Source organism: Elaeis guineensis, chromosome 6 (genome assembly GCF_000442705.2).
Source record: "Elaeis guineensis isolate ETL-2024a chromosome 6, EG11, whole genome shotgun sequence".
NCBI lineage: Eukaryota > Viridiplantae > Streptophyta > Magnoliopsida > Arecales > Arecaceae > Elaeis > Elaeis guineensis.
In genome coordinates this window covers 51,866,894-51,938,982 of record NC_025998.2, presented here as the reverse complement: position 1 = coordinate 51,938,982, position 72,089 = coordinate 51,866,894, and the positions used below count along the sequence as shown (strand labels likewise).

At 36.8% G+C, this 72,089-nt stretch overlaps 1 protein-coding gene across 3 annotated transcripts; it reads right to left on the bottom strand.

The window, feature by feature from the left end:
- Positions 1–15,826: 15,826 nt before the first annotated feature.
- On the bottom strand, positions 15,827–61,188 carry LOC105046808 (uncharacterized). Of its 3 annotated transcripts, XM_010925530.4 has the most exons (17): positions 61,034–61,188; positions 59,293–59,411; positions 56,461–56,506; positions 54,605–54,677; positions 54,453–54,510; positions 45,836–45,931; positions 40,586–40,703; positions 39,212–39,478; positions 36,046–36,147; positions 35,504–35,861; positions 35,285–35,398; positions 30,410–31,041; positions 29,888–30,081; positions 28,124–28,346; positions 22,803–22,922; positions 21,165–21,941; positions 15,827–19,414 (listed from the first exon to the last, which is right to left on the bottom strand). In XM_010925530.4, exons 1-17 carry the CDS (start codon positions 61,127–61,129, stop codon positions 16,331–16,333), a joined length of 6,477 nt encoding a protein of 2,158 aa, XP_010923832.1. In that variant the 5' UTR covers positions 61,130–61,188; the 3' UTR covers positions 15,827–16,330. The 3 variants fall into 3 exon arrangements, with proteins under 3 accessions (XP_010923832.1, XP_073115620.1, XP_073115621.1); XM_073259519.1 differs by lacking the exon at positions 61,034–61,188 and having other exon boundaries at positions 15,937–19,414; positions 54,453–54,515; positions 59,293–59,387; XM_073259520.1 differs by lacking the exons at positions 40,586–40,703; positions 54,453–54,510; positions 54,605–54,677; ... (1 more) ...; positions 59,293–59,411; positions 61,034–61,188 and having other exon boundaries at positions 15,937–19,414; positions 45,836–45,852.
- Positions 61,189–72,089: the final 10,901 nt, after the last annotated feature.

The following is a 72,089-nucleotide window of genomic DNA, read 5'->3' as shown; positions in this document are numbered from 1 at the left end:
CATTAACAGGCTGTGATAGTAAGTAAATTTCATTATTTAGTTGTCTAACAAATATTATAACACCATTCAAAATGACATTGCAAATATTTTCTTTTATTAAAAATTCATAACTGTACATAGCCAAAAGACCTACAAAAATAATATTTAATAAAAAGTTTGGACAATAGTGACATTCACTCAGAATTATATTACAAGAGTTGATTACAAGGTTCATGATTTCTAAAGCTAGAACTAGAACTTTGCTTCCATCTCTAACGTTCAGGAACCTCTCGCCTTCATCAAATCTCCTACTGACCTGCAGACCCTGCATCAAATTACAGATATGATAAGGACTTTTGGTATCCAATACCCAGGCAGTAGTATCACAAATAAAAAGTTGCAAGGTGTTATCATATAATTAGCTTACTTCTTCTTCGGCTTGTTCGGATCCAGGGAGGCAACGTATAGAGGACAGTTCCTCTTTCAGTTCCCCTGCTTCTTGCAAAAGAAGCACTCCGTCTGGCTCTGGTCAAGCTTGCGCTTCTTGATCTGACCCTGTGCAGACTCCCAGCATGCGGCTGCACCTTCTTATTTTTTTTCTTCTTGTTCTTCTTCCCTTTCTTAAAGGGTCAACGACCAGAAGAAGATCCTCCCACAACATTCACTGACTCCTTATGGAGTTGGTAATCCTTCTCAAAGTTCTGCAGCAACCCCAACAAGTCGTGATAGTTCACTGCAGGCTTTGTCATCCAAAAATGAGTAAGGAAGGGGAGGAAGGACTTGGGCAAAGAATTAAAGATCGCATCCTTATCGAGCTGCTCGTGCAAGGGAAAGCCCAGTTTACTTAGGCACTCAATCATTTCGATCATGTATAGTACATGATCGGTGACTGAGGCTCCATCCCTCATTCGAGCATTGAAAATGGCACAACTAGTTTTGTGTCTTTCAACATCGTCAGGCGTGCCAAAGGAGTCGTTCAACATTTGAAGCATCTCCTGCAGTTGGACGTTCTCGAATCTGTGGCTGAACTCATCATTCATTGCCACCAGCATTATGCACCGAACGGTGGTGCGATCGTTGAGTCATTTCTGGTAAGTGTCTCGGACCACTCCTCTAGCGTTCGGGGTTGGCTCCTCAGGAGCCGGATCCATTACTACATAAAGGATCCACTCATGCTCAATGATGATTTTCAATTTTCGATACCAGCTATCAAAATTAGGTCCCATGAGCTTGTCATTATCTAATAATGATCGGAGCGACAGGGTAGAGGCCATAGCTGCATAAAGAAAAATCAGACCTTTATTAGTACATAAATTATTAATACTAAAGTCTTGGACTTTAGTCTAAAGTTTTTTCCAATATTCTTATGAACTGGTAGCCTCAACCTCCAATTCAAGGAATTACTTTAATTCTTTAGTGGGTACTAGAATCCACACAGACCACACACGAGCCCAACTTTGGTTGGTCAACCCATGTGCATCTATGGGTAGGTTCATAACCAGTTGTTTCTCTAAACAACTTCTAGTAATTAATTTTGCCCCAGAACCTAATCAGTAGGCTTTAGCCTCCACTGAAAAGATCTAGTTAGGTCCAACCATTAACATGATTTGATTTGATGAATCTGACCAATAAATGATTAGGCCCGACTTTGGCCGGCCAACCTGACCACCATCAGAAAAACTCAACCAAATGATCATATTATGAATGATAATTCCATTAGTCAATAAGCATCAGGCCTTTGGGCCTCCAGTGAATATTAAACTAATGAACTCATTATCACTCACTTAATGGGAGGCTATGACTTAGTTATCACTATAACTTAATCATTTTAGAGACCTAATAATTTTTGAGGATTTTATTAAAGGATAGAAGAGAAGAAATTAATCAGCCAATTTCAATCCTCCCACTGACTTCACCAAGTCAGATTAAAAAGAATTTAATTTAAGCCGGCATTAGGAGCACCTAAATCAGTCACACTAATTTACCTAATAACATGGGTGAGCCCTAATCACCAAGTGATCTAATCAAAACCTAACTCACCATGTTGGCCAGGTAAGTGAGATCAGTGGAAGGGATATGCCATTAACTCGTCAGAGATCGAATCAATGCGAGTAGCTCCCAGTTAAAAACCACTGGTCAAACTGTCGAACTTACCTTAGATACCAATCGGTTCATTAGTTTTAATTTGATCAACTTAGTAAATAGGATTCCACCGCATAGCCATGAATTAAGTCCATCTTAGTCTAGTTAAAGACATGGACCCATTCAACTACAACTATTGGAGTTGAGTCTAGAGTGTCCTTGACCTAATCTAATTCAACTTTTGATTAGATTTAACCAATTACTCTAATTTAGTCTATTTCTTTAAGCTAACCTTAGGTCTAACCCAATTATGGACCTAATCCATCTAACCCATTGACCCATAAGTTTATGCAATTGTCTTAGGTCTTAATTCACAATTCTAGACCAACTAGATAACACTTAATTCTTTTAATTAAGTATTTGGGTTGATGAGTCAGGGTTTGGTATTTCGAAAATAATTTTCAAATTTAAAATATTTTATTTCCTGTTTACCAAATGTGTTGACTCATTTCACAAATGGATCAGCACATTTCATAAACAGCAATCCTATTGCTAATTATATAACAGAAAATAACTCAATCAAAATAAATCATGAATATTCTTTTAGATTTAATCTAACATATTCATGATAAATTTTATAATTGAACCTTTACAATTAAGTTCTTTCGCTGCTTCGTCTGCATGGGATATAATCGCTCGGCACCCCTACCGCCATAGGAGAACCCCATCGAATGGGAGGAGAGGACCTTTAAACCCTACTTTTCTCCTATGATCGGACGACCATGGCAACCAACCTAATTAGACTACTTGCTACTTGGATCAAGTATCTCTAAATATATCAATTTCAAAATTTAAATTTCAAATTTTAAATTTTAAATTTTGAATTTTAAATTTCAAATAAATTTTAAATTTTAAATTTCAAATTTTTGAATTTTTGAATTTTTGAATTTTAAATTTTGAATTTCAAATTTAAAATTTTAAATAAATTTTAAATTTTAAATTTTGAATTTCAAATTTTTGAATATTGAATTTTAAATTTTAAAATTTAAATTTTAAATTTTAAATTTTAAATTTAAATTTCAAATTTAAACTTTTAGATTACTACTTAATCTACGCATGCAAATGTATATCATATTTTAGAACCCACTCTGATACCATTTGTGGGAATTTCAGTGCAGGGGTAAAATGGTAATTTTAAAATTTTTTTACAGTAAAAATTATTAATTAATATAATTAATTAACATGTATTAACCCTACACAAGGATCTAAATATGATATATATAGCATGCATTTAAATTTAAAATTTTGAATTCTACAATAAACGTTTTACTGTTATGTGTTCAGAACACATTACCTTCGTGTAGGTAGTCGATCGCTGCAGTCTGATCATCGTCGAAAAGGTCTGATCATCATAATACAGCCACACAGTATGTCTGACCTCCACAGATCATCCACACGAAGCTCCCGGTCTGATCGGCTCCTCCCGAATGCTAGTTCGTTGCAAAATCCTTTCGACGGTCGATGCTGATCGAACTCCTTCGATCGATGTCTGTCGATTCCTCGGATGCTCCAGATCGTCAGTAGAGATACTTGAGAGGTTGATGAAATTCTCTTTGAAGTCTGGTGGGCTCACGATATTCGTAGCTTACTTTCTCACTTTTCGAACCCTAGACAGAAACCCTAGGGTACTCACAGAAGACCCTGCGCCCTTTCTCTCTTCTTTTCTTTTCTCTTCTTTTCTTTTCTTTTCTCATGCAGAAGGCCTTTCTAACGCCACCCTTTCTCTCTCAAATTAGAGATATGCATGCCCCACCTTCTCATCCCTTTTAAAATGGTGCAAGACCGCATTTTTACCACGTTTTACCACGTGAGAGGATAAAGCTAGGTGGTTACTCACTTGAATTCAAATCGAATTTGAATTCAAATGCCAACCAACCTATCCTTATCCACTCAAGGCGTGAGAAGAGAAGGGGCATGGGTTCTTTGTGCGTGGAGAATTTACATGAGAAACTTTTTCTCATGTAGAGTAAGTGGTGCATAAGTGGATAAGGTGGCGCATGAGATTAGTTGCCCATTCAAACATCATTTGAATTTGAATGGCCAACCAACCATCTTTATCCACTCAAAATGGTGCACACAGGTGAGGCGTGGGAAGGCTTCTGCATGGGAGAAAATTTACGAGAACTTGTTTCTCGTGAATTCAAATAGGCACAAGTGAGGTGAGGTTGCACAGGGAGATAAGTCAAGGTGGTTTCAAATATTAAATCAACCTAATTGAACCAACCTTATTAAAATAGGTTAGGCACAATTAGACTAAATTAAACCCAACACAATTAGGCTTAATTAGGCTCAATAAAATTATAATCAAATCAGAAATTGACTAAGCCCAATCCTTGAACAGATCAGGGACCAAACCACCTTGGCGATTAGGTCAACTCTTAACCTAATCGGGTCAAACCCAACTGAATCCAATTCAATTGGACTTGATCCAAAAATAATTACTCAATCAAATTGAGTTAATTAGCGATCAAATCACTAATTAAACTTCTCATAAATACTGAGTCCAAATTCGATGGGCAATCGGGCATCAAAGTCCATCGATATGAAACTTTGATCGAAGAGTCTCAAACCAGTGGGACTCTTGACCCCGGTACCCAAAATGTGTGAAACTCATGATCAGAGAATCTTGATTCTCAATCACAGAGTCCTCGAGCATTAGGACTCTTGGTCGAAGAGTCCCAGTCCAATGGGACTCTTCACCAGCCATCAGATCAGATAGGAACCTCTAATGTGTGTGACTCCGTAAGTTCGAACCTAAGCTGGTAGCACAGGAATCAATTTTTATACTAATCGAAGTGACCATCTAGCAATGGTACCCAATATCCGGATAGGTCGAATAGTCGCAATCGCAACATTCAGAACCTATGCGAATATGGTTACTGTATAATTCATCCCTTTTGACCCCTGTGTATAGGATGACTCAGGATTAAACTGTCAACCCTAATTAGATCATCTGAATCGTGCTCAACTCAAACAGTCCTGTGACTCCTCACTAGGACTACCCTGGCCAAGATTTTGCTAAATTGAAACACGACTGTACACAGCTCCTGAATTGGAGTGGTCAATCCCATCTTGACACACGCACCGACAAGTCAAGTACTTGACTACACCCAGCAGCCTTCCGTCACTGAATTAGAAATTTAGGTAGTCCAATGCCTAAGTGCAATGAGTTGCTTGCAAGTCATCATGGCGGTCTCAGGTCGGAGGGACATTTATACCCATATCCCATCGGAGCAAATTTTGACAGCAGAAAAAGCTTCGGAGTCGGTCACGTTCAGTGCAGATGTACCCTTACATCTCACCTGTATGCCATACCAGTGTCTCCACACTCCTTGGTTAAGAGGACAACCAACCCATATGGCACACAACGATCTATGCTTGATAAACATTGTTGTCCTTGGTAACAACGTATCATTTGATCGCGAACAGGTTTAAGGACTAAACGACAAATCCTCCTTTGTCGAGTCTAAATAGTCCAAAGGACTTCACCACAACACAGGAGTTCATTAGAAGATGAAATAATTTGTGATGAAAAATATCAAAATAATTTTTATTTATTTATAATTCATATACTAATACAAGAATGAGCACAACCGTCAACATGCTGACGATTGACTTTGGGATACTATTCCCAACAGTAGGTTCACTATAGGAGGAGTGCACTTACAGGGGATCTATCGGCCTTAATAGTGAGGAGTAGTCCTATACAACCTAAGAGGCTGAGTCCATAAGTCTGTGGCCATAGCAGCATGATTATGGAAAAGAGTTTTAATGAGATTCACGATTGGACTTGAGGTAATTAAGTATAGAATATAACGGATGCTTAGGGTTTAACGAGTTTTCATGATCTGCATCTTGTTGGAATTCTCGATAGAGAAATTTGATCGTACAGTAACAACATCTAGAGATTCATCATTCTATTTTGCTGGATTGCCACTACATGCAGCTAGGCATCACTAGTAGATTGTGAGAACTCACTAGGATCATTTTCGGATCAATGATCCTTATTATGGTGAGTTAGAATTGTTTCAACCCATCAAAACGAGTTTTGATGATACCGTGATGGAGATCATGGTATGTTTCACTACCAGACAAAATAGAACCTGAGGAGTCACATACAAAAGGATCTCATCCTGATCAATAGCTTAGATCATGATCAAATTATCAATTAAATTGATGGTTTGGATCAATTTGTAAGAGTTACAAATTTGAAAACTGCTAATTGTTAGCATAAGGGACTTGATTGCAAGTGTTACAATTTAATTAGGCTTGATTGAATTTTGGATCAAATATTAATTAATTTAAATTATATTTAATTTAATTATTCTTGACTTAATTTAAAGCTAATTGGATTTAATTATCTAAGTAGGACTTAGATTACAATCCTGATTGGATCAGGATTAACATTCTTTCGAATTTGATTCGAATCGAGCTTGAATTGGATTCGGTTTGAACCCAAATTGGATCCAATTGAAGAAGACCACCTAAGCCTAGGCTCCCTAGGCTTCTCTCTCATCATTGATCGGTCAAAGGGGTGGGGGTGCAAGAGTTGCCGACCCCAATTCTGTGGTGCGTGTGTGAAGAAAAATAAGGCGCTACATGGTGCCTCCCCTTCTAGGCATGAACTCCCTTCCAGATAAGGATAGATTTTCTTTTAAATTTGATTTAAACATGGAATGATCTTATCTAATTTGGCCATGAAAAGGAGAAATTTTTGTGCGATAATAATCTAATGAGAAAGGAGGCATGCGTCGTGTGTGCGTGAAAAGAAAAGGGATGCCAATAGTTGGCGTCCCTCATCTTTTGGTCATCCTTTCTCATTTTGGTCTATCTTTTCCATTTGAATTTGATTCAAACTAGGAAAAGGATCAAATCCGATGAGGTAGGGTGTTGGGCTAATATTTGTGTGACAAATATTAAGAGAATCTTTTGGCATCCCTCATCTTTTGGTCGTCTTTTCTCATTTTGGTCTATCTTTTCCATTTGAATTTGATTCAAACTAGGAAAAGGATCAAATTTGATAAGATAGGGTGTTGGGCTGATATTTGTGTGACAAATATTAAGGGAAAAAAAGATTGGCATGCGGTATGATTTTTCTCATGGGGATTTCTGACTATCGCAAGCCACCTTTCTCATCGCCCTCTTCCCTTCTTCCCTTCTTCCCTACATCTCCATGCCCTTCTCCCTCTAGATAGGATCTGAGAGAAAGAAATAAGAGAGAGAGGAAGAGAAGGAAAAAGATATTTTCTCCTCTTCTTGGTGGTCCAAATCAGATCTCTTCTTATCAATGCGAAGAGTTCATGCTGTAGTCCTGATCTTCAAGATCTAGAAGAAGAGGATCCAAATCCAAGCAAAAAGAGCGAGGCCTGCAAGGTGCTAGCACTCTAATGGCCTCAGTGCTCCGATCAGGATATCTCCGTGTAGATACCAGTAGAGGCCCGGCACATGTGCAACTACATCAGAAATCTCGGGCATTCGCAGGACCCAATCCAAGGTAAAAGAAGAGAAAAGCGATCAGGTATACTTTTTTTCTTTTTGTTCTAATTTCAGATCTATGTTCTAATTTATTTATGCATGTTAGATGATCCTAGATGATTATGATTTAGAATCAATATGTTTTGATTAAATATAAAATTTATTTTTATATCTGCTTCCGCTACGATTATGGTAATCAAAAACTAACTGCATATGAATCACCTTCAAACCAACATTCCTCAGATACAAATCCTTTACCGACAAATATATCACCTTTAGAAATTACAATCTTATTAGCCTATAATACAATTTTATATCCTAATTTTATTAGTCAGGACTCATTGATAAGATTTCTTTTGATGTTAGGAACATGCCACACGTCTCAAAAGATAATACTTTTTCTTGAAATAAATCTTAAGTTGACATTTTCTCTATCCAAAATATTGATAGCTATTCTATTTTTCATTATAACACTTCCTTCACTTGAGTCTTGATAAGAGAAAAAGATACGCTATCAGTGCAAACATGGATATTGGCACCAAAGTCTAACCACCAATTAGTGGTTTTATATGTAAAGTTAACTAATGGGGTATAGATACTAATGTAAAGGTGTATGGTTCACCTTCTACCATTTGACCATAGGTTGGGATTGAGCTTTGTTCTTTTCTTCTTAGTCACAAGCTTTTCCTTCTTCCAGTAGAAGCACTGATGTGCAAGATAGTTGTCTCAGCCACAAACGAAGCAGAACCTCCCATCAATAGATTTTTTGAGTCCTATAGTTTGAGAATTAGGTTTAGGCCGATTCTGTAATCTATCCCTTTTTCTCGTATCCTTGGTTTTGAAGTTCTTGGGTATAAAGGTTTGATTCAAGCCATAACGGTGTTGACCCTTAGAATTTTGTTCTAGGTTTTGATATTCGGTCAGATTTACTTTGGCTTTCATTTGATTTTCCTTCAAATATCTAATCTGGTATTGTTCTTCTATTCTAATGGCTTGAATCACTGATCTAAGAGTAAGGTTGCCTTGGGTTCTTTTAAGATCACGTCCAAAATTAGTCCATAATGGTGGAGCTTGTCAATTAGACAAGAGACTTGATAGTTCTTATCTAATGTTGAGCCCCCTCTATGAATCTCTTGGATCAAATTTTGAAAATGATGGATTTAGTCATTTACAGGGTTGTTGTTTACCATTCTATAGTTGCTAAAGTCACTAATAGTAAATCTTATGGTACCCTCATTGTCTTTACTGTAGGCATCTTTTAGGGCAATCCATAGTTCTTTAGTAGTTTTATATTTTCTGTAGATCTTATATAGGTCATCAGAAAGACAACTAATGATTCTAAATCTACAATGGAATTCAATTTTTTCAGGTGATTTATCGGTTCTGTTGGGTATAAAATATCCCCCAGCCGAAGTTCGTGATGGGAGTGACCCTCCGGGGATCCAACTGACTTTCGACCTCCGACAACATCTCTTCAAACCTCCAAGACAGCCGAACCCCCGCCACGCTCCCAAGTTTCGTCGACGAGCAGGACCCCGCCAGCGCCGATCGGATTCTTCGCGACGTCCGGACTCCTACGGGAGCCGAACTTCATCCCCAACCTCAACAGCTGGAAGGCTCCACCCGGACTCCTACGGGAGCCGAGCTCCACCCGCGACTTTACTTACAGGTAAACTCCGTCCGGACTCCTACGGGAGCCGAACTTCGTCTCCAACCTCAACTGCTGGAAGGCTCCACCCGGATGCCTACGGGAGCCGAGCTCCGTCCGCGACTTTACTTACAGGTAAACTCCATCCAGACTCCTACAGGAGCCGAACTTCGTCCCCAACCTTAACTGCTGGAAGGCTTCACCCGGACTCCTACGGGAGTCGAGCTCCGCCCGCGACTTCACTTACAGGTAAACTCCGTCCAGACTCCTACAGAAGTCGAACTTCGTCCCCAACCTCAACTGCTGGAAGGCTCCACCCGGACTCCTACGGGAGCCGAGCTCCGCCCGTGACTTCACTTACAGGTAAACTCCGTCCAGACTCCTACGGGAGCCGAACTTCATCCCCAACCTCAACTGCTGGAAGGCTCCATCCGGACTCCTACGGGAGTCGAGCTCCGCCCGCGACTTCACTTACAGGTAAACTCTGTCCGGGCTCCTACGGGAGCCGAACTTCGTCCCCAACCTCAACTGCTGGAAGGCTTCACCCGGGCTCCTACAGGAGCCGGGCTCCGCCCATGACTTCGCTTGCAGGCAGACTTCGTCCGGACTTCTATGGGAGCCGGACTCCACCTTCTACTCCGACTGCAAGAAGACCTCGTCCGAGCTCCTACGGTGCCGGGCTTCGCTTCTGACTCCAGCTACCGACTCCAACCGAACTTCGGCCGACAAGTCTGGACCCTACGTATCTCCATTACTCTTGGCAGGCCACAATAATGGCCACGATTCTACTCCACTCCCTACGGCGGACCCTACGCAGCTCCATTACTCCCTGGCAAGCCACAATAATGGCCACGGTCCTGCTCCACTCGATACGGCGGATCCTGTGCGGTTCCACCACTCCCTAGCGAGTTACGACAACAAACGCCGCTCCACTCCCCGCAACTGATTCTACGTGGTGAGTCATGATGACAGCCACGACTCCACCCCATTACTCTTCATGATAAATTCCTCCTGACCATAGGCAGCCCACGGTCAGACGGTTACAAACATCACTATCAGTCTGTTGCTCCCTCCGCCTATAAAAAGGGGACCCCAGATACGTTATTCTCTAAGCTCTCATTTTTATCTAGAAACTCTGCTAAAATTTTTGTTCGAGCACTCCATTCTTGTTGAGGCAGAGAACTGACTTGAGCGTCGGAGGATCTTGCCGGAGCAACCCCACCTCCGGTTTAGACTTCTTTTGCAGGTCCCGACGGCGACCGCGACTCCAGCTTCTCCGGCGCAAGCAGATTTTCGCACCAACATGTTCTAAGAGTGTCTGAAGAATCAGATGATCTTGAAGAAGATCTTGATCTAGATGAGGATGAGGTAACATCATAAGGTAGTCTTTTTTTAATAGCAGTTATGAGGTCTAATATGATTAACCATGCCTCAAGCTGTTTCTGCCATCTAAGGAACCCATGATCATTAAACTTCTCGGGTTTAAAGGTCAAAGCATCCTTGGCACCCATGATATATGATATGGATTATAAGAAACTTGATTTAAGAGGGTTTAAATAGATCTACAAATAGAATTTAAGGTCTATAAAGATTATTTTCAAAACAGAGACAAGAAACCCGTAAATAAAAATAATGCTAGTAGTCGGCCTCTATTGTATAGAGTAATATAAAAACGACAAAATAATTCGGATAACAATAATTTTTTAATATTTAAGAAAGTCAGTCAACTTAAAATACTAAAATCTAGTATCTGAATAATGAAAATCAGAACATAGAGATCATAACAAAAATTTGTCTTAGAATGTTAAAAACAAAGTCTTTCTGTAAAAAGAGTTTTATCAAACCAAGGACTGTTTTAAATAAAAGGTTTGATAATCTTTAGACTTATCTAAACTATATGATAAGAATATGAAATTTGACTTACTAAGAGCCTAGTTGGATTGGCTCATTAATTTATGATGCAAAAACAAAATTGACACTAGAAAACGTGTGATCAAGGCAAATTTCCAACCCTTTTGCCAGTGTTTATCGAAAATTATATCCCAAGATATGACCGAGATACCCTCTCTTGGAGTACGACTATGGAAAGGGTTCACAATATCTCGAAACTCAATAATTTAAATGAAGAAAGAGAAAGTGATGTAAAGAGCAAGAGAGAGTTTGCAGAATGTTGGACTCTCGAAGAAAAAGAGAAAAAAATCTCAGATTTTTTCGATCTCCCATAGACTAGAACTCGGGGTCTTTTATAGACTACAAGTAAGCATCTCCAGACGGCCATTCGACCAGCAGACCATGAAGAAAGATGTCGCTCAAAACAAAATACGACCATCCGTGATAAACGGTCATTTGACCGTTTGATCGCAAAAGAAAGTGACCAGTCAATAAATAAATACATTAAGAAATAAAATAAAATATGATAAAATAAAACACAATATAGAAAGTAAAATATTTTGCCATGTCGTGATTCATGCATACAAGCGGAGCTAGGCCAGACCAGCACATATGTGAAATATAAAATCCACATCCCCCCAAAGCCCCCCAAGCAAAGGTGGGTAAGAAAAGATGGTTTATAAGTGCATTAAAAATTGTCCCTTTCCAATGTGGAACTAAACTCAAAAGAAAATTTTGAAGGACCCTTGGAGGGTAGAAAAATTTTAAGTTTTCCTCTAAAACTCTAATATAATCTATTTCTAGAGAAGTATTTAATATTAGAGAACTCGAATTTTGTTTTTGTACTAGCGCAAGATGGTCAAATGTATGAAATCTTATTGCTATATGCCATAAGAAAGTAACCTTACAGTTGCAGCAAAGCTCGCCCTTTGAAATTTGTTGCAGAACAACAGCATAATCACGATGGTTTCAATGTGGATAATATGAATAAGAAGGAGAAAAGTTTTTTTTTTTTTTTTGTTTGCTACCAGATCCAACCACTTAAGAAAACCAAAGTAGAATATCTATAAATACATCGGGAAATAAATTTCTGAAATACAAAACTGCAGCCTAGGCAAGATGAACTGCAAAAATGAGCCTGCGGATCCACACTATGATGCTGCAGCATTGTGACAGCAATTAAGTAGCTACAGGGAAACAGCACTCCAGAAAATTTCATTGTAGATGATAGTACGACCAAATTAACTTCCCCTACTACATATGGGTAAACATATCACCCGTGGCAAGGAGTACAGGTAAAAAAAAAAAAAGGCAAAAAGAAAAGGTGGGGGGCTGTCATGCCCGTGATCCAAAATCATGAGTCTGGATCATGATAACCATCGTATACTCATAAAGAACTCTCCCTACAAATATGAAAAATATTTCATCACAATGTCATAAAGCAATAACGAAATAAAATTTAAATAATTAATATTTAATTTTAATTCAAATAATAAAATCAAATATCTTACAAAATAATATTCTACGGTCATGTATCAAATATCAATAAATCTTAATCTAAAATAAAAATATCAGAATCTGCCTTTACTTCGCTCTTCCATAATAAATCTTCGAATTAAACTAGTGCTCTGAATCTGTAAAAATAATAAAATATAGAATAATAAACTAAACAACCCAACAAGCAATATATCCTTTGGCTAGATAAATCAAATAATAATAATATACTAAAAAATAAACATACAATATGCATCAATTCAAATATATAGCACTAATCAAAATAAGACCCATACGAATTCAGTCTTTTCAAGATTTACTTACAAATTCATTTTCATTCATAAATTAATTTTTTTTCAAAATATTTGAATTATCTTGATAGCCACAAACTATGGTCATATTTATAATCTGTGACTAGATCAGATGAGCTCAGAATAAACAAACTGCCAACCTATGACCTCCACTAATAGGATATTGATATACTAGTATATAATTCTCACTAGCAAGATATTGATATACCAATGCATAATTCCTACTGGCAGGATGTCGATATATCAATGCACAACGTCCACTAACAAAACATCGATATACCAACATATAATCCATATTGACAAAATTTTGATACATAGTTAGATTGCAAATCAAAATCCATCTCGATTCAAATCTTTTTTTTCAATAAAGTCAGATTCGTATTTTAATCAAACAATATACAAAGCCATCTGAAAATAAAATCAATCGATCACAACTCCACTATAGAATCAATATATTCGATAATACATCAAATAGTATTTTACAATGAAATAAATTTAATAATTAAATATCATGCTTTATATTCATAAATCATAAATAATATAACTCAAAATTCAATAATACAAAGATTATTCAACTTACCGATAATCTAGAAAAAGAGTCGTATTACTTATCTTGTAAGCAGAACTAATTAACAAAGTTAAATTAATTCTGAAAATTTTTCTTAGAGTTTATTACCTTTGCATCGAAAATCTGTACATCTTGTTGCCTAAGAGCATAGACCCTTCCTTGGATCTGAGGTTACAGACTTCCATCTTTGTTTTGTTCAACAATTAGGGTAGATCAATTCATCACTCTTTGTGAACAATCAATTATTTTGTGGCCTTTATAATCACAACCAAAGCATACATCGATGTTCCAATGACAATCACTTACTGCATAATTTCCTCCACATTAGGAATACTTAATGTTATCAGTCAACCTAGAGTTATCACCCACTAACTTCTTATTCGAACCCCTAGTATGTTTACTATTCTATTCTTGGGATTCGTTCAACTTATTTCTTTTCTTTTGATTTATTTTTATTTCTGAACGTCCATCACTAACTTCCCTTTCAATTATCAATACTTTATACACCATATTTACATAAATAGTTAATTCATATAGCACCGCTTGCTTTCTAATTTCTACTCTCATGCCCATCTCAATTTTATGCACTCAGCCACAGTCATCCTCGACCAGCCTCAGAACAAACTTGGCAAGCTTCTTAAATTTAGCTTTGTGTTATGTAACTATCATTTTTCTTTATTTTAGATAAATAGATTCATGTTCTTTCTAAATTCTTACACTCCAAAAAAAATACTGATTATAAAACATCCTTCCGAATCTTTTCTAAATGAGTTGTTCCCTATCTTATTTATATTTTTATTGCACTCTGCCACCAAGTGAACGCCTCACCTTATAAATACATAAAAAATCTTTTTATTATCGTGGCATCTAATAACAGTCCATTCTCAACTTCTAAAGATTCGATAATCTCTTTCAAAGCCGGTGGAGATAATTTCTTAAATTTTACAATATTACTTCATTGCTCTGACTTCTCTCCACGTCCTTGTGGTGGCGATGTTTGTTATTGTATTTGCTATTATTACAATAACTATTGCTACAACTGTTGTTGTGATTGCACCAAACTGACAAAGGTCGACATTGTTTGGGCCATGCTTGATTCTTACTATTCTATTTGAATGGTTTTAGCAGTATCAATGACTCCATGCTAAAAGATGTAACTAACCTACTGAGAAGTACTGCCATCCTGTTAGTTTGATATTTCTCATGTACCTCAGGCAATCCTTGTTATTCGATGTGGAGCTATCTTAATCTTATACGAACAATTAACTTTCAAATTCTATTTCAAAACCTAATATCCAAAATTATACTTTCATCAAAACTTAACTATAATTATTTTTAGAACAAAAATCCTAAATTTCAAAATTTTAAATTTTAAAATCATCATAGGATGCTAAGCAATAACGACCGACGTCTGGTCACTTCGATAAATCAAGGATCATGATGCTATAATACAATCGATAATAAAATCTCATGATGCTCGATCTGATCAAGATGAAAATCGATAAACTATCCGACAGTCAACAGTCAAGATTCCTTCACTACGATCTATCAAAACTATTAAAAAATCTTTCTAAAATAAGAAAGAGAGATAATTTAGAGAGATTTTTAGAGAGAATGAGATTTTCTAAAGAGAAACTAAAATCATGGAGAAAAAAATTGGATAAGAGAGAGAAAGAAAGAAGAAAGAGACACTCCCCCTCTCTCTCTCTATCTTTTTTCTTTTTTTTAATTCTTTTTATTTTTTTCTTCCGGGTTCTTAACTGGTTCTTAACAAAACAGAGAACCTTTTTTTTTTTTTTTTTTTTCCTTTAAACACCTAACCTCCCACCGATAATGACCGTAACCAACGGTGGCAAAAATGATGATGGCACAGCCAAAAGTTCGACCAACGATGATCAGCGATGAAGAATGATCGAAAAACAACCAAAAAATAGGTCATATAAGAGCGCCTTGCTCGACCATTCTTGGGAGAGAGACCACTCGCCTGTGACAGAAGCCCCGATGTAGGCCAATAGCCAATGCAAGGAAGATACTAGAGGCCACGACGATAAAGACCGACAGCAACAACAATCAAAAAATAAAAAAAATAGAACACACCACCAGATCTAAAATAAAAAATTTATTTTTTAAATTTTTTAACGAAACCGGTGACCAGCTGTGTTGCCTAAAGCTTTGAAACAAAAAAAGAGAAGAGCGACGAAGAAGGCCGGGCTTAGTTTGGGCTCCTCCAAGCTCTTCAACCTTGATTTCCATCGAGCATGAAAAAAAAGGACATAGCAAACTAAAAAAAAAAAGAAAGAGAGAGAGAGACTTCGCCCATAAGAATTCAATGGCCATCGACACGGGATTTCATAAGGAAACTTCATCCCTCTAAACAGAGATGCATGAGGGAGGATTTGGACTTCCCCAACATCATTCTTCGATTCTAATTGGGAGTCCAACAGAAATCTTTTTTTTTTTTTTCATTTTTCACCACTTTAGCATTTGGGCGGCTGGGTTTTAGCTGGTATCACAGGGATATAAATACAACTAACAAAATCCTGCTGGTTTACAAGAACATTACCCTACAGTGATATTGAATGAATGCACTGATATACATGGAAAGGACAAATTCTGCAAAGTCATTTTGGCCATCATGGTGCCCACGGTGCATTGCAAGATAAAGCTCAGGCTTCGTTGCCCAGTATGAATATGCAGGGATGTTGTTCTCATCTTGACGCCTATTGGTAGGCAATCAGCAAGACTCCCACGTTATAACTCCTCCCTACAGTTACCACCCACAGCTGCGAAACTTTGCCCGTAGAGTTTCACATCGCATGCACATCATGTCCCAATGCTGGCAACAAACGGCACAAGACGTTTGTAGTCCCTCTTCCTACCAAGAGCACACGTGTCAAGCACACGCCCAAGGAATAAGCGTGTGTTCCGCAGCGCCACCTCTCTTGGCGATAACCCACCATCTGTTGCACCACCACCACCCTGCATTCCCGATCCAGCCCCCAGCCCTGATCCGGCTCCATACTGCAACTGTCCACTTCGAGCCTTGAAAGAGCTCTGAGGTGCAAGTATGCCTTGCAGAACCTTTTCTCCTGCACCCAACCCATTCTCAGTGGACCCCTGTTCATCCACGTGCCCACTTGAAACATTGCTACAGCTCTGCAATAGTGCTTCCAGCACACTCAATGCCTCCCAACACAATGTGCTTTCCACAAGCTGCGATACAATTGCATATACATGTGGACACTGAGCCGCATCCACAGGAGTTTGCTGGAGTAGTGCTTTAAGCATCAAGAGTATCACGCGCTGGTAATCAAGTGGACCCCTCTCAAGAAGCCTCAGCAAGTGCCCAAATGCTAACGATGAGTGTTTCGGAAACCACTCAACACAAATTGGTGGTGATGCACGATTAAAGAGATCTTCTGTAGATGTGATTTCACCACGTGAATAAGCTAGAAATACTTCTGCAAGATCTTCTAGCAATTTAGCACGGCACCAGAATGAAATGTTAGATGCAACATAGCATGCCTTCTGGTACTGCTGTTGTAGAGGTGAAGCTAAGCCAGTGGAGACTGGTTCCCTAGCAAGCTGTAATCCCAGCCATGGCAGCAAGCCTGTGATGTGCATCAAAAGCCGTGTCTCTGGATTCCCAAATATAGAGTCACAAGTGGGCACTGTAATTCGAGATAATACCTCAATAGCAGACCCATGGCTAACGGTGGACATAAGCCCTTTCAGCACAAGCGGTTGCACACCTTCAAAGGCTGGCACCTTTCCACTCTCTGCTGGCAATGCTTCTCCACCAGTCCGCGATTCTTGCCTGTGAAGTTCTGTTGCATCACAACCATTGGTATCAAACTCATCACGGGGCATGCTAGAGAGCAACACATTCTCAGTTGTCCTTTCACGGAATGACAGCCGATCAATTACTCGGGCAAAGAGTTCCAGCACCTGACAATAGACATGCACAAAGTCTGTATGCATCATAGCAACACAGCCCCAGAAAAGCTGTGGATAGAGTATCACCTTCTCAGCCTCCATGTTCTCTACCATCACTTGCAGCGTCAAGAGAATCTCCATTGCAAAGCCTAAAACTGCTGGAACAGGATTTCCAAGACACCTGTGAAGACACCGGAGAAGCAATACACAACTATCACTTTTTACACTAGGTCGTAGAGCTCGGTATATCTGGTGGGAACGGCATGCAAGGTGCCTAGATGTGCATTCCATAGCCCACTTGAGTGCCTCAGCACCCCATGTTTCACGAAGGTCCCCTTGGAAGAATATGGCATCCACCATGCTCAGTACAAGTGCCGACAGCAGTGCAGTACTAGGGAGTTCTGTTCTGACAAGAGTAGGATCCTCATTCTCCCACATTAAACTGCCACGCTTGGACTGAATGTACTTTATCAAGCTCACCACCTGCAGCTTATTCTCCCCCTCGCTGCTCTCAACCTCGTATAATTCTAGATGCCGACCAGCAAGTGAATAGAGGAGATTAACAAGCAGATGCTGACAGTGCTCAAGCACAATATCTTCTGAGCTATCCATAGAAACACATATAACATGGAAGAGCAATGGCAAGTTCTCACGGAAGTCCTCATCATTCTCATAAGCAATTTCAGCGAGTAGAATCAATGCTATGTCTGCACGGGAAAGCAAGTGTTGATGATGTCCCTGCAAGGCTGATTGGAGCTCACTGGCGTTAATTCCATGAAGGCCACTGCTCCCAGGGTGCAAAATATCCTCACCAGAGTTAGGTGTATCAATTAAGCAATCTCCACTGTCCCGAGACACATGGCGACTCCTCAAGTTTGCAGTTGAGCTTCGGACACCCATCAATGGCCCTGACATGTTCATCAATGATGGAAGGAGCTGCCCTGAACGGCCTGCAGTAGTAGTAACTGTGCTGACCTCAGAGGGCATTGGGCTCAAAGGGCCTGAGATGCTGCGGCCTGTTATTGCAGAAGTACGCCAGCTTAGGCTCCCACTAGCATTTCTAAGTGGGCCATCAATGGACCCACGAACCAGCAATGGTGACATGTGAGGTTGGTTATCTACAACAGTTGCAATTTGGGCAGCTGTAGGCCCTTGAGAAAATTCCAGGATAAAATTTGCAGAGCCATCCCCTTTACCTGGCCTAATTGGCTCGTCACTATCTTCTAGCATCCTCTGAGACAACTCACAAACCAAGTGATCAATGGTCTGTTGTGGGCAAATGCGTGCAAGATATAAACTGACACGTTTAGCGACTGAAAAATATGTTGCGAATGCTCCACTTATCTCTGCTGATGTATTAGAATCACAATCTTCAATCCCTTTGGTGATCAAAAAGTCAAGAACTGGAATAATATTGCGGGTATTGCGAGCAACAGTGCTCCAGAGCTTCTCAATCTCATCAGGAAACTGATCTCCATGTCTCCATGTCACATAATAAAGGCTTTTCAACAATCTCTCACTCCAACCAGATTCCCATAGCTTCAAAAAATTGAGATTTTCAATCCAAGGAGCCATACATGTTAGAACCTGATGCTGTGCAATTATGTCCACTGCATCAAGCTGGCGTTGCATAATTTCCTCGCAGAGGAGCTCACTCAGCTCAGGATGGTCTTTGGCAAGTTTGGCGGAGAGCTTGTACTGGAACTGCTGGTAAGAATCTGGGAGGTTGCCAACCACAGAAGCTCGGTAACGGCCTGCACCCTCAGTGTCATCCTCAGCCCATTCACGAACAGAGAGGGTCTCCAACATTTGGAGGGCAGTGTCACGGATTTGTCTGGATTGGTCAACAACCTTATAGAGGATCAAACTTAGTAATCTCTGGGTCTCACACTTTAGAATTTCTTGGCGCATATAGACTTCAGCCAGCACACTAAAGTAACCATCTGCTATGGAAGAATCTGGAGAGTAGCACTAGAATGAACAAATATGATTATTAGTTCTAATGAATGGGGTCATATTTGTGGACAGAAGTTTAGAGAGAGGAGATTTTTACATTTAAATGATTTACTTGAGCAATATGTAATGCAGCTCTTTGTTAATGATCACCAAAGTTATGGCTTACATTAATTTAGGTTTTGCAAGAAGATGGTAGTGAAAAAGGCATGCTTATGACCAAAAAGGATGCTTACTTTTTCTACATTTATGACTTCAGCTTAATAAAATTGCAGTTTGACCCACACGTGACAGGTCATCGTGCAGCTGGTGAAAAACCTAGATGTTAAGCAAGGACTAAAATGTCAACATATCTGTAGCATGATACAAATATACAGTATGACTTGATGTTTGGGTATGAGAGTGAGGAGCTCACCCTTTTTAACCCTACACTGCCCTTTTAAAGAACACCACTCTCAAGACCCCTCTTCCAAATTCTAGTAGTGTTTTGAGAGAGAGATAGAGAGAGAAGTACAAAAATAGATATGCACTAACCAAGTGCGATAGTGTTTTTATCAGCATGATAGATAAAAAACTAAAATCTCCCAGTTAGAAATCATTCTGAAATCAGAATATCCATCAAATACCCCCACCATTTTGAAATGCATAACAAATGCAGAGTGCAAGTCCCTATGTACCAGCATGCTCAAGTTTGTCTTCAAAAATAACAAGGATCAGCAGAATTTGAAGTGCATCCATACTACAGACATGGATCTGAAGCAAGCTTCTTTCATTTTATACATGCAGGTTGATTAGCTACTGGTATCCATGTAATGATTAAGCTTCAGATACATCCTTCTCTTCGCCTCATGTTTCATGCTTGGAAGGAACACTCCTTCCCCCTTCTCTCTCTTTTAAACAGTGATTCACCAGTTTATGGTGTGGTTACTAAATCAGCTGATGGAAAAGCTAACAATTGAAGATTTTTATTTCACAATAGTGGAAGAAGAAGAACCTTGTATAAAAATTGGCAGCCACTACTGCAAAAATTAGACCTAGCAGAACATTTAATATATTTTAAATTAGTACAGCTGACCAGCTGTTCTAGAACTGAGCAGTTTTCACTAAGCAAGTATGCTCTTGAGAACACAATATCCTTAAATAAATGCATGAACTTCTTGAAAACTGAGACTTTTCTATCTTTCACTTAATTCTTGAACATACACCCAGAGTTAGGCTGGATCATGAAATCTTTTCTAATCAACCTGACAGTTTCAGAGAGCCAACGATTGAATTGTTTGACCACTTCAAGCATTTAAATGGCGAATCTAGGAGCTACATGTTTATAGTAAGTTCCTAGATGCTTTATAATGGCATAACCATAAAACAGATGCTTATGTAGTTTTCTTTTATATTGAGTACTAGAGGGCTTGCGTATTCCTGAACATGGTACTACCATGTAGCCCCAGTTTTTCAATGGAACAAAACAGTTTCTAGTAAGTGCCTAGATGCTTTATAATGGCAGAACAATAAAACTGACAAGTAGTTTTTGATATTGCTTATTTCAGGGCTTACATATCTCTGAACACAGGATTTACTATGTAGCTCGAGTTTTTTAATGGTGTATTATTCTTCAGCAAGACATTTACAATGTGTCACAGGAACTTTCATAGGCCAACTTTATAATCTATAATCTACCCAAGACTGTGCAGTTAGAAACAATGTCATGGAACTTCCAAGTCTGGTACCATAATATGCAATAAAGAAAGAAAAGGAAAATTAAACTCACCTGGTCAATGCAAGCAGGAATCAGGTCCAAATTTGTTTGCAGAAGATTTTTCAAGGCAGTTTTTGCTAAGAGAACTCGGAGGTGGCCACCTTTCTGTTTATCCCTACCACCAGCTATACGTCCTCCCTCTCCAGTATACCTTGAATATGATGGGGTTCTTGGATCCACTGGTGAATAACCAAATGGTGCTCTAGGTGCTTGTTCCATGAACAAATTGTTGATCCAAGATATTACTCGGCCAGCCATCTTTCTTGCATTATCATCAAAACAAGGCCCATATAAAAGAGAAGCAATAGCATTCATGGAGGCCCACTGGATTGCCTCCACTTGCTCCACAACCTCCTTATCAAAAGTGAATTTATCTATTGACTCCCTTGACCGATTATGTTGTTGACCTGATTTGTAGCGCTCAAGTTCTCTGCGGTAGTCATTGATGCTTTCCTGACCCCATGTGTTGCCTGTATCATCACACCATGTAAGAAGGAGATCAAAAAGCTTCTTTCGAGTTCTGACATCAAACCTCTCAGACTTTGACTCCACAAATTCTGGAGCTAGATATCTTAAAACAGAAGCTAATGCATAGCGAAGAGGTTGTAAGTCCTGAAAGCTATCAGAAGTTGATGTGTTGATATGACGGTATGTTTCTTCAATGAATCTCAGAAAATGTAAACGGAAAACAGGCTTGCGGCTAAGCATCCCAGGCCAAATCTTCTCAGCAATTGTACGGTATATGTTTGCAATGTGAGTACGAAGTTCTTCACGGCGGGCCTTCTGATTCTGCATGCATATATACATTATAAGGTCTTCCCAACCATGGCGTACATACCAAATGCTCAATTATACTTAGCTTGGTTAGAAATATTTTGATTTGACTTAGAGTAGGTTTGGCCCTTTACTTTTCACTCAAACGAGTCAGCCCATTGACTTGCTCAGGTTGTACATATATACAAATGCAAAATAAGAAAATAAAAAATATTCAGATATGTTCCAAGAAATTAATGATGCAACCTGTACGAAACAATGAAGAGACTATCACTGTCTTTGCTTCCATGGAGCGAATAATATTGTACTAATGGTATTTCTATAATCTAAAATGCATATTTATAACTTGGAGAGTTAATATCAATATTAAATGTCATTGAATCGAACCCCCCCCCCAAAAAAAAAAAAGCACATAATGCACATTTTAATGCTAATAAAAGCTCGTTCTCTATGATAACATAATCGAAGATCCAGACATCCCAAAATGTTCTTTAGGGCTGACCAGTTAATCACTCGCTCGTTAATATACTAACAAATACCTCAGTGTAGGTATTGAAGAATTAAAATCCATATTCAACATAAACTTTAAGAAAGAATGTCCATCCATCAGTGAGTTAAAGCATCCTTATGTCATTATCAAAGGGCACCACTGACAACAAAAGCTTAATGTAACATGATTTCCAATATATGTGATTGTCATTACCAAAGGCACCAATAACCAACAAAAATATACCCAAATTGATCAAATAGTAACCTAAATTGTTTGACCAAGTGAATGGAAATGATACATTTACTTATACAAACCTACCAAAAAACATAATAATCATTTTGGCATATTTGTACATGATAACAAAAGGGTAGCTCAGTCAGTTATACCTTCCATTTTGTTTTTCCTTCCGTCTCCAATGAAACCTCTTCAACAAAAGATGCAAGCTCACCAAACATGGTTTCACATGCTTCCAGGTGTGAGTGACCAAGAGCAGTGGCAGCTGCTTGCTAAAAAAGGAAAAAGGTGAAAGTTTAGTTAAAGATCATTCCAATTTTGCACAAAAACTTGCAAAGATGCAAAAGAGAAACTTGCACTCAAAGCCTCCTCCACTTCAAAATTGGCATACTAGCTCCAGGTTGGAGTAAACTAGAAGCTCACATAAGATCAGATCAGAAAGTAGATGATCCATGAAACCATCAACGACACACCAATGCAATATTATGTCACTTGTACCTACTCCATGGGAATAGATTTAACAGAGTAATAGCTAGATATCATCCAAAAACTAGTTTCTGAGAATACAATACAATATGGAGAACTGAAATAATAAAGACCATTTCACATTGATTTGGATTTGAACCCATCAGTATAAACAAATACACCCTGCTTTCAGAACAAAATGATTGAATAAAAGGTACATGTTTTGGCATTGGAAGGAATTGGAGCTAGATAAGGAAAGTTGAGTTCTATTTGCCTTTACTCTCTTTATATTTTCTTAAAAAATTGATAAAGTATACGATTTTGTCAGATTGCAGCACAAATTAAATAGTGGATACCTACATTGGTGCTAGAGGTTATCAGATATCGTAATGAATCAAGAATTTGAATGATAACAAAAAGACTCCAAAATAGAAGCAAGATATCTTTCCTGATGTACCTAGCATAGCAACAGATGGTTAAATTTTCCATGTGGTTCTATACACTAAATTCGCTTATATAGGGAACAAAATGGTCTGCAAGGCCATTGGGATAGGGATGCATAGCAGATTTCTATGGTATGCCTCTAAAAGGGAATTTGAATATCAACCATCAAGGTTGTCAAATGCCTCAGCAAGGCCAGGTGGTAGACCACCATTATAATGTAGGCGGCCACCTAAAGAAGAGCCCACCAAATATCAAATTATGCATCCTTCAGTGACATACATAAGAAGACACAGACATACATGCAACACAAGGATTGCTTTACTCATACCTATTTTCACAATCCAAAAATCCAGTAATGATCAAATTCAAGAAGAGTTTAGTAAACAAAAGCATAACACATCAGTAAATCTGAGAAGATGAACACTTGATAATTATAGGACCATAGGCCCCAGCATACACCACATGACATTCCATCAACAAACACAAAATGAAAGAAAAACAGAAGTCTATGCAAGCTATGATTCTCATTGATATTCCAAACAGACTTCCATTTTGTCCTATATCCAATCTGTGGTAAGGGGCTCCTCACTGCCAGCAATCATTCATCTCTACTCCCAGAATCATCTTCATCAACATACACTTCATCCTCAGTCAAATTTTTAAAAGCAAATCATCTCTCTTCATTAATTGGAGCCAACTGTCTAGATGATGAAAGTGAAACTCTTCTTCTTTCACTTCAAGTATTTGTAGATGCTCTTGTTGTTGTTCTTGGTTACATGATCCTTCAGTGCTTGTTTAGCTTCTAAAGCTTCATCAACTAGCATACAAGTGATCACCTAACAGATCACACCAAGTACAGGTTCTTTAGAAGTATTTGTTTAGATGGGTTAAATTTGGTTCGGAGGCTTAACTTAGAATATGTACTGGGTAATGATCCATTATATGACTCATGCAAGCATAGTTGCACATGTCTATGAAGGTCAGAAGCTTCATAGGTAGTGATTGATGATCTAACCCTAACCAGGCAGTTTGGGCTGTACCAAACCGATCCAACACCAAGTTGCAACAGTTCAAGGGTTTGCTTTAGTTTGGTTATAATCCCTCCCCCCAACCCCAATTCGGCTATGAAACCTCTCCCCAACCTTCTGGTTCAATTTTAAACCTCTAAGCCCCCCCACCCCTCATTCGTGATGGTTCAACCACCCCCCCCCCAAAAAAAAAAACCTCATGCGAGCATAGTCACACTCACACGTCTATGAAGGTCAGGAAGCTTAACAAATAGTGATTGCCTAACCGACCCTAACTGGACGGTTGGGTCCATACCAAACTGATCCAACACCAAGTTAAAACAGTTCAAGAGTTCGCTTTAGTTTGGTTGCAAAACCCCTCCACCCAAACCCCAGTTTGGCTATAGAACCCCTCCCCAATCCTCCGGTTCAGTTTCAAATCCCTAAGTCCCCCCCCCCCCTTTTCATGATGGTTCAACGACCCCCCCCCCCCAAAAACTGCTCACGATGTTCAAAAAGCACCCAGGTTCAAAAAGTTTCTACAGTGCCGGATGTTGCACACTCTCTCTCAACCGCCACCTGTAAGTGCCCCCCCCCTCACGCTCCACTAGCATTAGGTTAGGGTTTAGGCCCCGGCCCTCGCCCTTCCTCTCTCTGTCTCTCTCCCCACTAGGGTTAGGTTTAGCCCTTAACCTTCCCTTTCCTCTCTCCCTCTCTTCCTCTCCCCTTTCCTCCCTCTCCCTATTTTGCACTCAAGGATCATAACAACCAAAAAGGAGATAGGGTGCATCTACACCAATATTAAAGTGAAAAACGAAGAGTTTTCAGCTTCCAAAAACAAAGAAAAGATGAATTTGCTCATGAAAGTGACACTAACGATGAAGAGAATGAATTTGCTCATGAAAGTGACACTAACGATGAAGAGAATGTCAATAAAGATGACTTTGATTTCACCAAAAGTAAAATAATAATAATGATAAAGATGATTTTCAGAGTGAAGATCTTGGATGTGCTCATGGTGAGAAACGCAATGCCAAAAATAGAATGGAAGATTGACATGGAAATGTGTTTGAAGTATTGATGGTGATTTTAGTTTTCCATGGATTTATGTTTTGGTCTCATTTTGAGCTGGTTAGTGAAATATCATTTTATTGCATCATGTGTTATGGCCTATGAATCTATGATCATGACTATAATACTTTGAGATTATAAATATGAACCTATGCTCATTTGGTGTTGGTCCTTGTTTTCATTTTGTGCAAGTTATTTGGTTGGTATTCAGTTGTCATGACTTTACAAGGCTGTCATATTCTGACATTATCAATGTCTTTTAAAACTGCTTGATCTTCTAGCTTTTAATAATGTTGACTTTTGGGATGTGAAAAATAGGTAAAATTACAGTATATATGATGAAAAGAGTATTTATATGATACATATACATACATGAACACATACAGACTTGAGCTTGGCTGCTTCAGAGGGCATGACCAAACATTTATCAGTTTTTCTTCCATTAGATTCAAATCTACATGGAAAGGATTGCATGTTAAAAGCAAACAGAAACTTTACTATTTTCCACCATCCAACTCTACAACTCCTTTCTTTTCTATCATTAGAATCACCCCTTATCTTCACCTTCTTCCTCCAAAATCTCCTCACCTAATATCCTCCTTAGTTCTATCTTACCACCCACCAACCCAATTGTCCCTGCCCTGTCATACCACCCAATAGCCCCTGCCCTCACTATAGTCACCTTGCCTGCTTCTTGAGATAGTTTGACAAGCATGAGTCGAGGAACTTGCTGCTCCTCTTCCCCTTTGATCTTGTCTACAAGCCAACCCTATAGCCAGCAGCTGAAATACGAGCATGCAACACTCCCAGAGAAAAGTGGAGGTCTGATGGATGGATGGAGGTGATGGATGGATGGAGGAGTTTGCTGGAATAAATAATAATCCATGCTCTACAAGTGATGATTTGAGTTAAAGGAGAGGGTGCAGCACCAGAGGAAGCAGATGAGGGAAATGCTTTCTGACATGGCAGTTCATGGAATTCACAAAGGAGTATGATGGATGACTAGAGAAGCAGGAGAAGGAAGCAGCCTAGCAACAAAGGGTAACACCTTTTTTGGATGATATGTTGCAGCAATCAAGGAAGAAGGGATGCCAATTGTCTAAGCAGTCACCAACAGGTGCAAGCAAGAGGAAGAAGGACAATTGCTGCTAGCAAGATGAAACTAGCAGCATGCAGGATAAAGAGAAGGGTTGGTGAAAGCAGGGAGGTTGAAGAAGAGGTGAAGGCACCAGATCATGACCATGTGGCAAGAGCAGCAGCTTAATTGGCAAGAGGATAGAACAGGAGGACATAAGGTCCCTAGCAGTGAGATGGGCCTGGCAATGGGAGAAAATCAAGGGGAGCTAGGAAAGAGAAAGGCAGTCAGTTCAAAACATTAGGGTGGGAGGCATTTACTTGAGCATCATTCTGGCATTTTGAAAAAATAAATTGAACTGCACATATCTTGAAGCAAACATGAAGGCAAAAAACATTATGAATAACTCTATTTCTTGTGAGTATTATATATGGCACCAAAAGCGTGCATGATCTAATGTTGGCAGGTTTTTCTCCTCCTAGGCGACCACCATGGCACTTTTTCTTCTTCTCTATTTTTTTGGGAAGGGGGGGTCCTGTCCTTGCCTATGTGGTATCACTATGTTGCTTGCTTAATTGTACCTCGAATATATTCTTTTGTTGACTTCCGTCACATGTCACCTCCCTTAAGAGCCTGGCCTAAATCGAAGTGATATAAATTCTGGTTTTCCTTTCTTTTTTAAAATCTTTTATGTGCATGATCACATTCAACTCCAATTTGTTTGATCCATTTAATGGTTTCATGAGCATCCACATAATATAGCTACAACAAAAAAAAAAAAGCAATCAATTAGGGATAAAAAAAATGGCAATTTACTCGCTCTCTTTATGATATGGGATATATTTTTTATAAGAAATTATATTTGGCAGAAAAAGAAATGCAAATCAATTTTAGATTCTCTCTCTCTCTCTCAACATAACAAGCTGATCATAAGAAGCATCTTTAAGAGCCACCCAATTCACAGTCATAAATCAATGTAATATTCTTTATTATTAGATAGGCACTATACTTTTTTAGTATTTTATTTATAATATCCACTACTTAAATATTTATCTCAAACTTAAGTTTGCATGAAAACAAATTTGGCTAGCAAACCAATGTTAGTTTACTATTTAGCAATTCATAACAAATTACAAGAACAAACAAAATCACCACTATCAAATGTTTCCAACATTCTTAAATTCTTAATGTTTTAAAATATTGTCATATCTATTTCTCAATCACTGCAAACATTAATATCTGGTTGCTTGATAGATCTCAACCACAAACTGAGTGCTATGGTATTGAAACATGAAGTACCTTAGAATTTACAAAGCGTCACCAATAGCCGAAGTACATAGAGCTGCAATTATCCAAAAATGCTATGAAAGATAATATCTGAAATGTGGAATATTCATTGCTCTGAACTTACAGCATGTGCCTCAGATCCATGTCTCAGGGATGGGAAAATGATATGAAAGAGCTCTTTAGCTGTTTTAAAGCCACCATCATCTCTATAATCAGGTGGACAAGAGCATGCAAACATTGCGTACATTAGCCACTGGTCCAATTTGTTTTCTGCATCTTGTGACTGATGAGCCTTCCCACCCAATTCCATAGGTGTAACTTGGGCAAGTCTATGTCCCACCTCTACCCTGCAAAATGGCAACTTACACTTGAATCTCTAGCCACCAGAAATTAACAGCTTGCTAACATAGGCTCACTTACTTTTCATGTAAAATTAACCTCGTTTGATCAGATATCATGACAATAGCAGGAATAACTTTTAACAAAAAAAGGCATCTCCAAGCATCTAAATAAGGTATTTAGACTTTGTGAGTCCATATGTTTGCAAATCATAGTGTTCATTAATTAGTTATTTTGATAAATGCTTCTGAAATTTGAAAGATAAAGAAAACAAGCCTGTCATTATTGATATTTAAGATGCCAGAATATGTCTGCACTAAAGATTATACATATGTATCTTTAATAATGTGAAAAATGACTGGAGAGAACATAAAGACATTTTTTAAAATAATATAATTTTAAACAGAGCAATACTTATCCTCCCCAAGGGAAAAAAAAAACAAAATAGCATCTACCATTCACACATCAATATGAAAATAATACAAAAAGGACAAGGCATCACTATGTTGGTTTGCCTACCTATTTATTTGTTTATTTCATAAATTAAATAACTGGATTCTCAGCCCAGCATTCTAAAACATTTTCATGTTCCAATTGGATATGTTATATTACACTAATAAAGTAGTATTATAAGATAATAATTTATATCATATCACCTTATATTATATTATATATTATACTATATGTAATTATTATTATTATATTATTCTTATAGGATTAGGGGTATTTTAGGAACAAAATAAAAAAGTTATTTTCTTGACCGATGGGAAAATGACTTACCCACTTCCTAGATGGATAAGACTTTTCCATCATTTCATAAATAAATACTATCCATAAGAAAATAACTTACCCATCCAAAGAAGCATAAGAATATAGGTAAGTTAGTCAATGAGAAAGTTGACTAACTTTCCCATAATATTTACCCATCAAAGAATGGGCACTAAAAAGCTACTCTCTTGATCACAGCAGCAGCTACAAATAAAGCCGTGAATTTATCCAGATGATAACAGAAAAATATATAAGAGGAGAAAAGGAAGAAAGAAGAACAGAAAGGAAGAGAAAAGAGATGAGTAGACTGGAGACAAGAAAATGGAGAGCTTTGCACCTACATTGACCAAGCACTCTTTTTATTACAATATATAATTAGGTGACTGGTAAATAATTCATGGCCATCCAACATGTCCTCCTCTAGAATCAGTTTTGTATGTTAGCATAATTTGTCAATTATGGGTTCAAAAAAAATATTAACATGACCCAAAAGCCATCTAAACTTGTGTCACATGGACTAAAATAATTATATTAAGAGCAGGGTACTGACCTGATGTCAAACCATATACTTCAGCTGATAAAAAACAGATACATAAGGGGCAGGTGGCATGCACTATAAAAACCCTTATTTTGCCCTAATATGTGGTTCACAATTGCAACTTCAATTTAAAATAAGGTAACTTTCAGGTGACAATATATTTTTTATACCAAAAACCATAAAAAGCAGGAAGAAAACTAATGCAGAAAAGGAAACATTTAAGACGATGCATGACGTCCTTGCCTCGCTTCCTGCACAGAATTTGGGCAAAGCTCTGCAGCATATTTTACTAGTTCACTAAGACAGTGGGCCCATCTGTTCTTATCCGGGCTTTCAAGAATGGATTGAAGAGTTATATCAGAAGGAACAGAATCCAACTCCCGTCTCAAATCATAAGGACGACCAGAATCCCAGTAGCAGCTCTGAACGATATCATCCTGTAAGATGGATCAAATTGTAAATGTTAGGACTTAGGAGGTTTGTAAAAGAATAGCAACAACAAAACTACAAAGACTTGCCAATTTATTTTGATTTACGTCATGAATCCTATTTTGCCGATTATTCATGTTAAGAGCAACATCTAATGTCATCTCAAGCTCTTTCCCAACCCATCAGCATAAGTCTACCTCACTCCTTCGCAGAGATATATTAAATTTGTTATGTGTTCCCAAAACAATTCAGCAAGGAAACGTTGATCTCAAAAGCAGAAAAAAAAATGCCAAAGCAAAAAAGATAATAGACATAAAACCATAGAACGAGGCTTACCCCATTTTCTTCCAAGACATCAATGATAAATATTGGTTCTGCTTCATATCTTAACTTATGATCAGCCCGCTCGCTTATTAAGAGGTCTCTGATATCGTTTCTCAAAGCACGAACACAGCGCAGCAACTCTAAAGCAGTATGTCTTATCTGAACATCCACAGAACTGAGAAACACAAGACCAAGTGCATCCATTTCTGATATACGGAATTCAGATGGATCTGCTGACTGGAGGAAAGGAGATCTGTGGAGTGAATCATTTCCCAGACCTGGTCGCTTTACATATTGAGCATCATTTTCTAACATTTCATCAGAAAGACAAGCCCTCCACAAGCGCATAAGTTCAACCAGGCGACCCAATGATGTTTGAATGAGCAGAGGGAACTCATCAGGAAGTTTGAGTATGAAGTTAGCCATCCCTTTCATCACAGCATAACGACGGTGGGGAAGATAATGCACAATCCGGTTCATCACCTGCACTGCTTCTTCCCGAACGCCAGGATCAATGCTTATGCCATGCTGAGGAATGATTTCAGTTATTTTATCACTACGGCCCACTTCTTCGATCAAATACGGTATGCACTTCAGCACTGACCTGAAGAGAGACCCTTGAGATTTTTCCTTTGTTACAGTATCTGGAAAAGTTTATATTGGATTTTATGTCAATGAATATACATATAATAAAAATGAGTATACTTAGACAACCAATGTCATAACTCCTGTCTCCTGATATATAATAAAAATCATAAAACAACAAAAGGAATGATATTACACTAAGCAATTCTTAATAATCTAGATGCAGTTTTTTCAGACAGAGAACACAAAATAAGATATAAGGAGCTCAAAATCTAAAGAGGCATAGACATTTAATCACAAATTCCATTTTAAACCTCCACTTCATATTGTTTAAATTAATTGAATAATTAAAGAAGTTCTATTTGTTCAATGAATTTCTCCTCCAATGCAAAATCAAAATGTAAAGGCGATGCTGCTAAGCTTCTCACCCTTGGAAGAATTCAGATGTTCGGTACCCCTCTTGTGAGGCACTTTCTAAGCAGTCTGCATTTTGGTCCCAGCCTAATATTTATAGAATAGGGCTTCCACGGCTAAATACCACCCTTTCCGAAGAGATTCTTGCCAACACCATTGATCTCCCTTCAGCGCATGCCATATGAACATATCTTAGGAATGACTTTTTTTGGGGAGAAGTAGAGCAACAACTCAAAAGTCGAATTACTTAGTGCAAGAGAGGTACATCTTCCATAACTGACTAGATGATAGGTATTAAAAAAATAAAAATGCCAGGAAATTACAAAGATTTTAGTAACCCAAACATATTACCAGGAAGAAGCTACTTGGTGAGGAACAACACCAAAGAAAGCAGAGTTTCAAATAATCAAACCATTCCAGCTTTGAAATTAGTCATGGTAGTTTTTCCTTAATAGGTCCTTCACCAAATGGATCCGACAGGAACTGATTTCAAGAGCCAACTGTTCTGTGCATCTTCAGCATGCTTTTCATAGATCCTTTTCTTCTGAACATTCATGGTACTGTCATAATTGTTTAATTCACAAGCTCATCCGCCCAACAGGTTAAACTTTGGATCCTGGTTTAGCATTAGTCATCCATCATCTTCAATATGATTAGGATAAACATCTCCTCGAATAACCTTCAATTTTTCCATGTCGGACAACATGATGCAATTCAACCTATTCATGCTGATGAATAACCAAATTTGCAATTTCTCTCAAACTTATTTTAGTAATTTCTTAAGCCTTAGGTGTTGTTTGGTAAGGGATGATATTTTACATCACCTCAGTGATGTGAGTTAGGTGATGTGATCTTGTTTGGCATTGCAACATTCCATCCAGTGATGAAGGATCCAGTGATAAATTCGATGCAATGCAGTGATGCTACCACCATACATACCCTAGGTGATAGCACATCACCAAGTATTAGTAATATGCTGAAGTTATTTTGGACAAAAATGTGCCTGGTCAGTAAATTGGAGAGAAGAAAATTCCTCTCCATCTCTTTTTATAGATGCCTACTTTATTTTTATTGACAAGTTTAATTAAATAGTATGGATATCTTTTATTTATTTATTGGATGCCTATTTTATTCTATAGGCAGGTATAGTTAATTGGCATGAATAGATCATGCTAAATCCTTCATGCTTTTCTTTTTCTCATTTTATTTTGATAGGCTAAATCATTCCTAACGGACAGCCCTAATATTGATGGCCACAATTGGTTAAGTCTAGCCAAATCTGATTATATATAATATTATTATAATATCATTTTAATAGTCTAATCAAAATAGATACCTATAATAATAATAATAATAAATATTATTGTTATTACTACTATTACTATATGTTTTTGTGAAGAGTTGTGAATGAAGAATATTTAATCAACTTGTAGAGTAATTATTACATGCTAATGTGTAAGGCTATTTATGGTATCTTATACATTATCACTATCACTATTTGATGATATACCAAATACAATCAAGTTCTATTCCCATTGATATTCCAATGACATACCAAACACAGTGATCACACATCACCCTAGTATTTGCACATCATCTAGTGCTCACATGACCCCGATGATCACATCACCCCGATGATCACATCATTAGTGTACTTAGGAATCTCAACTCAGCTCAACTAAGTCTTAATCCTAAACTAGTTAGGATCGGCTGCATGAAACCCTTTCCTACATTCCGCTCTATTAGGGGGCCACACTTTTTGAAAGATGGAGTGATATCAAATCCTTCCTTAATATTTCATCCCATGTGATTTTTGGTGTATCTCTGCCTCTTCTTCCTTCTATATGTATTTTAAATCACTTTCTCATAGCAGTGCATCCCACGGGTCTCATTATATAAACACAAACCATCTAAGCCATCCTTTTCTCAATTTGTCCTCAATTGGTGCTACTTCCACCTTTTTACAAATGATTTCATTTCTTATTCTATATTTTGTTATATTATCACATATGCATCTCAACATTCTCATTTCGGCCACAAGTCATTTTTATGCACATGTTGTTTTCTAATTGTCCAACATTTTGTACTATAAAGCATTGCTGGTCATATAACTGTCCTATAAAATTTTTCAACTTGACAAGCATCCTATGATGACAAAATAACCTAGTCGTACTTCTTCATTTTAGCCACCTTACTTTAATCCTACGGATGGCATCCTCTTCAATCTCCTTTTTTTCATGAAAAATTCGTAATTCTTAATTTTCACCAAACCTTTATTTTTTTTCTAATTTTACTAAAACTACATTCTATATATTCCATCTACTTAACCACAAACCCCCATAATTCCAACTTATGATTAACTCCAGCTTTAGGTTTATACTTTAAGACCACACCATCTGTAAATCGCATGTACCAAGAAATATCATGCTAAATATGCCTAATAAGCTCAATTATAACTAATGTAAAAAGATAAGGACTTAGATTTAATCATAGTCTATTTAGGAATCTACAAGGATATAATCTGATTTCAGACTAGAGTTCATAATAAAAGAGGTTGAACAAACAAATTGAGAAACTCCATGATGACAAGGTGAAGATTCTCAAACCTGACTAAAACTTGAAGAAAAGGCAAAAAGATGCTCTGATGTGGTTAGGTTTACATGGTGAGCATAGTGGCATAGATCAAAGTTCACTGATTGTCTTGTACTATTTTTTTTAAGGAAGGATTCTCTTGTAGATTCAGGAGGTGTTTAGAAGGTATAGAATAATTTCTAGACAGCATTCAGAAGGTTCACAAAAAAAAAGGGTCATTCAGTCATTATTTCTCTTACAATTAATTACATAAGTTGCTCCTAGGTTAAGTGATGCAGCACCTAATTCACAGAAAACATGAAAAAAAACAAATGATTTAGACAGCCATGTGAAGGGATCCACAGAATGTAACCAACCAAACATCTTAAATCCAAAGAAAGTCATCATGAGCTTTATCATTGTCAAAGTATACTCCTCTCCCACAAAAGTTTGTCAGGGGTCGTTTGTCTTCTATGTCTTCCTATTGTGTAGCCTTTTTTTTCTGCTTATAGTTAGTCATGGGCTTCTGTGTCTCTTCTTTTCATAATATATATGACTGTTTACTTCTTTATACTTGCGCAAAAAAAAAAAAAAAAAAATAGCAACAAAACTATAGTAGGTTTAACGCAAGACCCATTGACTATTGATGTCATTGAAGGCTCATAAAATATTCTCACCACTAATTTAAAGAGAGAAGCAGCAGCAAGAGAGTGTCATATTCATTCCTCATTTATAATAAGCATGACCACTAAACCATATATCATAAATATGGATTGATGTTAACAAATCTTGATTCTCCCTCAGGTTGTAGCCTCTATCACATCGAGTTTCCTCATAGCTCTGATCAACATGTCCGCCCAAGTCTTCATCCATGCTCTTCTGGTCTTTCTTTCACAAATCAATCAACATCCTCAAAGCCCTCTTTAGACAATTGACTTAGATGCTCAGTTTATTCTTCAATGGGGATCATTATAACAACAAAGACACTCTCCAAAACTTCAATTTCCCAAGTAAACCAATAATGAACATCAAAATTCCCACAATTTTTGAAATTTTTATAGAACATGTGATATATTCTACCAGACTCACCATGGTGTAAGCAAACTCTCTCATGCTGATGACTCCAAGTGTTGAATATCTCATGCAGTAGTGCCATTTTTTTTGAATATCTCATGCAGTAGTGCCATTTTTTTTGAATATCTCATGCAGCAGTGCCATTTTTTTGTTGAATATCTCATGCAGCAGAACTGTTTTTGTTATTTTCACATATTACAAAATGTAAGAACTCTAGCATTAAGAATGAGAAAAGAAGCATACCTATTGTAGTCTTAGAGGATGTAAGAAGGGCTTGGCTATAGACTTTATTGCAAAGCCTTAAGATTGCCTCGATTGCAGATTTTACTTTCGGAATGTAGTGTCCAATACCACGAACTGACATTAACAAACAAAAACTGATCTTTAGCTTTTTCTTCAGAAAAAAAAAAAAAGGATATCAAAATGCAAGAGAGAGACTTATATGAAACCAGGATGTATTACCATGGAAAACTTCTAAACCAAATTGCTGATTTGTAGGAGACATGACAATGGCGAGCAATGCTCTTAGACCAATAACCTTTGCTTCACTCAAACTATCAGATTTTAATAATTCTAGGATCATGTGATTCATGGCAAAGTCCAGATTGCTTTCAGCTAAAGTAACACAGAATTCAACAAGCTTATCATGCTGAACATCTTGAGTTAGCAAGCCTTTCTTCAAAACAGTCAGCAATTGTGAAGTTACACTATCTAAATAATCCCACACGCGATTTTTAGGTTGGTAATCTGCATAAACATTTAAATAAAATTTCACAACCCGGTGAAGACAGTCCAGTGCCATAGAGCGATGGTTTTTGTCCTGCATAGATATGGTTACTCTTAAATTAGCTCTTCATAGGAAGGACAGACATTAAGAAGATCAGCATCTCCCTGCTATTTGAACAACATAAAAAGCTATAATAATAATTGGTGCATGAATACTTGAAAAGTACATGAAAAAGTTGCACACCACACAAAACAAACTATATAAAAGTAGCACTTACTTTAAGATGTTTATACAGAAGCTCCATGTGCGAGCCAAAATTAGTGTTGAAAGTTTGTGGATCTCCAAGACAAAGCAGAAGGGTCGCCAATGGGAAGCCAACCTGGGAAAAAGAAAGTAATGCTTCTACAGCAATAGCATGCATTAATGAGGAAGCTAATAGAGCAGGATTTCAGCTCTAAAGAACAACAAAATAAGTTGGATGGTGAATTAATACATAATACAAAAATCCCATAAATATTATTAAAAACAAGCTTTCTGTAAGCAACTCACAAGGTGCAAACAGATGACAAGCAGAACCCTAAAGAATTTTTTAAGACAATTTATAGGTAATTCCATGGAAAAAGATTCAAGGGAACTATCTTACAGGTTTCTTTTCCTAATATAGGCAGCTATGACAGGTTTTTTTTAACTATTGTCCTAGTCTATGAAATTCAACAAGATAACAAAACAATTATTACATGCAGGATAAACCACATGATGATATGACTGCCAAAATACTTTCATTTTGTAAGTTTTAAACAAAAAAAAAAAAGCAATATCAAACAAAGCTTATCCAATATTTGGTTGGGATCATAAGAGGAAGGATGAATGAGATTGGAAGAATGGATGGCCTCCATCCACCTTTCGGTTCAAAAAGTTCTAAAAATGATGGATGAAAGGGAGGGATGATCCATCCACCCGGGCCTGCCAATTTGCAACATCACAATTTGGAAAGATGCAAGGAACGATGGATGGAGCATGTGACGAATAGGATTTTACGTTGACAAAACTGTTCCTTATTAACTTTTTGATAAAACCCTAACACTTCTTCAGTTTTTTCATTCATTTTACTTATATATTTTTTTAATTTACCTATACTATTTTTACCCTGTAATATTAAATTTTATTACTAATTATTTTAATTTTAGCACATAATTTTCATAATTATAAGTAAATAATTGGAATTGTCTTCTATTTTTTATTTATATTCACTATTTTTAGTTAACTATTTATATAAAACTATAAAACTAATTAACTATTTTAAATTAAATTATAAATAACTATTTATTTATATAATTAAAATGTAAATAAATTTATTCATATATAATTTATTTATAAAATTATTTATTTAATTAAACTAAATTAAGATTAAATATTTATATAATTTTTTATATAATTATAAATTATAAAGATTATAAGTTTACATATTGCTTTACTTTTTTAGTATAAATAAGTATTATAAATTAATAATCATAATAACTTTTTTATCAAAAGATAATTTAGTAAAAATATCATACAAATATCATTCATCTTTCCTTCCTTTCCTCCTATACTGAACAAAGAGAATTATTTCCTATCCTTTCATATTTCACCAAACACACAAAAGGATGCATGGAAGATTCATCCATCATCTCCCATATCAATCCTTCCTCCTCTATCCATCCTCCAATCCATCTCTCATACCAATCAGAGGGCTCATCTTCATTTTCTCAATATAGATCTGAAACAAGAAAATAATCCCTTTGGTATTGCTTATGCAATGCAACATATGCATCTTAAAATAACATTTGAATTCCATATACCCCATTTTACTTTGAATATTGTTTGCATATCACCGCATTTATTTGTCTCATCAATAAGATTTGAATCATTAACTTATGGTAAGCATCATGGGGCAACATCTTAGATATTAGCAACTGAACCATCTATGCTGACATCAAGGAAAAAGGTGTAAATTATTGCCATCAACATAAATTAATAATCCTTATATTCCTTTTTAAATCGACAACTGAACCATCCGCACTGACATCAAGGAAAAAAGTGTAAATTATTGCCATCAACATAAATTAATAATCTCGATATTCCTTTTTTTTATTCGACACACACACAGATATATATATATATGTATGTATATATGTATGTATACGCACGCACTCACATACGTATGTATCCAGAAGATATAAAAATTCAATAATATAATGCTTATAATGTTTAACTTATAACACAATGGTCAAAGTGTCAAAAATAGTATTCTGTACCGGTCTGAACCGGTCGGTACACCCCATACCATACCATACCGTTGGGAAATCGATCCAATTCGGACCGGATTTTCGAAAAAGTCCTAATAGTCGGTTCGGTACAATATCGGCCCAAACCGCCCGATACTGTACGGTTTGGTCCGATTCAATATGGTTCGGGGCCGGTTCGGTCCGGTTCAACTCAATTTTCTTTTTCTTTTTTTGTGCTGTTGGATGATTTTTTTTTATTTTTTTATTATCGGTACGGTACTATACCGGTCAACAACCAGCACAGATTTCAGTATCGAGTCCGCGAACCTTGGTGTCAAACAATTGCTAGTGTATCCATATTCAATCTTTATCACGTTGTTAATTTAGGCTTTTCTTGCCATCATTAATGTAGACTTCATGAGTCTTAAATCCTTGACATCCCTTATAGTCAATTCCATATTTTTGCTCTTCACCATGTTAATTCATGCAGAATTCCTGACTTTCTTTCAACGTTCTTGGTTTGTAGTATTCTCTATGGGATTCTCATTCACAACCTTTGTCATAGATTTAGACAAGATATGTCACATGCCAACAATCATTGTAGCATAGATCTTGGGCTCTTTTTTTTAATAATGTTTTAGACACTCGCAAAAATGCCCCCAATGGACATGCCACTCAAGAATGCCATAACTGCTGCAGTCAGATATAAATGAACACAAAGGTAAAGAGAAGCAAGAGTACTTCTGGGGTGTCTAGAAAAGCTTTATTAGGATCTGGGTTTAAGCACAAAGTACAAATATGGCAAAAAAAATGATGAATAGGACTTGTCAATACAAACAATTCGTTCATGAGATACATCTAACCCTCAAAAATATTAGAAAAGTAGAAGTCTAGATAAATAACCCTTTTCACCTCCCCACCCCACAACCCCGAAAAAAAAAAAAAAAAAAGAGAGAGATGATCTTGGATTATGGTAGAAGACAATTGTCCCATATGTATCCTGGCAGAGCTGTTTCGCTTGAAGGAAATCATGCTAAAAAATCTAGAAACCAGACCTCTAAAATTTGCAGATGAAATTATAGAATCCAACAAAAAAACAAAAGCATTAATAACCTTTATATGATGGATAAAAAGTGCAAATATGGACTTCAAATAAATCATGTTCACGCTACTCACAGCTATATGTTTGCTCTGTTTGTCCATCCAATGCATAAGGTGACCTCTAATTCGAGCAACAGCTTCATACCACAAAGTCAATGCAGGATCCACACCCAATGGAGGCCAATGGTTTTTTCCACCCTCTGCAAGTGGTGCCAGTATGCTTGAAAGCATATTGCATAGTGCATGATGCAGTTCACTCTTTCTTTTATGGGGAACACGATTGAGAGGATTTGCTTTTGCCACAAAGGATGCTGATGCATTCAATTGACCCTCTGTTTTAACCTGGCAGAGTTCAGGAGATGCATCAAGCACACCATCTAAAAACAAAACCATACTTTGAGTACACAATAACTGTATACAACATAACATTGCCCTGAAACAGATTTATTACACATGGTAATTGAAAGAAAAAGAATATTTTCATAAACTGCACAGAGTTTTAAAGTTGCTAGGAAAGAATAAATATGAGTCTCAATAATACTCTAGAATTGTCAGATCGGATGTGTTTTTCTTGGCATTATTGGGTCAAAATCAGGTCATTTTGCTCAAATAGGTGGTTAAAGTTTCTCAACAAAGAAACAGTCCAACCAAACTACTTGGTTTTTCCCATGATTTTACACACCTTTATTCTGTCCATTTGCGTACCAATTTAATGTATTTCACATTTCTTATTTTTCTTGATTTGTAACTTGACTGACGCACTGGTTGTACACCAATGGCCACCCAATTCAAATGTGGACTCCCACAACATTGCTATGTCCATTATCTGTTACAGTTGAGGCCCTCCTTTTCCTGCCATCAATATTATTATTAAGAATATGCCTGTATCTTGCCCTCTTGAGCATAGCTAATGCATAAATTGTCATGCACCATGATAGGATCTTTGAATATTATAAAGCTTCTAAAACTAATAATAAAACTTCTTTTTGCAATAGCATCCCTTCTACAGTACCCCTTTCTCAACCAATCACCAATAAAAGCCTATGATACCCATGAACAACCACGATAGGATATGGACTACTAGGAAACCTTAAAGATGTCTAACAGCCTTGTTTCATCAGGATGGGTTGACTTTATGAATCCAATAATGTTCCCTCCTGCAGGTGTCCACATCCAGTGTCAATGCAAGCTTAACAATGCCATGCCAAATTCAAGTCTGGAAAAATTAAAAGGGCATTCACTTCATTTAGACAACCAATTGCAAAGAATAGGTCGACAACGAAAGAGTTGATCATATAGCAAATATGAGCAACAAAAAAAATTATCTTTACAACCATAAACGATTAAATATATATATCCTCCGTATGTACAGGAAGAAAGCAGCTTTGCAGTTATAGTTCTGAAAAAATCCAATCAGTTGACCATATCACATTGACAGTTAATGCATACCCCCAACTTAAGGTAGCGCATTCCATTGATTATGCTGAGTGTCTCACTTCTAGCAACACTAGTATCAATTCGTCGAGTATTGAGCTCCATGAAAAACCGTTCAGTCACAGAACTAAACCTGTATAATGTAATGAATATAATGCATGTCATTATATTGAAATAAAATATATCTTAGATACAGAAAGCCATCAACTGCCACAGCTCAAACTGTACATTGCAAAACATATAGATCAACTGCCAATTCTGATGTCATTTCATGCCTCTGCAGATATTTTGGAAACTTTATGTGATGTGGAATTTCGTAGTATGTATGTTTTGGTAACTGGCATGTCAATTGTTTCTCACCCATCGTAATTGTAACAGTTCATGACTTGTTGGTTATGTTATTGTCACTAACTGAAACCAAGAACTAATATGCCAATGCTTTATGCACTCGATAATTTGTTTTTACTGCAGCTCCATGCAAAGAGCATGCCACATAATTTTTATATTGGTCACTGCATTTCTCCCAACTTATTGAAGTTGCTTGTGAGTTTAATATCAGCAAAGTTCATGTTATTCTGCACAATGACATAATCTCGTAGTAATCATGTAATATTGCACAATGCCATTCTCCTCTCCTCTTCCGTAACCTCATTGAGTTGCCCAGCATTCTAAGTTCACAATAGTCAATATAATTAAGAGTATATTGCTTCTTAACTTCAAAATTCTAAAGAACTTGGCTTGATTTAATGATTGAATTAATTTGGAGTTAATGGGTTTACAAAGCATATGTTTGTGTGGATCTTCAGCATGAAATGACTTGAGCATCATCATGCCAATGTTCAGGAAAATATGTTACTAGACATAATTTCTTAGCTGAACAATTTACACATGTTAGACGACACTGCAGACTCAAGGTATTGAGCTACAAGCAAATTTGTTATCGATGAGAACCACACAAACTTCTTCATGTTAAAGTTGATAAGAACATTATCATTAGAATTTAAGAAAGGCATTCTAGAACAAAACTTCTGTCAAACAAAGAACATTTGCATCAAACCCATAGATGCATGAATGAGGAAGAACGGATTGAATCTTCCAATTAGATTGTGAACCATGAAAAAATGGTTTGAAGTGAGAAAATCCAACCATCCATCCGCACACATTATTATTTCTTCCCAAATAAAATGAAATCTAGCAACATGAATGATCAAGATGATAGCATATCAAAATTAAAAATTAAAGCAACATTGGGAAGCTCAAATAGCAAAACATGGATGTATTCTCTTGCTAATTGATGTTCAAAACCAAGATTCGCAGTACCAGTGCGTACAACAAGCTTACTAAACGTACTAGTACCAAACCAATACATCGTATGAGAGGGGTTGTACCAAGTGTCATACACCAAAGTGAACCCCATACATGGCATACCGATGCCGAATACCAATATAGCCATAGGGACCAGTGCGAAGATTGCAGACCTTGTTCAAAACAATGATGGACATTTTGGAGACCAAAACTTCACATCATTGAAATTAAAAGAAATGATCAACAGGCAAATAAACAAAATAAAAAAGAAAAAAAAATGAAATCATTGTCGAAACCAAAATCTCCTTTCAAATCTTAGCTAAATTAATAGTCATAACCAAGAAGGATTACAAAGAGACAGCACAAGATTCTGAGGAGGAAAAGACCAAACAGTGACTTGACAAGGCCCTTTTAAAATTAAAAAAAAATGATAAGGACTAGAAAGCTCAATTGTTTAACTAGGAATTGAACTCTTCTCATTGGTATGGATGCAAATAGGTGAAGTTATCATTTTAGATCCAATGGATTAAGCCAGATTAGGATTTTAGATCGGAAGATATTTCGGGCTGAGTCTAAGTCAATCATAACCAACCCAATCCTAGCGCAGCCTATATATATGATATATATCACAAAAAATGAATGCTTTTATATGGTATAATATCAACTAAAAATTGTGATTATATTAGAAGTACCAATTAATTGCTTAATCTAGGTATATTAATGGTTAGTCTGCCAGATGAGCATTTAAATTTTCCAAAATCACTCAATCACCAACATTAAAATCGCCTTTTCTTCTTTATTTAAAAAAGGTATTAGGTCCAACCAAGGTTTAGGACCAGGTGAGGCCAAGCCAGGTCAAGCCAACCTCTGTATTTCTGTAATGGGGGACCAGATCTAGGTCAAAAAGAGGGCTTAAGTCAGACCAGGCTAGGCTTGGGCCAAATGGAAGTTTGCATCTGGTTAAGTCAAGAACCATTACCCATTTTTGCATCCTCTCAGTTTGGTGCATGCTTTGGTTTCATCTTCTGATGGCAAGTTTGAAGCACAATACCAGATCAGGCTCAGTTGAGCAATGAAGGAGATTCCCGTTTTGCTAGATATCAGATCAGGCTCAGTCGAGCAATGAAGGAGATTCTTGTCTTGCTAGATATCTGAATAAAGGCTTCGCAAAATATTAGTTCGATGAAGACCTAACATTTTGATGAACTTGACTGTTTTGGATGGCAGACATGAATGGAGTGCATGTGCATACAAGCACTTACAAGAGTTAAAATTGTTTGAGCGTAGTTGCATACATTTTTGTTTTTGATGATGAACTTGATTGTTTTGGATGGCAGACATGAATGGAGTGCATGTGTATACAGGCACTTATAAGCATTAAAATTGTTTTAGTTGGATACATTTTTTGTTTTTGATGCTTCAAGTATTCAAAACATTCAACTAAAGCATCATCAACAAAATTCTCAATAGCCAGAAAATTGATCAAGTGAAGGGCAATTTGTGTCTATTGAACTGAATTTTTAAGGATAAATCTTTAATTAGTTGCATATTTAGAAAATTAATATTTGACAAGTAGCTAGTTTCCACTGAGTGACAACTGACATTGTGGGTTATGCTTAAATTAACAGGTTTGGATCAATAAGGTAAAGCCCAGATCAGCCTTATCACATGCTGCTCTCATGCAGACTGCTCAGAGTGCTTATCATGACAAATTCTATAACAATTAATGTAATAATATAGTCTTTGTTTTTCAGTAAGAAATAATAGACTTTCTAAGTTATTTAACATACAATCAAGTAAATTATATCATATATAAAATACTTATATCAAGGCTTTAAATCCTATAGGATGGAGCAATTTGCCCATGGAATGGGACACGCCACCATCCCATCCTGTCTCAACATTGGGAACCAGGGATGTCCCAAGATGTACCAATTAGGATGCTGGAACAATAGTAGGACAATCCCATCCCAACACTTAGAATGGTACTCTCAGTGTCCCGCAAGATGTCCCACTGAGATTTGAGACCATGGTTTATATTGCATAGGTATAGTAGAATATATATACGTGTTGGACTTTGTGGAGTCTGAATTATTCAAATCACATCCACTGAGTTGGTTCACAGTCAAGATCATGCTCATAAACACTAACAACATATCCACCATTTGAACTGCAAGTCGTGGTGGAGCCCATCCCTATCACCAAGTGCAAAAAGATCATCATCTTGTTGCTAGCTTCAACTGTTGACATCAACTGATCCTGAGAAATCTGATCCACAACTGATAAAAGAAAGCTTTCTAGTTTCTACCCTCCAGATCATGAGAGAACAGATCAGTAGACCACTTGCACCCAATCATGATCATCATACTATATCAATAATCAGACAACAACAGCTAAATCTTTTACAATTGTAATTCTTCTAAGTTGAATTGGGCAGAACAAACTTAAGATCAACAGAACTCGATGCATCACTCATAAGATTTGCAAAGTTCTTTAATTAAAAGATTGTCAATTTTCAAATCTTAGTCTTGTGTCCTTGGCTCAAAAGATCCTTAGGCAAAGTTGGACACAAAAAGCATGCTATGGTGCATGTCTCAATGCATAAGAATGCAAATTAATTTGTTATGTCAATGAAAACTTCTAACCATGATCCATGATTTATTGCTCCTGTACCATTTTGATATAAAAATATCTCGTTATCAGGTTTGTGAAAGTGCACATGGTCCAATTTTGCATGGACATAGCAACAGGTTGTGACACATGTCAGAGTCTAAGCAGGAGCAAGAAATCAGGATTACATGTCAGTCTAAGCAGGAGCATGAAATCAGGACTCATCCTTTTGAAGTATATTTTATTAAATGGAAAAATAGAACAGCTGTTAAGAAGTAAATCCTCTGATTTTGAAGAGCCATCATTGTGTTTGTTTCTACCAATAATTAGAAGGTCAACATCTTCATTCTTTACATTTCTAATATCATTAATATCAGATAATTTTTACTTGTGAAGTAAACAATAATCTGTGTTAAATTACCAGCAATCTGTTACAATGACATGTTAGGACTTTGCCAACTCCTTTTTTTCATTTTTCTTTTCAGTATGGACAGTACCACTCCCATTAAAAAAAATGTTATGTCATTGTTTTTTCTCAGAACTAAATGCAAACAAATAGCTGCCCAAAAAAAAAAAAAAAAATCAATAACAATTTGCAGCAATTTCTGCATGACATCTCATTTGCAAACTATCAGGCAATTCCTGAATCCAATTTTTTGGAGAAAAAAAGAGATAAAAGTGAAGAAAGTGAGAAAATATGACAATATAAAATAGAAAACCTTGGTTTCTATACCCATTTAATTTCCTGCAGAAATCAAAATTATTTGGAAAAAATATAAAAAGTCTCTTCTATTTGTTTACTTTTGAAAAACCAAAAACAACACCTATAACAGTGACTAGTTATTAGAATCACCCTTGCAGCATGAGCAGGTTCTCTGATGCAAATTCCCCAAAAGAACAGGACAAGCTTCAACATGGGCTTGTCCGTCTCATGTACAAACTAAAGACAACATCTCATATATTTTATAAGGGCTCAACATCTGCACCTCATATTGTTTTGTAGACTTCAGGAAACATGCATGAGAGTAGAAGGCCTAAAACAGCTATATGAGATATTCTCAGTAATTCGAACCTTTTTGCAGATATATTTCTGTTGTAAAACATGATATATGTTGTACAGAATATGCTGATTCATGTGCTTTTAATTGGCAAAAATAGACCATCTGTCACCAAGAATCATTTGAAATAATCATATGAATCAGAAACTTGAACAACCAAAAAAATTATAATATTCCCAGAAAGCACCAAAATGTATTATAAAAAAGACACAGCATATTTAGAAACAAGAGGAAGATCTGACCAAATTAACTTATAAAATGTCAATAAAGGATCAAGCAATGGTATACATACCTGATCCGTGATAAAGCACCTAATAATTGCGCAACAAGATCTAGGAGAAGACTTCGCAAGTCGACCAATGAAGGATAATCCACCTGGCTAACATTCCTACATATACACCACCAAATCAATGTTAAGAGAAACAATAAGCAACATGTTTAGCACAAAACCACAGTTCCCCTTCCCAATTCAGACATATTTAATATAAGAAGCTCTTTAATCTCCAGCAACAGCTTTTGCAGCTTATTCGTCGTAGTTGTTGAGCAAAACATGATTCAATTGTGAACATTGCTCAAAATATCACAAAACTCAGAAAAAGGCTTGGCAAAACATGAATCAAATGTGATCTCTAAGAAGTCTTAATTCTCCCATTAAATGCTGAGCATGAGAGTCTGCGAAACATGAACAGAAAGTGGTTTTAAGAGGCCATGATTCTTCTAATAAATTCTGAGCATGTGCAGCACACATCACATGCATATGACTCAACCACCTCCCACCCCTGGTTCAAAAAAAAAGGGACACCCGGGGAGCCACACCTGCCCCAGATGCAGGCATGCGCACACACCAAAAAAAAAAAAAAAAGTAATGGGAAAAAAGACTAGTCAAAGTTCTGGATAGGATTTATGACTCATAGCAACAAATATATTGTTAAAACATAAGAAGGAAAAATAAAAAAACTACAAAAGATGATCTTGTATTTGTTATGGACTAACTTTAAAGGGCTGGTTTACAGCGGAAAGAAGAAGATGACTGCAGCTGCAACTGGCGCCATCAGCAACTCTGCTTGACTGTTAATTTCAGTTGTAATTAGTTATGCAGTTATCTTTGTTGTTAGGATGTAGTTATTGTAGCGGGAGTAGTGGGATTATGCTATAACCCACTATGTCTCTATGATTGTGAATATTGGGATGTTGTGGCAGTTACTGCTTACTAGGCAGTTACCTAGTCTGTAGTTTCCCTTCCCTAAGGCTGATATATGCGTCAGCCATGAATGAAAGAGTAGCATGAAATTTATCCTCAAAACACTCTGTGTTTGAAGAGATTAGAGTTCTCTCTACCTTAACGAGCTCTATTTTTTTTTATTCACCCACTCTTACAGCAACCATAGGTAGGAAAAGAGATCTTTCCCTGTCCCAATCTCTCCACCTTCATCCTTCCCTTCATTAACAGAGTCCTACAGACCCACAACCAGATCCATAACCAGGGACCGTAACATTGTGGTATCAGAGCCACACATTCTGGGGGATCCAAGCACTCAATTGCAACAACAGCTGGAGGCGATGCAAGAGGAAATCAGGTGTCTGGCCACTCTAGTTGCAACTCAACATGCAGAAACCTCAAGGGAGATTGCTGCTTTGCATGCCGGTAATCAAGGCAGAGAGTCAAGCAGCTCCAATAAGGGGGAGAAAAATAAGCAGAAGGCTCCTGAGCACTCGGACAACAATTACTCTTGGCAAAATTTCCTAAACTGGATTTTTCTTGTTATGATGGTTCTGAAGACCCTCTGATTTGGTTAGATTGTTGTAACCATTTCTTTGAACATCACAATACTGAAGAGGCTGATAAGTTGGGCTTGATTTCTTTCAACTTAGAAGGAAAAGCTCTGCCGTGGTTCAGACAGTTGAAGCAAGAGACACCTGATTTAACATGGGACATTTTTCAACAGCAGTGCAACTTGCGTTTTGGCCCTCCCATACGAGATAATCAGTTGGGGGAATTGAGCAAACTGAAGCAAACTGGGACTGTAGTAGATTACTAAGAGAAGTTTGAATTATTAGCAGCAAGGTCAGATCCTCTCACAGCCAAACAGAAAATGGAATTATTTCTGTCTGGTCTTAAAACCCGGATTTCTGTAAATGTTCAACTTCATAAACCAGAGGACATGTATTCAGCAATGCATATGGCACGTCTCCTGGAGCAAGGGTTAGAAGCTGCTGCTCAATCATCTCCTTCTACCAAAGGAAGTTTCTCTTGCAATTTGGGACAGAAATCTATGGAGATTCAACGACCTGGGGGCCCTCCAAAACTCTACAAGCATTTAAATAGAACTGAAATGGAGGAGAGATGCTCTAAGGGCCTTTGTTATAATTGTGATGAAGCATACACGAGAGGCCATCAATGTAAGCAGTTGTTTTGGTTAGAGGTAGAAGATGAAGAGGAAGCAGATCTGGAAATTCAGCAAATTCCAGAACAATCTTTGGACCAGTAAGCTCCTGAAATATCTCTCCATGCAATGAATGGAGCTCCTCCTCAAACATTGCAACTTGGTGGCACAGAGTGTGTGGCAAACCTATCTAGATCCGGGTACTCATCAATACAGGTAGCACCCACATTTTTGTTGATACTCAATTTGCTTCTCAGTTAAAATTGGTTACTAATGGGAGCAAGGGCAAGACTATTTTAGTAGACAATGGGGAGAGTATTAGCGTTAGCGGTCCTAGAGAGTGCAAGAGAATTTCCTTTCAACTTGGACCACATGTCTTTAAAATAGATTTCTATCTGCTTACTTTGGGAATATATGACGCTGTCCTTGGGGTTAATTGGATGAAAACTTTGGGACCAATAACATTAGATTTTTCTGCAATGAGAATGGATTTTATGTTGGCTGGAAAAAGAGTTTCGCTGCAGGGATACAGAAAAACAAAACCCTCACTCACTCATATCCACCTAACCAAAACACTCACCAATCTCGAACTCCAAGCCTTATTAGAACAGTACTCCACCCTCTTTACTGAACCCTCCACCTTACCTCCACAAAGAACCTATGACCACAAAATCCATCTGGAACCTGGAACCCTCCCCATTGCTGTATGTCCTTACCATTACCTACACACTCAGAAAGATGAAATTGAAAAACAGTGTAATAACCTATTAAGACAAGGCCTTGTTCGGCCTAGGCATTCTCCCTATTCTTCACCTGTTCTATTGGTTCCAAAGACAGATGGCTCTTGGCGTTTGTGTGTTGATTACCGTGCCCTGAACTCCAAAACTATTAAAGACAAATTTTCCATCCCTGTTATTGACGAATTATTGGATGAGCTGCAGGGAACTAAATATTTTTCTAAGCTGGACCTCAGGTCAGGTTATCACCAAATCAGAATGTGTTCGACAGATGTGGAAAAAACTGCTTTTCCCACTCATCATGGGCATTTTGAGTTCTTGGTCATGCCATTTGGTCTGACAAACCCCCCTTCTACATTTTAGGCACTGATGAATGAGGTATTTAGTTCTTATCTTCGGAAATTTGTATTGGTCTTCTTCGATGACATTTTAATTTATAGCCAGACTTAGATGGAGCATCTTAATCACCTTCGTATTGTGTTCCAAGCACTGTTGACTAACCAATTATTCTTGAAGAAGTCCCAGCGTGCCTTTGGGCTGGAAGAAATTTCTTATCTAGGTCATGTGGTAACTAAGAGTGGGGTTTCCGCTGATAAAAGCAGGATTGCAGCCACGTTTGAATGGCCACAGTCGAATACTGTGAAGGGACTGAGAGGATTTTTGGGGTTGACCGGGTATTACTGGAGGTTTGTTCCTAATTATGGGGTTATTGCAGCACCCCTCACTAATATGCTTCGTCGAAACTCCTTTCATTGGACCCAGAAATCCACTGCAGCATTTGAGAAGCTAAAAGTTGCCATGGCCAACGCCCCTGTACTAGCACTGTCCAACTTTTCTGAACCCTTTACCATTGCTTGTGATGCATCTGATGTGGGTTTGGGAGCACTTCTTCAACAAAACGATCAGCCAGTAGCATTCTTTAGTAGAGCATTGGCACAAAGATACCAGGGTCTTCCAGCATACGAGAAGGAGTTGATGGGGCTGGTTAAAGCAATCAAACACTGGAGGCCTTATTTATGGGGGCATCACTTTGTAGTCCTTACAGACCATTACTGTCTCAAATACATGCTGGATCAAAAGGAACTCTCTGCTTTCCAACAAAAGTGGCTTAGTAAAATTCTAGGATTTTCTTTCACCATTGAAAACAGGCTTGGAAAGAGCAATGTGGTTGCTGATGCACTTTCCCGCTGTACAACCAAGCCATCTCAATGTCTTGTTTTGTCCATTCCTCAACTGCATCTTTTTGATGGTATTCGCAAAGAGGTATCTTCTTCCAAGGAATTACAGGACTTATACCAGAAAATTCAATCTAATGAGGCTGCAGAGCATTGGTTTATAAAGAATGGACTGGTATTCTAAAGTTTATTTATCGCTGAACTCTCCTCTCATCCTGTCTGTACTTACTGCTATTCACAACAGCTGTCATGAGGGTTATCAGCGTACATTGCATAGGATTTCCAAGGATTCTTTTGGACTGGTATGAAGAATTCTGTTCGGAATTTTGTCAAGACTTGCTCAATCTGCCAACGTCATAAAGGGGAACTCCTACACCCTGCTGGGTTACTGCAACCTCTTCCAGTTCCTACAATGATTTGGTCTGACATTTTGATGGACTTCATTGAAAGGTTAATCAGTTCTCATGGCAAGGATGTTATCCTAGTTGTGGTTGACCGTTTCTCCAAATATGGCCACTTCATTGCTCTTTCTCATCCTTACACTGCAACCTCAGTTGCACGGCTTTTCTTTGATAATGTGGTGCGCCTCCATGGCAATTCGGCCTCTATTGTGAGTGACAGATAAAAGATTTTCACATGCTCATTCTGGCGTGAACTATTACGTTTGTATGGGACTTCATTGAATTTCAGTGCTGCATATCACCCCCAATCCGATGGGCAGAGTGAAGTGGTGAATAGGACCTTGGAAAAGTCCTCAGATGTTTCACAAGTGACAAACCGAAGCACTGGATTGACTGGTTGAGCTGGGCAGAATATTGTTACAACACCGGATACCACTCAGCTTTAAAAGCAACTCCTTTTGAAGTGGTTTATAGCAGGACTCCACCTCTTCTTCAGGCTTGTTCTCCGGGACTCTCTAAATTGGATGCCCTTGACTTAGCATTACAGGATCAAGATGAAGTCTTGGCCCACCTCAGACAGAACCTCCTTAGAGCTCAAGAAACTATGAAAGCCTCTTATGACAAACACCACCGTGACTTAGACATTCCTATAGGTTCATCCATCCTTCTGAAACTTCAACCATACCGCCAGCTTTCCTTAGCTTCCCGTCGCAATCAGAAACTCTCTCCCAAATATTATGGCCCTTTTACTGTTCTCGCCAAACTAGGCCCCCTTTCCTACAAGTTAGATCTGCCCCCTACATCTAAACTACACCCTGTCTTCCATGTATCTTCCCTTAAACCATATCACCCTAGCCAGCAAACCATAGAACCAACCCTGCCCCCAACAGTGCACTCTCACCCGATCTCTTAACCTCTGGCTATTCTCGATCATCGTGCTAACAAGGGTGTTCCTGAAGTACTAGTTCATTGTTCCGAAAAATCACCTGCTGAAGCTTCTTGGGAACCTGTTGCAGCACTCCAGGAGCAATTTCCTTCTTTTGTGCTTGAGGACAAGGACAACGTCAAGGGGGAATGGGATGTTATGGACTCTAACTTTAAAGGGCTGGTTTACAGCAAAAAGAAGACTGCAGCTGCAGCTGCAACTGATGCCATCAGCAACTCTGCTTGACTGTTAATTTCAATTGTAATTAGTTATGCAGTTATATTTGTTGTTAGGATGTAGTTATTGTAGTGGGAGTAGTGGGATTGTGCTATAACCCACTATGTCTCTATGATTGTGAATATTAGGATGTTACGGCAGTTACCTAGTCTGCAGTTTCTCTTCCCTAAGGCTGATATATGCGTCAGCCATGAATGAAAGAGTAGCATGAAGTTTATCCTCAAAACACTCTGTGTTTGAAGAGATTAGAGTTCTCTCTACCCAAACGAACTCTATACTCCTAAAGCAACCATATGTAGGAACAAGGGAAGAGGTCTTCCCCTGTCCCAACCTCTCCACCTTCATCCGTCCCTTCATTAACAGAGTCCTACAGACCCATAACCAGATCCACAACCAGGGACCATAACAGTATTCAATAGCATATATAACTTCAAATTCACATACAGTAATTGCAGGTAAGGAATAGCCAATGCTAGATAGTCGACACGATGGGACTGCTCGATTTTCATAAGAGATAGCCACCTAGGACATATACCAGGTTGATGTAATTACATTCAAAGCAACAAACTACCAACCAAATCTAGTTAAAATAGATGCTTAAGGAGGGTTTCTAGACTCATCGAGGAAAGGTGTGAAATAATACATCAACTATCAAAAAGTTCCCCAGTGAAAATACCGTGCTTAACATTTTTCAGAAGGAATGATGCATACAATTATACCTTCAAGCGTACCTAATGTAGACAATTCTCTCATGCACCATAACCTTATATCTAACCAAATGAAACCAACCTCTCCTTCCATTCTTAGTGGTATTAACCCCAACATTTAATGTGCTACTGTGACGGCATACAATAAAGGAGCAGGATAGGGTTTTTAGATAAGGGTATCTACAAGGTGTTGAAAGTGCTGGTACAGGTACAGTATGGAGTAGTGAAGTACGTTACTATACGGAGACACAGCACACCTACTGGTGTCAGAACAGCAAAAAGTAAGGTCCGTTCAATGTTGTGGCATAATTCCAACTCTTAATGGTATTGTATAGTCTCACTAAATAACGAAGGGACTTATTGGTATGGTAAGGGACTTAACATTTGGCTGATATGCGCCAATACTTAAATCCTTGGCTATCATATGTTTATACTTCAGTTTGTATAGTCTCACTAATTAACATTCAGACAGTTTTGGACTCCCAATGAGGTGGCATGTCAACCTCAATACGAAAGTTCTTGGCTTCATAATTTCTCATTTGCATAAAAACATTCAGAAACATGGTACACCATACCAATCAATATAGATACATACACTGTACCATACCATACCGGCACCGAACTAGTACGTGGTATAGTGGGTTTGGGTTGTTTTTTCTTGGGGAGGGGCGGGGGGTGTGAACCAAGTGTCGGTATGCCGAAATAACCATCATGCCAGACCAACACCGTACCAAGATGTAACGGGTATAGGGTCTAATACCGAGACAACGAACCTTGTTCACAAAGAAAGATACAAATGTTTCTGAAATTTAAATGTAAGCTTAAGTACTTGGCTTTCATATTTTGACTTGGTTGCATTACTCAATTTTGGGAAGTAAGGATCTGTATTTTCAATTAGAGCTTTCATAGGTCTTGAAAAAGCGCATTGCAAAGGACCCAATTGAAAAACTCATGAGTCAATTGACAACTTGGCCAAATCAAGTCATTTTTTCTGGAGGCTACTAATTAAAAATTTCAAGTGTTTTAGATATTAAGGAAAAGGTAGATCATAACTATTTTTAAGTTGGTCTATCATTATGAGAATGAAGCAGCAAGTTGAATTGAATTCTCTAACAGCTAATCCATTATTAAAATTAGGTAGTTATAAGATTTTAGATTTCAGTTAAAATTAATCTGTTCAAATGGACCAGTTTTAGCTAGGAAGAGCCAAAACTGCCCCCATGTTTTCGGATTTCAGCTGCTTTCAGATAATTTCAGCTGAAACTACAGTTTTGCACTTTTTTTTTCTTTTAGAAAATGAAGGAGCATCACCTTTTCCTGTCATGTATAAATAGTATTAATGGGTGACTTGTTTCTTGTGTTATCTGGTCGTCTAACAATCTAGAAACCATATCCTTGCTCACATCGAGAACACTTGAGCAATGAAAACAACAGAAGATTGCTGAGTGCCATCACCCAACGTGGTGATTTTTTTTGAGCCCATACTTTTTCCCCATTTTGCTAAAAATGTTTCATTTATTCAAAGCAAGCAAGGATCGTTTTGATCTTGCACGTTTTGTATAAAATATTCGACAGTCAAGAAGGATCATGATCAATAATAAATAAATAACCTTTACTACAAATCTAAAATTGTGCTTGTTTCCTAGAGCAGGATCGCATCCAGATTTTTTAGTTATATTTCTGCATATTTTGTTTCCGAGAAAATATAAAAAAACTAAGAAAATCCATACCTCTCCTGCATTCTTATGATGAAATCATGAAAATATATTAAGTGTATTTTGGCCACATCAACAAAAGTTCATTCAAATTTCAAGAGTTTGTAATGGAATAAATATTAGCATTTGAAAACTACAGAAATAAAAATGAGATAAAGTTAAGTAGTGTCATATGAGTGGTGAAAAAAAATGAAAATTATCAAATCCTTATATTTTGAAAAGCATGCAAACAAAAAATATTTCAAAAAATTTAAGATTTTATAATTTAAAATTCTAAAAAATTGAAAGTAAGGATGATTTTAAGGATAACCATCTATCTGATATGAGTAATTAAAAGTAATAAAATTATAGAGATATGTATTTAATGCATAAGAACAAGATATATTTTAATGCCCTGTATGACAAGAAGAATCATTCAAATTCCTTTAATAGTGCCTATAACAGTACTCAAGGTTTTCACAATTTCACTACAGCACTTAAACCATGAGAAATATTAAGGTCTTACATTATCAACATAAATTTCTAAATGGCAATTTGGGAATGGAAATATTGTTTGATTCATCGATGTTCCAACAAAAGATATATATTCAAGAAAACAAAATTGATAAACCATTTCCAGGAACCTCACCTGTCTGCATTGATCAGCCAATCAAATACAAAACTTTCGAGCCCAGACCAAAGCTTTTCTGAACTAAGAAAGAAACAAAACATGACATTAGAAGCTGTAAGACCAAAATAATAGCAGGAAGAAACAAAGATCTAAATTTAAACACGAATAACCTGTAATTCCCTCCTGGGGACAACACTCCACAAAACGAATGCATGCAGAGCAGAATATGCACTCCACTGCAAGCTGTACAGCAAACAGAACATAGCACATAAAAGACCAAAGGAATGGCTTTCTAATTTAGTGATCCAAAATCATTATGTTCGCCGACATTATTGGAAATTATCCTATAACAAAAATTCAGTATCAGCAGTTGCAGAAAATCATATATCAATATCAAGTGTGAGTCAGTACAAAATATTTCTTGCGCACATGTGCATATGCACTTACTCACGTTCAAATACAATATTGCCAACTTGTAAATATCAATTACATGCTTGAACACAAGTGGCACATGTGGCCTTGAATGTAAGCAGATAAACAAACACTCCATGCAACATCATATATCTCAATGAAGTCTAACTGCATGTCACAAGGACAATAAAGAGGCAAATCCTAATCTAAGCAGTGTCCTGCAAACTTGGCAAAAGAAATAATGCTATGGTACATTATGCTCAAACTATATTGAGCATGAACTAGCTACTCGTGCATAGAGATCACACAGCACCATGACATGCAGTGTTATGATATTTTCATGCCTATAAACATATCTAGCTTGACTAATCAAAAGTACTTATATCACCTAAAAGATCTGGAATAGGAGCCAAAAGGTTATTGCCCAACAAAAGCTTTGGGAAATCATATCCTCTACAACCCACATCTAAGTGACGATGTAATTTTATTTTGATCTCCTATCAATTATAGCACAAAGAGAACAAGCCAAGGATAGTTTGTAATTCCTTAGTTTCCTCAGGGATTGATCCCAAAATTATTCTTGCAATAAACTGTTGAACTCCTAAAACATCCATATTGTCCAAAAAAAAAAAATGATAGTGGAATTTCATGAATCGAGCATACTCAAAAAACTTAAAGGCTGCATTACTACAACTTGTTAACAACAATTCAATGTTGTAGCATTTTTCTTGGTACTTCCAAAGAGATTTCAACTTAGCAGGTTTCATTCTCGCATGATCGGGGCATTGTTTATTGAAGATGCAATTAAAGGAAAGGTCATCCAAGCATATTTTACAAATTTCTAGGTGTTTGTTTTGATATAGAGAAGATCGATACTATGCTTGTCAGCTTTTGGCACCTTCTAAAGAATTACGCTCCTTTCCTAACAAGTGCACAAGCATAGTAAACGACCTTCAAGTATAATATGGATTCAAGGATGTAGCTAATGAGATAACAGAGAATTATACACTCCTTTCCGTCATAATCTATGCACATACAATGATTCATGAGCCAGAAGCTAGTTTCTGTAGGCTGTAACTATAATTTGGTTCCTCAACCTTGCTGCAAGTCAAGAATATTCTTGGGATCATAGAATCCTCTTAAAATTATCCAAAACTTCAAAACTGCAAACATGGGATCAGGAGAATCAATTACTAGTTTACTGCTTTCACTATTTTGTAGAGCATGGTGATGTTGGTATAGCAGCAATGAAGGACAATGTTCATGTTATGAAAGAATCATGTAAAAGTCTTGACAAGAATTATGATTAGAAACCTCAGAATGACATAAAATACTAGGAAATGGAATAACATTATAAAAAAATAAAGTTACAAGCTATTTTCGGAATGGCAACCAATAGATGGCCTGTATGAATTCCTTCCTTGGAACGTTACGTGAATTTAACAACATCATATGAGAAAAATGACCAAATTGTAATTATGATCTCAATAAGAAGATTAGCAAATCACAAAAACATAACATGCAATGACCCATTATGAGACAAAACTAACATTAAAATTTGACCTTTAACATGGTGCAAAAGGAATGAAAGAAAAGTTTGCAGATATATCTAAACCTTTTTTTGGTATGTAGAGGCATCATTTGCACCCTTTAGAGATTCACTGAAATGCAATCAAGAAACTTTGGTCAGTGACATAAAGATAGATAAGATCTGAACAGATTCACACTATAATAGTAGCTTTTTAAAAAAGGCAAAAAGAATCCTATAATGATAATACCCTGCTGTCCATTGTAGTAAATTTCTGTCTATAGAGGTTTGCTCAATTGGATGTTGGTCATACAGCATGATAGCAGTTGATTGTTATGATATAAAATCTTAAAGAGTAATTACACTGATTCGCTTCGAGGTGGGTTAATTATGGCTTCCCACGCAACATTTCAGAAATGTATATTCCACTGCCTAACTTTTGCTATGCGCATAACATATAACCTCCTACCATTATCTTTCTGTTCAATAAGTTAATGGACCTTGCTGACATCATCACTCTCTAAACTAAGTCTTAAAATATCTTACATCATCTGGGAAAGGTTAAAAATACCAGGTTAGTCCTAAAAAGACTAAGGTTAAAATAGGTTAAGGTCCTTTTAGACTCGACAGGTTAGAGAGTGACGTCGGCAAGGTCTATTAGCTTATTTAACAAAAACGATAATGGTAGGAGGTCATGTGTTATGCACATAGCAAAAGTTAGGTAGTAAAATGTACATTTCCGATGCAAAGGAGGAAATATATAATTACCCCAAACCTCTAAGGGGGTTAGCAATAATTTACTCGACCTTCTTTGAACCTTTTTACTCTCTTTTTTTTTTACTCAAATAGCTCTAAATTTATCTATACCATCCGTAGAAGAGTTTGTTATAAGAAACAAAATTTTACAATCCAAATCAATTTTTTCCTTTTTTCCTTTTTTTGACAGGTGGTCAGACAGGCCTGCCCGCCACACACACACACACACACACACACATACATATATATGTTTGCACAAGCATACACAAGCATCCATAATGAAGCTTGTAGACACTGCCGCAAAAATAGACAAACATGTAATTTCCTGCAGTAGTCAATGCACAGTTCAGCACCTAGAATGTATAGCTAATGTGCAAAATTTACACAAGCCATAAGTGATTTTTGGTTAGAAAATTTTTTTGTATATCTAATGCACCAGCAATAGTTTTAAAACAAGGTTCTTAAAAGCTGATGTATTGGTCATCTTGCTGGATGGCCAAGACTGAAAAGAACAGAAATCTTGGCTTATCTCAGCCAAGATGGAAAGTGGGAAATTTTGGAAGGATCGACTTCTTTTTTCTTTTTTTTCTTTTTTTTTCTTTTTTTTTTTTTTTTGAGATCTTGGCCCAAAGAGTGGAACCATGATATCAAAGTGATGGTCCAAAATCAAGATTAGCAATTATTTTTAGGTGTTGGTCTTAATTAAAAAATTCTATTTGAGTAAAGAGAAAGTTAGAAAATATTGGCTGATATTTTGATCTTGTATCAGCTGATATCTCAGAATATATCAGTTTACATCAGCTGAAATAATAAGGGCATATTGGTGAGTGCCTAATGACGACACAAATCAAGATCTTGGTTGAGATCTCAACCAAGATGACATCCTTATTCTAAAATGATTTTGCCAGCCTCAGAATATCTTGCAAGGGCAGCATATGATTCCCATGAGAATATAGGATCAGGATGCCAGTCAGATTTAAGGAACTAAAACATGTGACATAAATTGCATTTGGCTGGTCCAAAGGGATGAATGAGTGATGGAGGGATTTGATTATAAAGGAAAAAAAAAAAAATCAATTGTGCTAATTATTGCAAAGAAATCCTACATCCACATACAATGATGCACATGACTAATTCAATAGAATGAGTATCCAAAAAATAGCAATGATCAAATAAAGCAGATGACATTGCATTGGGTTGGATGCACAAAGATAATTTTGCAGAAAAAATCTACCAGACTTCATTCTTTGCAGAAAAAGTTTTATAATTTCGGCAAAAATTGTCCATGAATCTAATAAACCTCTATGCCTCTCCTTGAAAATTACGAATTAAAGCAGTCACACTCAGAGCAGGGGCAAAATGATCCAATAAGGACAGACTCTTTCTGCTAATGAGAAATTTTTTGGAAAAGAAAATTCAATAGATTTTCTGCAAAATTCTCTTGCCAGAAGGTCAGATTTACCAACACCAAATAATAGTAGAAATTTCTGTGAGCATGTGATTAGCAGTTATCATTTGATAAAGGAATAAAATATGACAGATAGGAGATTCTTAGAAAAATGAGGATGATCACATACTACTATCAAAACAACTTGATAACAGCAGCAGGAAAAAACAGCTTCTCAAAATGTTGCTTGGCCATCAAGAAATAGAATGTCTTTTTTTCCATATACGAAAATTTGCCCATTGGGACTTCAAAAGGACATAAGAAATAAAGGTATTACCAAACATATTGTATGCACCCAAGCCAAAGAATATCAGAAAATTCCTTATCTCATGGCTGGCTAAAGAACATTTTAGATTGTGAACAGAAAAGATAGATATCACACTCTGAATCTGTTGATTCATACACAATCAATACCATAAGGAGAAAAGACATAATTATACAAATTAAATAAATCCAAGTTATGCAGGCAAGTACCAAGAACCCAAATTGGCAATTTGATGCCCTGGGTATTGAAGATGACAAATCAAATTTCCCTATCAAGGAACCTTATCTGGGATAACATTCCATGTTGCTTGGTTGAAGTTGGAAGAGTCCACTACAAAGATTGTATATGTTGCATGGATAATACAAAGGATGATGTCTTCACCGGCAAATCAAGCTCAATATAGCAAAACTAAAACAAATCAGAATAAAATAATCTAAAATCTTGTAGGTACCTCTCTCTCCACCGAAGAAGAGCTTCCAAAAGAGGCACTGGTGTATGACGAGCAACCATAGCTAATGAATCTAATACTTGTTCATAAGCTGGGTCAGAGGGTCGAAGGTACTGTCCATCCTGCTTGTTATATGTGGTTAGAAGTTAGAAGAGCAAAATAAACTTTAAAAAAAATCTGCCACTAATCCACTGAAAACAACTAAACAATATTTGCCTAAACAAAATAACACATGGATATCACATTGTTGTCATCCTGGAGTTAAAATTCTTCCACTATATACATAAAGAATATGAGAGATCGATTTAAAAGTTGGTCTGCATGGTCCCACAAAATTTCAAACTGCAAGGCCTAACAAATTCTCCAAATCTTCTTATTTCTTCCTCCTAGGACTTTCCATCAATAAATCAAACTCTCAAGTCATACTCCCACCGTAAATGAAAAAATGTTAATAGAATAGGACAGTCAGTGTCCAAACAACCCTTCAACTAAGGGTGCGTTCGGTTAGCCATTAAAAAAGTACTTTTTTTATTTTTTGATTTTTAAAAAGTAAAAATCAAAAAGCAATGTTTGGTAACACCATAAAAAGCAAAAAGCAAAAATCAAAATAATCAAAATAATTGCTTTATATGCAAAGCAAAATTTTTTTGCTTTCCAAAACTTGCTTTTTTGCTTTTTTTACTTCCCCACATCTAAAACGTCAAATCAAAAAGTAAAAAACCCGAACCCTTCTCCCTCGTCGAGCTCTTCACCTCCCCATCCCTTTCTCTCTCCCTTCCTGAACCCTTCTTCTTCATCGAGCTCTTCACCTGCCGTCCCCAAACGTTGCTTCTTGCTTTATAACAACATAGTTATCAAACACACTTTTTACTTGTTTGCTTTTACTCAATAGCAAAAATCAAAAAAAATAAAAAGTACTTTTTAAAAATCAAAAATCAAAAAATGTAACCAAATGCACCCTAAATTAAAACTACACTCTCTGAAGTAAAATTCAGAGAAATAAATGTACATAACCACCAAATATTGTCCTTCCTGGATTATTGAAAATTGAATTGGCTAGCGAGCACTTTAGGTAGCCAGTGACGCACCACAAGGGAAATAACATCATGCTTCAAATGATTATCAGCTCATGAAAACCCACAAATCTAAACTATATTTCTCTTAAATCACTTATGAACTATTAGGTCTACCCAAAGCCACAACTTCCGTTATCATTTTCATGACCAGACTACATTGTGTGCAAAAACAAAGAAATTTCCAACATGAGTAACACAAGGCTGATAATTACAACGAGTTCTCGTCAATGTAAGCAAGCTAGTTAGCCTCTAGGTCAACCATAAATATGTCCTGTGTGTGCTCTGCAAACCAAAAATTTGGCGAAAGATTAGAATTCTTTCATACAAGATAAAGCAAACTCATATTGAGGAATTCAGCTCATGGGTTGCTGCTACCCAGGGAAGAAAACTGCGAAAAAGCCTGAAAGAAACATCAGGAAGAGGAGAAACTCGAATTAGGGCAAAAGCTTGTACACTGAGATCAGCTTCGAGAAATCCATGACCACCTATCAAGAACCGTCTCGAGAACCCTGAATCGAGGTCTCGGGCCTACAATGCTCTAAGGAAGGGGTTGATTCGGGAGAAATGTCGCTCGATAACGCTGTTATGGATCAAGAAGGAGGGAGAAACCGAGATTCCAGAAGGGAGTGAGGTGAGTAGAGAGGGGAGAAGGGAGGGGAGGAGCGGACCTGGGCCTGGGCGGTCTCGATGCGGCGGCGGGCCAGGGGAAGGAAGCGCTGGAGCAGCGCCTCGACCATGAGTTTCGCTGCGCTGCCGGCGTTCATCGCCGGGATCGGAGAGGGAAGGTGGGGAGGGGAAGGAGAGAAAGGGGCGCGCGGCGACGACCGTCGACCAGGCCTGGGCCAATAAACCTCCTTTTAATGGCACGCTAGCTTTCAACACGTGCGAGGCACGTGCAATGCACTGACCGACCACGGCCAACGGGAGAGTTTTTTTCCTAATTAATATTAAAAAAAAATTATTTACATAAATAATTTAATTTTTAATTTATTTATTAAATTAATATAAAAATGATAAAACCTCATTTTGAACAGTATTTTATCATCGCCACCTCACCACCCATTTTCACATAAATGATATCAAAAAAAAATAAAAAATAAAAAATGACAAATAATATGGTATTTTTTAAAATGATATTTGGGATGACGTTTTTAAAAACGCCATCCCAAATCACGTTTTTAAAAACACAATATTTGATATTTTTTAATTTTTTTCAAAAAAAAATTAAAAAATTAAAAAAATTTAAATTTATAAAAAAATAAAAATTTTAATTTTGATAAAAATAAAAATTATCATTTCAAATTAGTATTCCCATTTCAAATTATCTTTTTAAAAAAATATCTAAAAAAAATTATTATAAATAAAAAATTAAAAATATCATAAAAAATTAAAAAAAATAGAAATTATAATTTTAAATTTTAAAAAAATCATAATTTTAATTTTAATTTTAATAAAAATCATCATTTCAAATTACAATCTTCTTTTCAAATTAATTTTTTTAAAAAAATCATAAAAGAAGAAAAAATTGAGAAAAAAAATAGAAGATATAATTTTGAATAAATTTTAAAAAATAAAAATTCAAATTTTAATTCAAATAAAAAAGATAATTTTAAATTATTTTCTTTATTTAAAATTAATTATTTTAAAAAATATCTTAAAAAATCTTTAAAAATTTAAAAAATAAAGAATACCATAAAAAAAGAAAAAATGAGAAAGAAATGAAAAAATAAAAATTATAATTTTAAATTTTCAAAAATTAAAATTTTAATTTTAATTCAAATAAAAACCATCATTTCAAATTAGTTTTCCCATTTCAAATTAATTTTTTAAAAAAAATATTCAAAAAAATAAAAATAAAAAAATAAAAGTGTCATAAAAAAGTTAAAAATTTAAAAAAATAAGAAAAAAATAAAAATTATAATTTTAAATTTAAAAAGAATAAAATTTTTAATTTTAATTAAAATAAAAGACATCATTTCAAATTATTTTTCCCATTTCAAATTAATTTATTTAAAAAATATTCCAAATAAATAAAAAATACCTTAAAAAATTCATAAAAACAGGAAAAAATGGGGAAAATGGGAAAAAATGAAAATTATAATTTTAAATTATAAAAAAATTAATTTAAATTTAAATTCAAGAAAAATAAAAGAAAAAATGCCATAAGAAAAGTGAAAAAATTAAAATTATGAAAAAAATTAAAATTTTAAATTAAAATTTTAAAAAAATAAAAATTTTAAATTTAATTAAAATAAAAAATATCATTTCAAATTACTTTCTCTATTTCAAATTATTTTTTTAAAAAAATATCTGAAAAAAATTGGTGTAAAAAAAATAAAAAACACCATAAAAAAAGGAAAAAGAATTGAATTGAAAAAAAATAGAAATTATAATTCTAATTTAAAAATAAAAATTATAATTTTAAATTTAAAAAATTAAAAATTATAATTATGTTGCTCCTTAGATTGATTTTGATGATTACAAAGTAGTTGAAGGGGTACCAATGATTTTCACTTGAAAAAGACTTATTGCTCTTCAGGAGCAAAATTGTAATTTTATCAAAATCCTGATTTGATAGTATCAAATGATAGAACAAAAGATTTGTGATCTAATGGTGAAAATTTTATTGATTTTGGACTTGTATTTTGAAAGATATGCATGATTGAAAATCATGAGTCGACTCATGAGTCGACTCATAGCACATGAGATGACTGGCACGCTGAAAATCATGACCGACACTGTCTTGGCACTCCCTGTGAGTCGACTCAATGAGTCGACCCCCAAGGCATGAGTCGACTCATGAGTCGACCTCTGCGGGTCTTTTTGCCAGTTTTACAGAACTTCGGATCCTGCTCGATTCTGTGATGTTTTCCACAGAGGTCGACCCGTGAGTCGACCCCCAGGCATGAGTCGACTCATGAGTCGACCCCTGTGACGGGATTCTTCCGTAATGACTAGTTTTTAACCCATTTTAAATACTTTTAATGCTCATTTAATGCAGTCTAACGGCTCTTTTTCAGTCTAGAATGATTTCCTCTATCTCTTAAAGCTATAAAAAGGAACAAAAAGGTGGGAATCAGAAGAGCATCCAAGTAGAGAGATTTTGAAAAAGGATTTCAAGCCAACTTTTCAGCCCTAAGTAAGAGCTCATTCAAAGCTTTCAAGAAGCCTTCAATCCAAGCTCACCAACTCCTCAAGTGCACAATCAAGTCTCCATCCTCTTTGAGGAAATCCAAAAAGGGTCTTCTTCTCTTAAGTAAAGCGTATTTAAAGTTATATTCGCTCATTGAAGGAGCTTTCTTTGTGCTTAATTATACTATAAAGTGTTATACTCAGTTTGAGTGATTGATTTTGTTTTGGAGGGGTTCCAAAACAAGGGAAGGTTGATCCGAACCTTGAATCGGAATGTATAGGATTGGCTTGTACCCGGAAAACAAGTGGTCTAGCTTGGGATAGCTAGAGTCGGAGTTTCCGACGTTTGTATTCGGGTTGAATACAAGATTAGTGGATTGGAATTCCCAAGTAGGAGCTTGGGGAGTGGATGTAGGTGCAAGGTTGGCACCGAACCACTATAAATCCTTTTGTTTGGTGTGTGTCTAATTGCTCTTCCTTATCTCTTCATTATTTTCTTGCTTTCTTGCTCTTGCTATTAGCCTTGAATTAATTCTACTCACTCTATCTATTTAGCTTTGTCAAACATTTCTCATAAGTCATTAGTTAAGCCTAAAATTTGTTAGAAACCCAATTCACCCCCCCCTCTTGAGTTGCATAGCTGGGCAACAAGTGGTATCAGAGTCCGGTGCTCTAGCCCTTCTTTGATCTAAACAATCAAAGAGCAAAAGATCTATGGCAACTCATGTCGGCACTTCTCTAGCCGAGGGACAATCCACCAACCGACCTCCACTTTTCAATGGGTCTAATTACACCTATTAGAAGGCTCGGATGAAAATATTTATTCAAGTACTCAACTATGATATGTGGAGTATCATAGTGAACGGTCCTCACACACCCACTAAAATTATAGATGGTGAGGAATCAACCAAACCCGAGAAAGAATGGGATGAGGTTGATAAGAAGATGACCCAATTAAATGCTAAAGCAATGAATGTTCTTTATTGTGCTCTTGATGCAAACGAATTTAATCGTATTTCTACTTGCTCATCTGCTAAAGAAATATGGGATAGGTTAGAAGTAACCCATGAGGGAACCAATCAAGTAAAGGAGTCTAAAATCAACATGCTTGTGCATAAATATGAATTGTTTAAAATGGAGCATGATGAGTCCATAACTGGAATGTTTACTCGTTTTACTGATATTATTAATGGTTTAAAGAGTCTTGGCAAGTCCTATACTAACAGTGAGCTTGTAAGAAAGATTCTCAGGTCCTTACCAAGAACTTGGGAAGCCAAAGTGACTGTCATTCAAGAAGCTAAGGACTTGAACATTCTACCCTTGGAAGAGCTTCTAGGATCATTGATGACTCATGAGCTGAGCATGAAGCAGCATCAAGAGGAAGAAGTCAAAAAGAAAAGAACCATTGCCCTCAAATCCACAGCTCTACCAGATGAAGAAACTAATAACACTGAAGACGAAGAACAGGATGAAGAGATGGCACTCATTACCCGAAGATTCAAAAAAATTTTGAGAAAAAGAAAATAGGGGATGAGGAAGAGGCCATTCATAAAAGGGGAACAGAGCAAAGAAAAAGAGAAAGACCAACCCCTTATCTGCTACGAATGCAAGAAGCCGGGATACTTCAAATCCGAATGCCCACAATTGAAGAAAGGTCCCAAGAAGTACAAGAAGAAGGCCATGATGGCCACTTGGAGTGCGAGTGATGACTCAAGCTCCGATGAGAAAAACTCAACCGAACAAGCCAACCTGTGCCTTATGGCACACGAAAATGAGGTAATTTCTGAAACTCCTAGTGATTTTACATTTGAAGAATTACATGAAACCTTCTATGATTTAGTTGATGAATTAAAGAAACTAGGAATGAAGAACAAAGAGCTAAAATTGAAAAATCAATCTTTATTGAAACAAACTGAAAACATTTCAATTCAGAAATCCACCCTGCTTCAAGAAAATCAAAGCTTAAAGGATGAAATTGCCAAGCTAAAACCAATAGTAGAAAAGTTCACCTTGAGTTCAAATAAACTCAATATGATTCTTGATAATCAAAAGGCCGTATATGATAAGGCCGGACTTGGCTATAACCCCTTAAAGAAACAAAAATATCTGAAAAATATTTATGTAAACTCTTTAAGTAACAAGTCTTCTAACATTACTTGCTTCAAATGTGGTAGAGTAGGACATAAGTCATACACTTGCTTCTCTAACAAGTTTGCAAACTCAACTATAAAGAAAATATGGGTTCCAAAAGGAACCATTATGACTAACCAAAAAGGACCCAAGAAAGTTTGGGTACCTAAAACAAAAATTTGACTTTTGCTTGCAGGTGTGTCTAGCATCCCAAGGAGGAAACAGAAAATGGTATCTTGACAGTGGATGCTCGAGACACATGACTGGTGATGAATCCCAATTCATCACTCTTGATGCTAAGGATGGAGGGATGGTCACCTTTGGAGACAATGGCAAAGGAAAGATCATCGGTATAGGTAACATTGGTATCACTCCCTCCAAATACATTGAAAATATTTTGTTAGTTGATGGTTTAAAGCATAACTTACTAAGCATTAGTCAATTTTATGATAAAGGATATAAAGTTATTTTTGAATCATCTGTTTGTATTGTAACTAGTCCTATTAATGATGGCATTAAATTTATTGGACATAGACATGGTAATGTTTATATGGTAGATTTAAATGATTTAGCCAAAATAAACATGCAATGCCTAGTATCCTTGAATGCTAAAGTTAATGAGATTAGTTGGCTTTGGCATCGCAGACTTGCTCACATCAGCATGCATTCTCTTTCAAAATTAATTAAGAAAGAATTAGTTCTTGGTTTGCCAAAACTAAATTTTGAAAAGGATAGAATTTGTGATGCATGTCAACTAGGTAAACAAACAAGAGTTTCATTTAAATCTAAAAATATTGTTTCAACCTCTAGACCTTTAGAGCTTTTGCATATGGACTTATTTGGACCTACTAGAACCACTAGTCTAGGAGGAAAATGATATGATTTTGTAATTATAGATGATTACTCTCGTTTTACTTGGGTTTTCTTTTTAGCACACAAAGATGAAACTTTTCATGTTTTCACTAAATTTTACCGAAAAGTCACTAATGAGAAAGAATTTTCAATTCAAAATATTCGAAGCGATCATGGAACTGAATTTGAAAATCAAGACTTTGAAAATTTTTGTGATGAAAAGAGAATTGACCATAACTTCTCTGCTCCTAGGACACCCCAACAAAATGGGGTAGTAGAAAGGAAAAACAGAACCTTAGAAGAAATGGCCCGTACCATGCTTTGTGAAAGCAACCTTCCAAGATATTTTTGGGCGGAAGCTATCAACACAGCATGTTACATTTTAAATCATGCTTTGATTAGACAAATTTTAAAGAAAACCCCCTATGAGCTTTGGAAAGAAAGAAAACCTAATATTGCTTATTTTCATGTTTTTGGTTGCCGATGTTTTGTGTTAAATAATGGCAAAGAAAGACTTGAAAAATTTGATGCAAAATCAGATGAAGCAATCTTTCTTGGTTACTCCTCCACTAGTAAAGCTTTTAGAGTTTTTAATAAAAGATCTTTAGTAGTAGAGGAGTCCATACATGTTGTCTTTGATGAATCTAACGACCTTCCTTCAAGGAAGAATGAAGGTGTTGATGATGCAGATCCTCTTATAGAAGGAATGAAGGAGATCACTTGAAAGATTCAACAATTCAAGAGGATAAGGAACATGAAGACAAACAGGATGAAGGAGGTGAAGAACATCAAGAACAACCTCAAGGTACAAATGACCTACCCAAAGAATGGAGGTATGTTCACAATCACCCTAAGGAGCTAATTATTGGTGATCCTATGCATGGGGTAAAAACTCGTTCTTCACTTAGAGATGTATTTAATCATTGTGCTTTTGTATCTCATCTTGAACCAAAAACTATTGAAGAAGCTGAAAATGATTATAACTGGATTAATGCAATGCAAGAGGAACTTAATCAATTTGAAAGAAATAATGTTTGGACTTTAGTATCAAGACCTAAAAATTATTCAATAATTGGCACAAAATGGGTCTTTAGGAACAAATTAGATGAACATAGAAATGTAATAAGAAATAAAGCAAGATTGGTTGCTAAAGGTTATAATCAAGAAGAAGGAATTGATTTTGATGAGACCTTTGCACCTGTTGCTAGAATAGAGGCCATTAGACTTCTACTTGCATATGCTTGCTTTATGAAATTTAAATTATTTCAAATGGATGTCAAAAGTGCATTTTTGAATGGTTATATTGCTGAAGAAGTCTATGTAGAACAACCCCCAGGATTTGAAAATCATGCTTTTCCTAATCATGTTTTTAAATTAAATAAAGCACTATATGGATTAAAATAAGCACCTAGGGCTTGGTATGATAGGCTAAGCAAATTCTTACTAAATAATGGTTTTTCAAGAGGTAATGTAGACACAACCCTCTTTATTAAAAGAAATCAAAATGATATGTTAATTATCCAAATTTATGTTGATGACATTATTTTTGGGTCTACTAATGAATCTCTTTGTCAAGACTTTGCTAAGCTCATACAGGGGGAGTTCGAGATGAGCATAATGGGAGAACTTACTTTCTTCCTCGGACTCCAAATCAAACAAACAAAAGAGGAAATCTCCATCATCCAAAGCAAGTACACCAAGGAATTACTCAAAAGATTTAGAATGGAGAACTCCAAATCAATTGGCACACCCATGAGCCCCTCATGTAAGCTTGACAAGGATGATGAAGGTAAATGTGTGGACTTAAAGTATTATAGAGGTATGATTGGCTCTCTATTATATTTAACTGCAAGTAGGCCTGATATCATGTTTAGTGTTTGTTTGTGTGCTAGATTTCAATCTAATCCTAAAGAGTCTCACTTGAATGCTGTTAAAAGAATCCTTAGATATTTAAATGGTACTCAAACTCTAGGTTTATGGTACTCTAAGGACTCACTAATTGATTTATTAGGATATTCAGATACTGATTTTGCTGGATGTAGATTAGACAGAAAAAGCACTAGTAAAACTTGCCAATTTCTTGGAGTTAACCTAATCTCCTGATTTAGCAAGAAACAAAATTCGGTAGCACTGTCTACGGTTGAGGCCGAATACATTGCAGCTGGAAGTTGTTGTGCTCAAATCTTATGGATTAAGCAACAACTCGAAGACTTTGGTATCAAACTTAATGAAACACCCATAAGATATGATAACACTAGCGCCATAAATCTAACTAAAAATCCAATTCAACATTCAAGGTCTAAACATATTGAAATAAGACATCATTTTATAAGAGAACATGTTCAAAACAAAAATATAATTCTTGAATATGTTTGCACTAAAAATCAATTAGCTGATATCTTTACAAAGGCCCTTAGTGAAGATAGATTCTGTGAAATTAAGAGAAATCTAGGAATTCTTGATCCTTTTACCTAAATGTTTCTCCAATTTCAAGAAATCAATGTCAAAATTTCTTAGAGCTCAATTTTCATCATCTCTCTTGGACCTAAAAGCTCAAGATTATCAATCTCACAACTTGTCATTGAGCAAAATTTATTCTTCCAAAATTTTAAATTTTTTTCGAAATTTATTCATATTTTTTCTGAATTTTTGTGATTCATGAGTCGACCCCCTAGGGTCGACCCAATGGCATACTTGAAATTCTTTGCCAACTTCCCACGGGCTCTTTTCTTTTTAACTTGAAGCCTGTTCATGAGCCGACTCATTCTTCTTCTTCATCTTCCTCCCTCCAACACTCATCGTCCTCATCTTCGTTCTCTCTAAAACCAAGGATTTAGCCCAAAGATCATTCTCCCTTCACATCTCCACCTCAAATCACCTCTTGAGAAAGGAGCTTCTCGCATCTTTCTCCCTTGATTGAAGCGGTTGGAGCGTGCCCTAGCTTCCACCGTTCTTCTCTAGATCATCTTTCCTCTCAGCCAAAATCCCTTTCCACTCTCTAGTAACCCTCCTTCTCCTCACCCATTTGATCTTCCGAGTCTCTCTGCCGGCTCTTGTGGTGAAGAATGGCCCCAAGATGAAACTCCCTCAAAGAAGGAAATCAGTCCGTGTACTGGAAGAAGGCGTCTGCAGAAAAAGGCAAGCTTCTCAGACTTCCTCTGCACCCATTCCAGCTTCAGCGTCTGCACAAGGTCCCTCTCAGTCTCCTCTTAGCCCTAGCAAAATCTCTCTCTCTGATAGAAAGGTAGAAACCGACAAGAATGTGGATTTTAGATTCTTTGAAAAAGAAGGTTTCTCCTTTGGGACAAAGATCAAAAACCAAGATTGGAGATTTTACTGTTCTCTCAAGGAAGTTACTTATGTAGACTTGGTTAGAGAGTTTTATCTAAATCTGCACTATGGCAATGGAACAGTAACCTCTACTGTTAAGGAAATTGATATATGTCCGGATCCTATTATTTTGGGAGAGATTCTACATTTGCCCTGTGAGGGATATTCTTACATGGAACTCCCAGTGAAGGAAGAGGGGATCAATGTAATTTTAGGAGGAACCTACTCGGGAAGTCTAAATAAATTAGAAGCCAAAATCTTGTCAATTGAAATGAGAATCCTACATCAATTAGTGACAAAGCTTTTCTTCCCAAGGAGTGGTAGGCATGACCTCCTTTCTGACCGAGATATTTGTATAATGTTTCATGTGATCACTCAAACCCCCCTAAACCTCCCTACTTTAATGATTGAGGCCATGAGAGAGACACTGAACAGATCCAAGGCACATCTTCCTTTTGGTATGGCCCTCACACTGGTTTTCAGGAGGTTTGGAGTCAGTTTTGAGGGGGAGGCATCTGCTAAGCTTTCCCACGCAGACACCATCAACCAACACACTCTACACCACATGGGATTCACTAGGATTGATGGTGGTTGGATCAAGGGTATAGAAGAAAGAGCTGAGGAGAGAGCTGAGGACAGAATTGAGAACAGAGCTGAGGAAGAAGGTCCCTCATCACCTCTCCATGACTTCAGGACATCATCTCCAGATATTTAGTTTATTTCAGATCCAGATGCTGGCCCTTCAGAGTCCACCAGGAGGTACACACCAGTTCAGCAGTCAGATAGCAGAGGACCTCCTTCAGAGTTTAGATTGGCCGAGGATCAGATCGAGCAGATTTCTCAGCGTGTGGCTTCCTTGCTTTCTCGTCAGTGGAGCACTTCTGCATTTGCACCGGGATCCACATCATTAGATACATCTGATCAGACCTTGATCCCCCATATCTTCACTGTATTTCAGTTGATCTCAGATCAGTCTGTTCGGATTCAGCAGCTCGAGGATTGCATTTTGAGACTGACTGGGAGAGTTCTTGACTTGCAGGGGCAAGTCTTAGCTTTGGCCCATCCTCAGCCACAGGAGAGCACTATTGAGGTCACAGACCTTACTGCGGAGGCTGGCAGGCTCAGAGGTGCATTGGAGGGTGGTTATGAGTTCTTGAGGAGAGAAATCAGAGGCTCTAGTGAGCATGCTTCTACACAGTTCACTGTACTGCTTCAGTCTGTTTCGAGAGCTCTGAACGTTCTTGATTCCATCAGGCTCTCTCTTGCAGTCCAGTCTTTGACCTCTGAACGTTCTTAGCCTTCAGGATCTTCTCGCCTACCTACTCATGCCAGCACCTCCACTCGTGGCAGAGGCAGATGGGGTAGAGGACGAGCTCTTGGTCGTGATCCATCATCTCCCCACCCCATCTCTGATACATCTGATTCTGATCCATAGAGTCATGTGTTCTACTAGATCCTTGTTGCTAGTCATGTCTGTTGTTCTTTCTAGGATCTGTCTCTTGGGCCATGTAATGATGTTAACTAGTTGACTTTTATATTATGAAATTTGTATTGAAACAACTATGGTGTTAGTCATCCTTTGATTATATATTTACTCTCTGTAATGGTATCAATCCTCTTTTGACTATATATCTTCTCTGTGTTGCTAATTCATATCTATGGTATTCAATGGCATATTTTGTTTTATGATTGCTGTATTCAGAGGGAGTAAACATTAATGATTAGCACAAGAAGTTTGAAGAAACACTAAAGAGAAAATGTATTCAAAAAAAAAGGAGGGGGAGTTAACAATGTTTGATGATGTCAAAAAGGGAGAGAAATTAAAGAAAAATTGCTAAGCAAGATTATTAAATGACTTAAAAATACAATGAGTGAATTGCTCAGCAAAAGTATCAAAAAGAAAGATAAATAAAAGACTTAAAAATAAAATGAGTGAATTGGGAGAAACTAAAATATCAAAAACAAGATTGCTAACAAAATGGATGAATTGCTAAGCACAAAGCAAATGAGCAACCTTTAAAATTACTTCTTAGACATGCTCTAATATGCTTTAAAATTAGACTTGCTCTGATACTAAAACTAAATAATCAAATGAGAATGAGCAAATTTTCAAGATACAACTTGCTCTGATACTAAAACTAAATAATCAAATGAGGATGAGCGAATTTTCAAGATGCTAAGAAATTTGAAAAACAAGCAAATGCGCAAATGACCTTTTTTTTCCAAACACGCATTTTTCAAATCATAAGGTAAATTCTGCTTTGCCCTGATAACAAAAAC

Coding starts and splice junctions, on each gene's coding strand:
- LOC105046808 (XM_010925530.4), bottom strand. CDS start 61,129: ATGAACGCCGGCAGCGCAGCGAAACTCATGGTCGAGGCGCTGCTCCAG. Junction 36,148..39,211: donor AACAGAGCAAACATATAGCT/GTGAGTAGCGTG, acceptor TCTTTTTCCCAG/GTTGGCTTCCCATTGGCGAC. Junction 35,862..36,045: donor TTCTGTATAAACATCTTAAA/GTAAGTGCTACT, acceptor ATATCTATGCAG/GACAAAAACCATCGCTCTAT.